Source organism: Mus musculus, chromosome 3 (assembly GCF_000001635.26).
Source record: "Mus musculus strain C57BL/6J chromosome 3, GRCm38.p6 C57BL/6J".
Classification (NCBI taxonomy): Eukaryota; Metazoa; Chordata; class Mammalia; order Rodentia; family Muridae; genus Mus; species Mus musculus.
Window position 1 is genome coordinate 159,478,196 of NC_000069.6, and position 72,089 is coordinate 159,550,284.

Sequence of the window (72,089 nt, forward strand, 5' to 3'; positions counted from 1 at the left end):
CGAGGATGTGGAGAAAGAAGAATGCTCCTCCATTGTTGGTGGGATTGCAAGCTTGTACAACCACTCTGGAAATCAGTCTGGCAGTTCCTCAGAAAATTGGACATAGTACTACCGGAAGATCCAGCAATACCTCATCTGGGCATATATCCAGAATATGCCCCAACCGGTAAGAAGGACACATGCTCCACTATGTTCATAGCAGCCTTATTTATAATAGCCAGAAGCTGGAAAGAACCCAGATGCCCCTCAACAGAGGAATGGATACAGAAAATGTGGTACATTTACACAATGGAGTACTACTCAGCTATTAAAAAGAATGAATTTATGAAATTCCTAGGCAAATGGATGGACCTGGAGGGCATCATCCTGAGTGAGGTAACCCAATCACAAAGGAACTCTCACAATATGTACTCACTGATAAGTGGATATTAGCCCAGAAACTTAGGATACCGAAGATATAAGATACAATTTGCTAAACACATTAAACTCAAGAGATCGAAGATCAAAGTGTGGACACTTTGCCCCTTCTTAGAATAGGAAACAAAACACCCATGGAAGGAGTTACAGAGACAAAATTTGGAAGTGTGACGAAAGGATGGACCATCTAATGATTGCCATATCCAGAGATCCATCCCATGATCAGCTTCCAAATGCTGACACCATTGCATACACTAGCAAGATTTTGCTGAAAGGACCCAGATATAGCTGTCTCTTGTGAGACTATGCCAGGGCCTAGCAAACACAGAAGTGGATGCTCACAGTCAGCTATTGAATGGACCACAGGGCCCCCAATGGAGGAACTAGAGAAAGCACCCAAGGAACTAAAGGGAACTGCAACCCTAGAGGTGGAACAACATTATGAACTAACCAGTATCCCGGAGCTCTTGTTTCTAGCTGCATATGTATCAAAAGATGGCCTAGTCGGCCATCACTGCAAAGAGAGGCCCATTGGACTTGCAAACTTTATATGCCCCAGTACAGGGGAACGCCAGGGCCAAAAAGGGGGAGTGGGTTGGTAGGTGAGTGGGGGGGGGGGGTATGGGGGACTTTTGGTATAGCATTGGAAATGTAAATGAGCCAAATACCTAATAAAAAATGGAAAAAAAAAGAAAAAAGAAAAAAAAAGAAAAATCATGTGATCTATTCTCCTTTTAAAAAGTACAAAAGACTAGGAAAATTACATTGCATGGAATTGGGAGTAAAGGCATTGGAAGCAAGGACATTGTCACATCAGAGCAAGAGAAGAAAGAAAGTTTAGAAGGAGAATACAGAATAGAATAAATTAGAAATTATAAGGCAACTTAAAAGTTAAGAGAGCAATATGCAGAATGCAGAGGGAAAAAGGGAAAAGGAAGAAGCTGCAGAGAGAGAAGGAGCAGACAGGCTTCTTACCATGGGACAGAACAGGATTTTTCATAATTGCAAGGCAGGCTTATTCTTGCTAAAGAAGCCAAAGCTTTCTTCTTATAGACTCGAGTTTAACTCATTTATCAATAAAGGGATAGAAGCATTTCCTTTATCTACACAATAAAGATTGGAGCTCGTTTTTCATGTAGAATGAGTGAGTTCTTTTTGCACTGGTCTTTTGTTCCATATACATATGTAAATATGGAGGTGTGTATGTAAGTATGTAATTATGAGATGTGTATGTAGCTGAGCCCAACTGGTTTGAATAGAGATGTATGAATGTTTAAGCATGAATTCTAATATAAATTTATGTGAGTTTATCCATATTTGCTTGTGTAAAAGTTTTCCTTCTGTGTGTATGACTCTCCTGTTTCAATAGAAGTTTATTGCTCCAAACTTTCCCTAGGACCTAGCAATTAATTCTTTACTTAACTCCCTGCTGTTTTAGGATAAGGTGCTAAATGCCAGAAACTTCATTCAGTTTCTGGCCTCAGAGAAAATCAGACAGGCAGGTCAGACATACAACAAAGTGAGTTAGACTTAAGAGAGGTAAAAATTAAATGAGTTAAATACCTAATAAAAAATGGAAAAAAAAAAAGAGAGGTAAAAATTTTATTATGGAACAGCAACCCTAAATATCTCACAAGACCAAGTCTTTCCCCCACCAATGCTCTTCCCTCCTCTACTTACCTCAAGAGAGAACCAGAAGAACAAAGAAGTGCCAGAGCTGGCCCCTCCTGGTAAGTTGTCTGGTGTTGGTTTGTGTGAGTGGCCTTTTGGGAGGCAGGTAGAGCTGTGTGTGTGTCCTTAGAGCCTGTCTGTTGGATTTGAACAGCACACTATAAGGTCTTCTAAAAATTGGATACACTATAATAAGCAAATGCACTTGAATTCAGGGACTTGAAGCATATGTCCTGCCATAACCACATTATTTCTGTGGGAAGGTCAAAGGCCTGGAAGAATTTCTTTTGGCTCTTTTCACATGACTAGATGTGATAAGATATAACATCAGGTGAATTCTCTGCTGCACTTTTATTTGCTTAAGCTAAGTATAAATGCCACCTAGTGTTTTTCTTGTTTTAATAATAAAATTGAGAAGTGCTTTGTTTGTAATAATGGAGCTCAGAGTACTGGAGTACCCTGGTTTGTCACCACTCAGATCTTTGAAATATATTTTTTTATACTGAGACTTGCTTACCATGGGGCACATCGGCACTTTTTCCTACCCTGCTCTTGTAGTCAAGCTCAGAGCCTTACATAAGACAAGTACATGAGATATACCCCAGATATCACAAAGACTTTTCATAAGCAATGAGAGCTAATCATCTCTACATGCTTTGATTTCTATTTGTTCTTTTCCATATCCAATCTAGTTTATAGCTTATCAATTCAGTAATTGATTCTAATACACTTTCTGGCCTGAAGGAAATACCTTATTTCCTTCTGAAGAGAAGTTAATTTTATTTTGAAAGATATTTTATTCTAGCCATTAGAGGTACAGAACACTAGCATGTTGAAAATCAGAATTATCATATTGAAATCAGATACCTGCCATTTCTCACAAGAAACCTTCAGAAAATTGAACCCATTAACATTGTTTCATGGATGTGAGGTAGAGTCTGTAACTTACACATGTGGTTTACAAGGAAGCCCAGGATACCACTATACTCATCCAGGAGGGGCTTAATAAGACCCAGCTCCTTTTTGAGAATATATAAATTATTAACAATTCCTGATGGGGATTTTTTTATTTAATAATGTTTCCCATATACCTGTAAGAAAGCTCTTACCTATGTTCTTATAAACAACCCTAATTACACTGATTGGTTAACCAAGTTAGATATGGGTAGAATAATTTCAATGGTCTGTGTTTGTTGTCTTATCTTAGGTGAGTAGATGTCTGTTCACACTTCCCCAGGTGAAGTTCACACAATTGTAGGTAGCTTCTATAACAGCTCCATTAAGATCCCACAACTACCTTCTAGTATTTGTACATTTTGATAGTTTCTTTCCCTTGAGTATAGACTGAAATCATTAACCAATTCTGACAATTATCCTTCTCTTCCTTGTTCACTCTGAGGAAGCCAGCAGCCATGTTGTAAGTGATTCCACAGAGATGTTCTGGTAAGAAACTGAAAGCAGCCACAGGCTACCCCAGTAGAGAAATGAGGCTCTGAAGAAATAAGGATTTAAAAGCTGCCAGGTTTCCTGACAGATGTTCAACAACAAGAAATCCCTTTTAATGATCACAGCTTCCAGTTTGATGACAGTCTTCCAAAAACACTGATTCCGATGGCTTAAATAAACCAGCCCCAGGTTTCTGACCCAAAATATGGCTAGATAATAAATATGGTTGTTTACAGCCAATGAATTCTGAGAAAAATATTACATAACAGTACTAAGGTAGAACACTGAAGGTTTGTACTTGGTTAAACAAAACCACTGCAAAAAACACACAGCACCAGCAATAATAACAAATAAACCCTTGCCCCCACAGTAATGTTTTTTTATTTCTTTATTATGAAATTATTTCCTTTACATTAATTTTTATAAAGCTGGACTCTCATTATCTAGTAATTAAAATATGTAGAGAAAGACAAGGTGAAAGATCATAAGTAAGGATATCACAGAGATGAGGAAAGTGAATTGGTAGCTCCAGTCCGCCTTCAGTAACTCATTTAAAATCTTATACACAGATCAGGCATGGAATGTGACAGTAATCTCCTTGTCATACATAGTAGTTTTAACTATATCAACAATAGCTAATGGAGTGAAAGTCTTCACGTGTAAGAATTAGTGATGGGCAAAACTGACTCTATAATTTTGAGGGGGTTGATCTCTAGAGCTAGTTCCTGATAACTCAGCACCTCTCCAGCAATCCTGATCACAAAAATTAGTGCACAGGATCAGAAGTAGCACTTAGGGTCAAGGGCTGTTGCGTCCAACTCGACCAGCAGGGAAAATGCAACCACCGGTTCTTCTTAATGCAGTTTACTAAGGCAGCTTCTCTCTTCAACTCCCCCGAGCCTCGGGGTACAAGCATTTTTATCCACTCAAGCCACAACCATGCCTCAACCAATCACAACAGATCACATCACCTCACCAGGCAGGCTTGCTCAGCCAATCAGGGATTAAGGGCGAGCCATCCACCAAATATGGGCTTGTTTACTGCCTGGCACAGATTTCCATCCAGCTGGCCAGGGAATCCAGAATGGCTTCCCACAATTCCCCCTTTTATATTCTTTTGAAGCAAGCTCTGTGGGTGAAGGTAGAGGTCTGATCCCCAGTGTGTAGAAATAGGGGCCATGTACAGGATTGACTCTTAGGCTCACAGGTTTTTTACCCAGAGCAAGCCTGACCTGCTCCCATGTGGTTTTTCCTGGGGGAAGGACACTAGGACACTCAACCCTCATGCAATCAGCCATACCTCCCAGAGATTGTCAAACAGCTTCCAGACTAACCTCTGTGCAGTGCTTAGCCTTACAACCCTGCGGAGCGATGGCTTCATTGTTCATTCTTCATGGCAGCAAGCTAAATCTGAGGTGACTGCCCTGCTACCACGGCAGCAAAAGCTTGCACCACCATGGTGGCAGTGCGGACCTGGGCATTCCGCAAATGACACATACACCATACACACAACATGCATGCCAAAACAAGGACCACAACGAGGGCACCTATCCCAGTCCATTCTTTCCCAATGCCAAGCCAGGATCCACTCGGGTAGAATTCACAGTGACAATCACCAAACGAAGCTCATTCATCTTGCCATCAAAATTTGCAGTCCAATTTCTTAACAGGAATTTCTTAACAGGAAGCATCATGATGAAGAGGAATCTGCCAGGGAAACACCAACAGTATCCCCCATCTGGGTTCCACACCCATCAGGGGCAGACACATGCTCATCACCAGCAAGATCAGCTTCTTCATTTTGACAGCATTGCACTAGCCGCTCCGGAACCCACACTGGCTCTGCGCGATTCTGTTGAAACATGCAAATAGACCCTCTCGCCCAGGCCAACACGGGATCTGGACCATTCCACGATCCTGTAAGCACATCCTTCCATTTAGCATATCCCAGTTTACTGGGGCTGTTATTAGCATGTCGTTCAGCAGCAGAACGACCTTCCTTATCCAATTGCAAAAAATTTAAGGTAAAAAGAGCTAAGGAGAGTCTTATCTTTGGGGTATGGCCATAGCCTATTTCCCCTTTTTGTTTTATTAATAATTCTTTTAAGGTTCTATGTGCTTGTTCAATGATTCCTTGGCCTTGAGGATTATATGGCAGGCCATGTTTAACTTGTACTTCCATCTGTTGACAAAAAGACACCACTGTTTTGGCAGTATATGCAGGGCCATTATCTGTTTTAAGTTGTTGGGGTTTACCCCAAGCAGCCCAGGCCTCCAAACAATGCTGTATAACATGGGAGGCCTTTTCCACTGCCATGGGAGATGCATAAACTATTACTGAACATGTGTCAATGGATACATGAACGTATTTCAATTTGCCAAATTCTGAAAAATGTGTCACATCCATCTGCTACACCTGTAGAGGGAGCAATCCTCTAGGATTCACTCCATAAAAAGGTGGGTGTTGAAACTCAAGGCAATGTCCACAGGTAGTGACTACATCCCGAGCTTGTGCTCTAGAGATTCCAAATATTCTCTGCAGAGTTTTAGTATTAACATGAAATTTAGAATGAAATTGTGAGGCTAACTCCATAGAGGATGCTAAAAATATGAACTCCATACGAATACAATTATCCACAATATCATTTCCCCTACTTGAGGGTCCTGGAAGCCCACTATGGGCACAGACATGTCCAATATATAATGGTTGGCGTCTTTCCGACAGCAACTTCTGTAATTATAAGGCCAAGGCTTGGATGGTACTATGAGCTTTTATTTGGCCAGCCACTTCTAGGGATAAAACTAAATTAACTACATATCATGAATCTGAAATTAGATTAAAAGGAAAATCACAATCCTTAATGACCTCAATAACTATTTGTAATTCCACCATCTGCGGAGTACAGGGATAATACTGCCTGACCACAGGATCTTTTCCCCTCTACCATATATACTCCACATCCGGTTTTTGATCCATCAGTAAACACGTTAACTGCATCCTTAATGGGTGTTTTCCTCACCACTTGAGGGAAAATGACTGGATGTACCTTAAAAAAATCATTAATGGATGTTTGGGATAATGATTATCAAATGGACCCTCATTAATACAGGCTAAAATAGCCCACTCATCAATATTTGCTGTTAGGACCTTTTGCTGATACCCATCATAAGGGATTACAATAGAGCTGGGTTTTATACCAAAAAATTGTAAACAATGCTGAATTCCCAACAAGGCTAAAGAAGCCACTGTTGTAGGGTAATGATCTAATGTCCTCCCAACGGATATTTTGGAATGGATCCATAACAATGGGCCTTCTTGCCACAATAATCTTGTGGGTTGCATCTTAATATTATCAAAATGATGGGTAACCCTTCTTTACAACACTGAAGCTGGGCTTTAATCAATTCTTCTTCCACTAGGGTAAGGGCCTTTCTAGCCTAGGTATTAATTCCCTTTTGGAACTTAACTCTGAGTCTCCTTCTAAAATTTGAAACAGAGGTTGTAATTTAACATTTGGGATCTTCAAATAGGGCCAAATCCAATTGATATCGCCTAACAATTTCTGAAAATCATTTAAAGTATGCAAGGAATCAACCCATTTGAGGCCAAACGGCTGTAGGGGCGATCCTTGCTCCTAAATAGGACACTACTTTCAACAAATCCCTACCCCATAAGGTAATGGGCAGCTCAAGCACATATGGTTGAAAATTCCATCATGCCCTTCCTTATCTTTCCAAGGGAGCATCCTGGCACTTATGTCTAGGCTCTTTGCATAGCCCAGGCCTGGTAATATTTGTTCTGACTCCTGAATCGGCCATCCTTTTGGCCAGTCCTTAAACCAAAAGACAGTAAGAAAAATTACCCAAATGGCTAGAAAAAGAAAGTAATCCATAGACTGTCCCTATTACCCTATTACTTTCACTACCCTCTTACTTTCACTTTTTTGTCTCCAGAGCCGGAGAGCCTTATTGTCTCTTTATCGAGAGCCTAATTGTCTCTTACCGAGAGCCTAATCCCAACCCCGGGATGGTGAGTTACTTATCATACTCATCCTGTCGACAGACCCTGACTGCAGAAAGTTCTGAACCTCTTCGGTGAGGGAGTCAGTTCCCGGATTTCGGCACCACTTGTTGCATCCAACTCGACCAGCAAGGAAAACGCAACCACTGGTTCTTCTTAAAGCAGTTTACTCAGGCAGTTTCTCTCTTCAAATCCCCCGTACCTCGGGATACAAGAGTTTTTATGCACTCAAGCCACAACCACGCCTCAACCAATCACCACAGGTCACATCACCTCACCAGGCAGGCTTGCTCAGCCAATCAGGGATTAAGGGCAAGCCATCCACCAAATATGGGCTTGTTGACTGCCTGGCACAGATTTCCATCCAGCTGGCCAGGGTGTCCGGAATGGCTTCCCACACCGGAGGGGTCCTGCCAGCTCTGTCCCACATTCCAATAACCTCAATTCTTATAGTTAACCAGATTTATATGTCAATAAATTCTCAATACACAAGAATGTCAACACAATAATTTCAGAACCAACTGATAATGATAAAAGCTGCCTACCTAGATTACACAAATTATCCCAATACTCTAGCCCTTTGATTTCATAACTCTGGCTGATTCAAGCCACACTGGATTATGTAGGCCTCCATTCTCCTTCCTTTCTCTACTATGAGACACATCCTGTCTCTGCAACTCTTAGCTCCGACACCCTTTCCCTGATCAATCACAGGCCTCCCACTGCCTTAATGTAATAGACATGGAAAATCCTGCTACAATACCTAAACATAACAAAAACAATATAAGAGAAACACACAACCAGCATCATCCTAAATGGAGCAATTATTGAAGCAATCCCATTGAAATTAGGAATGAGACAGGAATGCCCATTACCTCCACTCCTTTTCAATACTGTACACTAAGTATTAACTGAAGCTATGATGCAAGAGAAAAAAATAAAGGTATACAAATAAAAAAAACAATACCTATTTACAGGTATAGGAAAACTATACCTATTTACAGATGACATAATATTATACATAAGAGATCCCAAAAATTCTGCCAGAAAAAAAAATCTACAAATCATTAGGAATTCCAACATGGCAGGATACAAAATCAACTTACAAAAATCCAATAGTTTTGTTTTTTTTTTTTTTAATGTAATACCAACAAGCAGAGAAAGAAATCATGGAAACATTCCCACTCATAGTAGCCTGGAAGACAATAAAATATTTTGTTATATACCAAAGCAAAGAGGTTATATTTTATGGCTAGGGTTTTTTATTATTATTATTTTTATTATTATTCAACTTAAAACCATAAATGTTAAAGAGTTTTTGCTTGTCAGAAGTGATATTTTCATTAGAAGTCTTTGACCAGGCAGAATGAAATGTTCAATTCAAAGTGTTACATGGATTCTATCTGTATCTACCACTTCAACTAAGCAAACTAGCTCACCTCTAAGAAATATTTTTTCATTATAGCTTTCTTGCCATTTGTATGCTCTCACTATGATAAGTTGACATTGTAATTATTTTAACTCCAGTGAAGTGCAGTAGCAGCAAACTGAGGCTCTGTTATGAGTTCAGAGTAGAGTAAATTAACATTGAAGCACTTCAATTGCAAGCATAGTGCTGTGGTCTTGAAATAGTACTCTGTCATGAGGGTATTTGATAGTAGTTTACTAATCACCCAGTGTTCAATGTGGGTACTTATCTCCCAGGAGACACCAGTTATCCTCTTTATTAGCCAGCTCCAGAGTATGGAGTTGAGAAAACAAAAACTTCTATTAGTCAAAAATCTATCTCTAGAAAGAAAGCAAATTCAAAGTAAGATTACATAATCTTTTACACACATCACCCATGGGCTCTTATCAAAACATCACCCCACCATGGTACTGTACTTAAATTAACCCTGATTTTTCCAAGCAAAGTATACAATTTTTTTATAGACATATACTACATATTTCCATTTTTAGGGCTGTATATCTGTACAGGTAGTTTAGTTTTAATTAAACTTTATGAAGAAAATTACTCTGGAAAGTTAAACATTTCAGGATCTTTCTTCATATTTTATTTGTTCTAAATGGAAAACTCTTAAACACATACAATGAAAATTTTAAACAATTTTTAAAATTATACTTTCAATGATATTGAATTCACAAACATAAATACAATTTTTTTCACCAATATAGCATCAATTCATAAGGCACATCTTGGACAATGGAATCTCAGCATTAAAAAGAAAAATCAATCAAGGACATTCTCACATGCATATTGCTAGGTAAAAGCCAATCTGAAAGTTAGCATGCTATATGATTTCAAATGTATGGCACTCTAGACACTTGTCAACAGCCACAGATTGTTTAGCACAAGCAATGAACTCTATACAATAGTCAATAATATATCCATACTAGCTAGACAGTGTGTTACAGGCATGTGAATCTCAACATTTAGTAAGACCACCACAAGTTTCTGATCTGCTTAGAAATTCCAAGCCAGCTAGAGTTACTACATGATAAAGCTTTTCTCTCTCTCTTCATCTCCCTCTCTCTCTCTCTCTCTCTCTCTCTCTCTCTCTCACGTGTGTGTGTGTGTGTGTGTGTGTGTATAACTTTATGCTTTGCTAATTTGAAACTGCTCCCCACCTCCCCCCAAATCTAGGGGGAAAAAGTACAGCCAAACAAACCCACTATAACAATATTATTTCTCAGATAGCTAAGCATTTAGAAAATTCAGCACAAGACCATGAGGAGATGCTAAAAACTTTAGGATTCGGCAGGGTGTTATTAGATAGATGGATGCTTATTTGTCTGCAGATTCTCCACTCTGCTGGAAGAGATAGGAGGAGGGACTTCTGAAGACTGATGTCCAGTTTTGTTTTGTTTTGTTTTGTTTGTTTTCTGTTTTGTTTTGTTTTGTTTTTAGCCATTATAAGGAACACAGAATTTTTGTCTTTGCTTCTTCCATTCCCTTCAGATATGAATAAAACCTTGATATTTGTCTAAGGCTGCCGCAGACCCCCTGGGCCCCTTTGTCTGCCTGGAACGGGTCTCTAGTCGCTGGTGGGCAAAGCGTCGGATGGGATGACAGACAGATGCACACAGGAGAGGTTGTATAAAATCTAATGTAATTTGTCAAATTGAGCATCAAACTTTTTATACAGAAGAAAATAGGGAAGTTAGGTGACACATTGGCAAGGTACAAATGAGGTTACCGGATGCTTAATGACTCTTACACAAAACAGAGGAATGAAAACACAAAAACTGGAAGGAACTGGGCAATAAAATAACTGAGACAAAGTCAGCCCTATCTAAGGTCAGCTATAGTCTTAGAAGCCAGGTGTGAGGTCTTTACACTCCTAGGGCAAGGGCTTTCACACCCAAGTCATGGTTTTAATTAGGGAGTTCCATTCTAGCTAACCATCTCATGAATAATGCAATACTCTAAAACCACAGCCCGATCTACTTCCTAAACCATTGTAAATTCCTGTATATGGGAGCGACTTGGCTTTTATTCTAAGTGATAGTGTAATGCCAGAGGCAAGTCTGAATGTCACTGAATTCCCATGGTCTGCTCAAGGACTTTCTAGGACTGTTGGAATACTGGTAAAGTCTTTAGCTATGTCAGAATTCAATCTTAAAAGACACTTATAATAGGATAATACTAAAAGAGAGCACGTGGATCCATACACTAGACTAACGCGGGAATAGAGAATTAATGTATGGGTTAGAGAGAACGCCAGACTCCAGGAGTGAGTTTCCGTGAAACTCTTCTGCCTCATGAGTAGCTTCCAAGCCTCTCAGCTTGTCAAGCTGTTGACCAGAGTGCGTGGCATAAGGCGGCATATTTAGGAGTTGACTTCTAATTTTAAAGTCTCTCATGATCTCTTGTTGCTATGAACACATTCAGGCCATAGCATATTATCTTCCACTCCTGGTTCTGGGATAACACAGGCTGGTTACAGGAAGAGAAATTTCATTTTTGTGGGGAGTGTCTAGACCCCAGGTCTGGCCATCATGAAACTGTAGGCGAACCCAGCCCTTCCTATTTGCAGGGCACTGCCTGCCATGGACAATACACCATCTGAATTCAATGGTTTGTGGCAGTAAGGTCTCTGCAGAAGAGGGAAGAGGACAACAATTCGAAGATACTGGGTGAGCAGCCCTCATAGCAATTCTTCTTAGGCTGCAAATGTGGACCCCTGAGCCCATGAGATGAAGTTAAAATTTCCACTGTACCACTCTCCTGCTTCCTACTTTGGCAGCAGCTTTGATGTCCAATTCCTCTGAAAACTATCTTCATTCTGACATTATGAGATGTGTTGAGAATATAACGTTTTTGTTTAGAGTATGAATGTCTCTGGTCTCAAATAAACCTCAAATTTCTTGCCATCAATACTCAAATTATGATAATGATACCACTCCCAAAGAGTGTTCCCGAACATATCATTAATAGGTGGCAGGGTGGCCGGTGAAGAGGTGATGGGTATGGTTCTTTTGAGGGGATTGATTTCCTAAGAAGTCGGCAGGGGAGGGACTGGTGGTTTGTGGTCTATGATTGAAGAAACATTTGATTCCATAGGTTGTTCTGTGGTTGGCTCCTCAGTAAATGGGACCACCATTAAAACCATACTTTCGTCATTCAATTCTTCCTCAGATTGGTTCTTGTTGTAAGTATCCTGGCCGAAGTATGACATTTTCAGGCAGGCTTTGGAGAAGACAAAGGTCTAAATATAATTTCTTATTCTTTGGTGCTTTTGCTATTAAATCTTGATATATATATATATTCTTTAGTTAAAGAAAGTGTTATGTTACCCAAATACAGTGATATGCTCTCTTTAAAAATAAAAATTCTATTCAAGATACATAGATTTTTTTTATTTTTAAAATTTAAATTATTTATCTAATATCAGTGGGAGGCTAGGCCCTTGGTCCCAATAAGGCTCAATGCTCCAACATAGGGGAATGCTAGAGCAGTGAGGCAGGAGTGGATGGATGGGTGAGGGAACACCCTCATAGAAGCAGGGAGAACGGGGAAGGGATAGAGGGTTGGCGGAGGGGAAACTGGGAAGGGGCATAACATATTCCCATATTTATGCAAGCAACCAGGATCAAATTCAGTCTCTCTCTCTCTCTCTCTCTCTCTCTCTCTCTCTCTCTCTCTCACACACACACACACACACACACACACACACACACACACGCCCTCTCTATCTCTCTCAGTTGTTGTTTCAACATGTTTCAATATTCCATCCTACAGGGTTGTCTTAGTCAGTTTTTTATTGCTGTGTAGATACATCATGGCTTGACAAATCTTATAAAGAAAAACATTTAATTGGGACTTGCTTAAAGTTTCAGATGTTTTTAGTCCAGTATCATCATGGCAAGAAAGCATGATGGCATTCAGGCAGATGTGGTACTGCAGAAGTAGCTGAGATTTCTACATCTGGATCCACAGGCAGCATGACGAGAGTCACTGGGACTGGTTTAGGCCCTTGAAATCTCAAAGCCCATTTCTATGACATACTTTCTCCAACAGGACCATACCTACCCCAACAAGGATACACCTCCTAATCCCTCCCAAGTAGTACTACTCGCTGAGGACTAATCATTCAAACTTATGTCCTTAAGTAAGCCATTCTTATTCAAATCACCACAAGAAGTCTACTTAAGAATCAGGAAGTTCTGGTGATACCAAAGAAGCATATATCCCAGATTTCTGTAGCAGATGATGATGATGAAAGTCTTCTAGGACATTTAATTATTGTTGGCAAGAAATGTGCTGCAGATCTGTGCCTGAAGCGCGGGTATCAGATGGTGGTGAATGAAGCTGTAGACTGGGGACAGTCTTTCTATCATATTCACCTCCATGTCCTTGGGGATCAGAAGATGAACTGGCCTCCTGGTTAAGCAGGTTGAAGATAAGTGTTCTTCTCTAAGTAATTGGCAAACTCCAGTTAAATGGCACAATAGTTTTGCCTGTGTATGGAGAAATTTAAGAGATCATTTAAAATTCTGTGCCTAATGAAAGACATTGTTGAAAAAAAAAAAAAGAATCAGGAAGTTCACATGGAGCAATCCATGGCTCCAGACGCATATGTAGCAGAGGATGGCCTTGTTGGGCATCAGTGGGAGGAAATGCCCTGGTCCTGTCAAAGCTCAATGCCCCAGTGTAGGGGAATGCCAGGGTGCAGAGGCAGGAGTGGCTGGGTGGGTAGGGGAGCACCCTCATAGAAGCAGGGGGAAGGGGGATGGAATAAAGAGGTTCTGGAGGGGAAACTGGGAAAGGGGATAACATTTGAAATGTAAATAAAGAAATATCCAATAAAAGAAAAGAAAAGAAAAAAGGTAGTTCTAACATGTCTCATTAAAACCCAGTAAATCAAGGATTCAAAAGTCTAGGGAAGTCTAAAACTCTTAAGGTTCACAAGGGCCTACCTCTTCAAGGTTATATAAGCAGTAAGAACTGCTAAGGAGTGCAAACTCTCCTATCTGTTCATCTATATGCAAGTTCTTCCAACTTTCCTGGGCCATCATCAATAGTAGAGTGGGTTTTGGTAATACAGTTGCCCTTGAATCATCCTATAATTAACCCTTCACTCTTTCATACTTCTTTAAGTAACCCTAAAGACTCATTGGTCCAACTTGGACTATGGTAGTATTGTTACTTTTGTCTGTCATCATTTTCTTATCAGGGGTGAGTATATGTTCCTTTATATCTCCCTATGTATTATGTTACACTAACAAGATTTAGAATTGTCAAGTCTTGTTCTACATCTCTGTGCAAGTTTATGAGAGCATTTCCAGATTTAGCTGAATATGGAAAACCTATCATGAATGTGGATAGTGCTATACCATGGGCTGAGATTATCTACAGGAAAGGAGGAAGGAAAGAAGGAAGGAAGGGAGGAAGGAAGGAAGGAAGGAAGGAAGGAAGGAAGGAAGGAAGGAAGGAAGGAAAACCAAGCTAAATACCAGAATTCATCTCTCTCGTTTTTCTGATTGTGGATGCAATATGGCCAATGGCCTAATGCTCCTATCATCTTAATCTCAGTCATGGTAGACTATACACTCAAACTACAAAACATTATAAACCCCTCTTTAAGTTGATATTGTTGGGTATTTTACAACAATATGAGAAAATAGTTACTACAGATCATTGTCCAGGAAAACAAAGTAATACATATTTTAAATTTAAGTAGATCCTCTGGAACTCATGAAGCTATAAAACAGAATTAATTTTTGTATTACCCTAATCTAAGATGGAAATAAGAATACATTGATAAAACTTTTGAGAAATCATTCTTTAAAAAAAAACTCATTTAGTTAATAAAGTAAAAACTACCCACATATGGAGAAAAGATATACATTTTAGATTAAATAAACGCAGCAAATCTAAATAACAAAAATACATATTCAGAACTATCATATTCCAACTACTGAAAACTATATGCAAAGAAATATCACAGAAGCAGCTCAAGACAAATAATGCACCATTTCTAGGAAAATTATTCAGATGATTACAGCTGCTTCATTGAGGCCAGAATGAAGTGAGACAATATTTATAAAGTGCTGAGAGAAAAATAATTCTTAACCCAAAACTTCATATTCACAGAAAAACTCTTTTAGAAATGAAGATGAAATATTTCCAAATAGGAATAAATACAATTTTAAAAATCGTTGTCAGCAAACATGTTTTAAAAGAATTTTTAAAAGACTTCTTTAGACAGAGGAAATAACACCTAAAATGACCAGTAGATTTGAAAAGGAAACAGAAATAAAAAATAACTCTGTAAATTTAATATACACTTGTTGTCCTTTACACTTCTATAAAATACATGTGATTTCTGAAAACAAGAATCAAAACATATCTTGTCTGCAGTTAATGTAGATATAATACAAATGCATACCATAACAAAGCAAGGGAAAATAAATGAGACTATCTGGTAAAAAGTTCACCAGATACCTTATGGGGAATAAACTATAGAAAGCAAAACTAGATATAAATATCTTCATGCACACTGCAGCTATCTACAGAAAAATGATTATTAAAATCAGAAGCAAGATTAACAGGAGTAGATTTGTCATGTTTTAAGGTGAAACTCATACTTAGAAGGCAAGTAACCTGGATTATTATGCTTTGCCTGTACAACTTCATATCACTCTTAAAATCCCCTTAAAACTCCATTCTACCATGGCTTCATGATTCTGTTTATTTTCTCAATAAACACCCTCTCTCCATGTGGCTCACTCTAAATCACAATCAGCTCTGGTATTTCCTTCTTAAACAGACCCTACCAAAAAGAAAGGCTTCATAACTTTTCCACACATTCCACATAGTTCATTAAGGTTATCATAGTGATTTAGAAAATACATCATTGATTTATTTACTTCACAACTTATATAAATCATGAATGTGTGCTCAGTGTAAATTTAGGCAAATTAAGAGAAAAACTTCTAAAAGAGACAACTTTTTTTGCATAGAGTAAACCTTTACAGACCCATTCATCCAGATTGATGTTCTTCCAATTTTTCAATAAATCTTCTCTTCATGAAGCTAGTAAAGCAGCGAATAAATCAGACCATATACAAATACACATATTAGTAAATACACATACATATTAAAGATCGTGCAAAAGAATAAGAGAAGTAGACGGAGAAAGAAAATGTTGGTACTGCAAGTAAAATGTGGACAAGAAAACAGATGATGTGAAATTTATAAATAAATGTCAACTACTTTAAGAGAATGTTCCTTTTTCTATGAATTTCTACTATAAAGGTTAATTTCCAGACTTTTTGGTGACCTTTTCTCAACAACGACAACAAAAATTCATAATGTTTTCACTATTCTGTGCAAATGATTTCTATGTCATTGTTATTATATAAATCACTACCTTTTCTAGAAGGTGATAGAAGAGCAAGTCAAAGGAATTTTTACAGAGGTGTGAACACACAAATGTATGTATCTTGGTCCTATAAAACAGTACAACTAAAGACAACTGATTTTTAAACAGTAATAATTCATCTTAATTGAAAAAATCATATTAAATCATGGCAAATATAGACATTTGGTGTACACATGTCACATAAGCCAGCACTACCCTCTAACAGGTAGGGACTGAAAGATGATAGGGAAACCTGCAAGTAAAGTCTGTTTTGATATGTCAAATAGGTATCTAAGCTGCTTGTCCAGGGTTTGAAACTTGTGTGTGTGTGTGTGTGTGTGTGTGTGTGTGAGAGAGAGAGAGAGAGAGAGAGAGAGAGACAAAGAGACAGAGAGACAAAGAGACAGAGAGACAGAGACAGAGAGAGAGACAGAGAGAGAGACAGAGAGAGAGAGAGAGACAGAGAGAGACAGAGAGAGACAGAGACAAACAGAGACAGAGAGACAGACAGAGACAGAGCTTGAAAGAAAATAAACAAACACACACCGAGGTCTTTTAGGGGTAGTGTCCGGGTGAAACCCAGCCTGGCTTATATTAACATTGCTGAAGAGCCCCTAGAATCAAGAAGGGAGAGTCGTTTCTGCTGTCGTGCCATTCTTTAGCTATACAATCGCTTTGGTTCTGTGCTCCACAGCTCTCCTGCACCACCCAGACAAGCTGTGCTCGCGTCACAGCGCCTTCCCCTCCGTGTAGCATCATGTGACTCAATGGCGCCGCCAATCAGCTTCGCTCGGAGATATTCAAATCAGCAGCGCGGCAGTTGTTTCCGACACCAACTCCAGGCCACAGAGGTTCCTGCTACCGCGCACTTTCCGCAGCCTCTCAGCCCGGCAATGATAGCATGGAGCGTCAGGGTGCTCCTCTTGGACCTTACCGGGCCACCAAGCTGGTAAGAACGTGGAGGAGAGGGACCAGAGACCGAGGTTTTCCGAGGGATCCTGGGTGTAAAAAAGTTTCCTGAGGGGATTCAGAGCTACTAGATTCGTGAGCCAGGGATCTGGTATCCCGAGTGAGCCAAGGCGCCTAGATTTCGGAGAAAGGTGCTGAGGGAAAGGTGCTGAGATGCAGCTGCTCCTGTCCGGGTCTTTGATTTGCACTCCTCTCTGGTATTTCTCAGTTTCAGATCCAAAGTGCTCTACCCCAAAATTGTATCACTTTCTGACTCTGCGAGACAACTCCTCAGATGTCTTCTTTCCCCCTGATTCGCATAATAGTCTTAGCCACTTTTCACTTGTAATCTACAGCCTCTCAGAATTAGAAATTAAAGTTTCAAGTCTGGAAGCCCAGGCATGACAGCTTGGCTTATTGACCCTATAGAATTTGTGAGTAGCACTAGGAAAGAACTATTCAACCTAAACCCCGAGTACTTTAGTAATCACTTTTAATAGTCACTGGGGCTGCGCATTTGGATTACATTGAGATTCACCTAACCTCAGTTTCCACATTGGTACAATGGCACAATACATGCCCACTTTAAGAGATTTTCTAAAAATATTCTGTGTATGAGAATGTGTGATAGTCTATAGAATAACAAGCAAATTGTCTTCTCACAAATGCTGGCCCTACTTTACCTTGTGGGAACTAAGTTTCAAAGAAGGAACTCTCTGAAAGCCACATAAATGATGGATGGAAGAACTAGAAAATGTACCACTTTCTGTCAGGGTGATCTTGATATTCTAGTGCTCAACAAGTAGTGGTGGTTATGTTTATCAGTAGAAAGGATGGAATTTAGTTTTGAAATGTACCTTAATGAGGTAGTCCTGTCACATCTTATATGAATTTACCATCTTATATGAAAGTAACATAAGCAACCCCCCACACACAAAAATGTCAAGTACTAACAAAAATTTACATAAAATAAGGGTTTTGTTGATTACCACAAGATAGATATTAATACAAGGATACTGAGGTACAGGGAAGGAAAGAACAAAGATTTATAAACAAAAAGTAAGACTAAAGTTTAAGCAAATACAAAATGTTTCAGCCTGGGAACTTACAAATCCATCACATTTCAAAAATATTGTGACATCTGTGAGTGCAGAGTCACATGTTACTTTATTACTGTGGTGAAGCAGTTCAGTACAGTTTCTTGAAAGTAATGAGAGAGGTTTGGGGAAAAATAATTATATTTACTGTTTTTCAGCTGTAAAACCAATATTGTGATCTTACACGTGATACAGTAGTAATATAATTAATAGTCTCATATATAAGGTTAATAATCTGTTTCTAACATGATTTTTTTCTATTAAAAAGTTGTGTTAATTGTATTATGTTCTAGTGTTGATGTCACAAATCTAGAAAGTTGATGTATTTGAAGGTAACTCAGAAAATAAATGGTTTTCTTTACATAAATATTCATAAGTTCATTAAATGTGCAATGGATTTGTTTTACTAATCATTTTATCTCTACTATCTATGTTCCTTATAGATATTTGTTTGCTTGATTGATTGTTTTAAGGCAGGTCTTTCTATGTGGTTCTGGCTGTCCTGCTACTCACCATGCAGACCAGGTTGTACTTGAACTCACAGAGATCCACCAAGCTTTGCCACTAGGCCCAGCACTATAGGAATCTTCATAAGAGATACTGTACTAAATACCTAGCATTAAAAGCCCTTTGGCATTATAATTGCTGCATGCCAGAAATCTTATCTGGCTAGTACAGTAATTGAACACAGATTCTAGACAGAGAATCTGTCTTTTGCTGTTGTTTGTTCATTTTGTTTCAATTTTATTTTGTGATTTAAAAAAAAAAAAACCTATGGCACCAGTTCTACTTTTAATTTTGGAATAGGGGTTTCACTAGGTTGTGCAGGCTGGCTTTGAACTCACTTTGTAGCCTATCCAGGACTTGAACATAACAAAGTTCATGCTCAGCCTCTGGAATTATAGGCATATAATTATAGAATTATAGACCCACTTGAATGTTTAAATCATCAGTTCTTAACCTGTGGGTTGTGACCTCTTAGAGGATTGATTACATGTCAGATATCCTGTATATCAGATATTTACATTACAATTCATAACAGCAAAATTACAGTTATGAAGTAGCAATGAAATAATTTTATGATTGGGTATCTTCACAACCTGAGGAACTCTATTAAAGGGTCCCAGCATTAGGAGGGTTGAAAACCAATCATTTAGATATATGATCTTGGTCAAGTTAACAGTCTGTGCTTCTTTTTCCTTATATGAAAGTGAGATGATATTATCTTATAAAACTGTGAGATTTATACTTAAAAACTGAACATAAACTTATGTTTATGTAAAAGATACCAGCATATTAAAAAAATCTAATAGTAAATGCTCCATTGACTAAGAATATTATACTTCTTTTCATTCTGAACTCTCCTAAGTAATTGAATGCCCAATGAATATTTAGTAAAGAAAGCCTACTAAAATAAAATACTATCTTGACACTAGAATTAGTAATGAGAAATCTGTGAAGTAAGATTTTATGTAGCACAGATAAGATGATTTTCCTCAATAGTATTTACAGTATAATTAAGTACCTGTGGAATAAAGAATTTTCTTTCTCTAAAGATTTTCTTCATTCCATTTGGTTGTTTTGAGATAGGGCCTCATGTAGCCCAAACTAGCCTATAACTGGCTACATACCCATATCAATGAGGTTTCATTTTTGCTATATATAGTTTCTTTTTTTAAAGTATTTTTCTTCTCTTTGCAGTGGAATGAAGTAACCACATCTTTTCGAGTAGGAATGCCTTTAAGAAAACATAGACAACATTTAAAAAAATATAGCAATTGTTTCACTGCAGTTGAAGCTATAGATTGGCTTTATGATCTGTTAAGAAGTAATAGTAATTTTGGTCCTGAAGTTACAAGACAACAGACTATTCAACTATTGAGAAAATTTCTTAAGAATCATGTGATTGAAGATATCAAAGGTAGATGGGGATCGGAAAGCCTTGATGACAACAATCAACTATTCAGGTACTGAATTGATATATCATTACAAAGCCTAATTTCCTCTGCTTTCACCATTCTACCAAAGAGAAATAGTCTTCCTTGGTAAAAAGCACCCAAAATAGTTATCCAATACCAGTTGGTCATCCCTGAAATCATACACTTACAAGTAATTTATGTGGATTGAGCAGGTTGTGCTTCTATTTTTGAAATATGTATATAAAATATATACATGAATTTGAGAGAGCAAGGAGGGGTTATTGGGAAGGATTAAAGGGGAAAAGAGAAGGGGGAAATCATATAATCAAATTTTAATTTCAAAAATTTAAAAAAAAACACAAAGAAAGAAAAAACTTGAAATTACAATGTAGTTGTAACTCCATATTTTCTATAGCTTTACTGCAATAGCAGCTTCTTTCACACAAGTAATGTTTTTAGAATGGTATTGCTGGTCTTTTTTTTTCTTTTATTGAAAATAGATGATTTTTGTACAATATATTCTGATTATTCATTTCTCTACCTCAACTCCTAATCACTCCACACCTCTACTCCCACCCAGATCCACATCCTTCTTCTCTTAGGAAAAACAAAAAAGGAATATATATAAATATATAAGGAATAGTAATAAAGTATTGAAAATAAGAAATAAATCAGAATATAATAAAACAACCAAAGGAGGAAAAGACCCAAAGAAAAAGCACAAGAAATGATTATAGATGCAGAGACACACACACTGACACTCTTAAGAATCCCATAGAAGCACAAAATATGAAGTCATAATATGTGGCTTAGGTAAAGGACCTATAAGGTAAACAAAACAAAACACGTCTTAACATTATGAGACAGAGAACCTTCAAAGATGTCATCAAGTTCTACTGCTGGGTGCAGGGCAATACCCTTAAGAATGTTATGTTTCCCCAGAAAGAACTAATTTTTCCCTTGAAGAAAACTAATTTTTCATTTGCAAGAGGATATCAATTGCAGATAGCTTCTGGGTGAGGGATGGGTGTATATATCTACCTCTTTCAGCTGTAAGACCCCATATGATGTAGACCCTGAGCATTCTGCCATAGTCTTTATGAATTCATCTGTGTGCCAGTCCTCTTGTATCTAGAAGGTCTTTATTCTTTACTGTTCTCCATCTCATCTGGCTCATACACTCTTTCACCTTCTCTTCAGTTTTTTTCTGAGACCTGAGAGGAGGGATTTGATGGAGACATTCCATTTACATTTACAAGTGTTCCAAGATCTCTCACTCAGCATAATGTCTAGCTGTGTGGGTCTCCGTACATTATTCCTACCTGCTGCAGAGAAAAGCTTCTCTGATGATGGCTGAGCATGACACTGATTTATGAGTATAGCAGAATGTCATTAAGTGTCATTGCTATGTTTTGTTTTGTTTTAAAATAGTAATGTTTGGTTTTAGCCTAGTTTATCTAGTCCAGGTTCTTGGTCAGCCAAGCAGTATTGGGTATCAATTCCATCTCATTGGGTGGACTTAAGTCAAATCAGATATTGGTTGGTTACCTCTATCAGCTTTGTACCCCCATTTCATTAGTATATCTTGTAGGCAGGACGCTATTGTAGATCAAAGGGTTTATGGCTAGGTTAGTGTTTACATTTCTCTTTTCATAGTGTTCAGAGTAACTTCCTGTATTAAAGATGTTAGCAAATAGGGTTGAAGGCTTTATGTAGGCACCATGTTTTTTCATGTTTAATGAGTTGTGTTGGTGTTGTCTTCAGCAGCAGGGTTTTACCATAGGTTTGTGGAGAGCTACCAATAGTCTTGGCATTAACTTGGGTTGTTTGGGATTCTTATGGGTCCTCTTTGACCAACAACTCAATTAGATGTGACCCATTGCTGGTACTGGAAGCTTCATTGTTGATGAAAGATATCCAGTTGGGGCTTTGTCTCACTAGTTATTTGGTGATTTTTATTTAGATTTTTTTCATATATGTATATATTAAAGAAGTTTTTACTATATTACTATATTAGGTTTCCAAATGGCCCTTAGTTTTAGATGTTCTTCTCCAGATCACTTGCTTGCCCCACACCTCACTTCCCCCTTCTTTCCCACTTGATTGTCCTGTTCTAGCCCCCCCTCCCCCACCACCCACCCCACATACACTCATTCCTCCATCCATAGCTATCAGTTCTATTTCCCCTTTCTTGGGACATCTATTCTTCCACCCTAGCCCCTTATTCTCTAACTCTGTGGTCCTATGGATTGTAGCTTGATTATCAATGACTTAACAGCTAACAACCACATATAAGTGAATACATACCATATTTGTCTTTGGGTATGAGTTACTTCACTGAAGATGAATTTTTTTCAAGCTCCATGCATTTAACTATGAATTTTCTGATTCCCCCTTTTTTAACTGCTAAATAAATATATCATAGTTTCTTTATCCATTCATCCATTGGTGAACATTATGTTGTTTTCAATTTCTAGCTATTATGAATAGATTAGTAATGAATATGATTAATCAAAAGTTTCTGTAGTAGGATGGAGAGACCTTCGGGAGTATGCCAAGACAGGTATAGCTGGATCATTAGGTGGATTGGTTTCAATCTTCTCAAGGAACTGCCACAGTGATTGTACAAGTGGTTGTACAAGTTTTTGCTCTTACCAGCAATGGATGATTGTTTCCCTTATTCTACATGCTTGTTGCCATAACCTGGTTTTATTGACCTTAGTCATTCTGACTGGTGCAAGATGAAATCTTATTATTTTCTTTTTTTTTTCTTTTTTGTTTTATTGGATATTTTATGTATTTACATTTCAAATGTTATCTATCCCCTTTCCTGGTTTCCCCTCCAGAACCTCCCCTATACCATCTTCCCTTTCCCTGCTTCTATGAACTTGCTCCACCTCCCACTTACCCACTCCCACCTCACTGCCCTGGCATTTCCCTACACTGGAGAATTGAGCCTTCACAGGGCCAAGGGCCTCTGATCCTACTGTTGCCAGATAACAACATCCTCTGCTACATATGCAGCTGAAGCCATGGGTCCCTTTCATGTGTACTCTTTGGTTGGTGGTTTAGTCCTTGAGAACTCTGGGTGGGGGGGGGTCTGGATGGTTGATATTGTTGTTCTTCCTATGTGGTTGCAAATCCCTTCAATTCCTTCAGTCCTTTCTCTAACTCCTCCATTGGGGTCCCCGTGATCAGTCCAATGGTTGACTGTGAGCATCTGCCTCTGTATTTGTCAGGCTCTGGCAGAGTGTCAGGAGACAGCTATAACAGGCTCCTGTCAGGTAAGCACTTCTTGGCATCCAGAATAGTGTCTGGGTTTGAGTCTGTATATGGGATATATCCCCAGGTGGGGCAGCCTCTGGATGGCCTTTCCTTCAATCTCTGCTCCACACTTTGTTCCTGTATTTCCTTTAGACAGGAGCCATTCTGGGTTAAAAGTTTGGAGATGAGTGGATAGCTGCATCCCCCAACCTGGGCCTTGCCTAACCTCTGGATATGGTCTCTACAGGTTTTCCAACCTCTTTGTTGGCCATTTCAGCTAATCTCATCCCAATTGATTCCAGGTAACCTCTTGCTTTCCTGGCATCTGGGATTTGCTGGTGGTTAACCCCAATTCCCCAAACCCCACTGCTGCACACCTCTGTTAAAATTCCTGACCCTCTGTTTATCATCCCTGTCTTCTCCCGTACCTGAGCCTGCCCCCCCCCACCTCCTCTATTCCTCCCAAGTCCTTCCCACCCTCTATCTTCCATGAGTATTTAGTTCCATCCATCTAAGAAGGACTGAAGCATCCACTTTTTGGTCTTCCTTTGAGCTTCATATAGCCCGTGAATTGTATCTTAGGTATTCCAAGCTTTGGGGCTAGTATCCACTTATCACTGGGTGTATACCATGTGTGTTCTTTTGTGACTAAGTCACCTTACTCATGATGATATTTTCTAGTTCCATCCATTTGTCTGAGAATTTCATGAAGTCATTGTTTTTAATGGCTGAGTAGTACTCTATTGTGTAAATGTACCACATTTTCTGTATCCATTCCTCTCTTGAAGGAAATCTGGGTTCTTTCTCGCTTCTGGATATTATAAATAAGGCTGCTATGAACATAGTAGAGCATATGTCCTTGTTATATGTTGGAGCATCTTCTGGGTATATGCCCAGGAGTGGTATAGCTGGGTCCTTAGGTAGTACTATGTCCAGCTTCTGAGGAACCACCTGATCAATTACCAGAGTGGTTGTACCAGCTTGCAATCCGACCAGCAATGGAGGAGTGTTCCTCTCTCTCCACATCCTTGCCAGCATCTGCTGTCACCCAAATTTTTAATTTTATACATTCTGACTTGTGTGAAGTGGAATCTCAGGGTTTTTTTTTTTTTTGATTTGCATTTCCCCGATGACTAAGGATGTTAAACATTTCTTTAGGTGCTTATCAGCCATTTGAGATTCCTCAGTTGAGAGTTCTTCGCTTAGCTCTGTGCCACATTTTTTTTAAATAGGGTTATTTGGTTCTCTGGAGTCTAACTTCTTGAGTTCTTTGTATATATTGGATATTAGCCCTCTATCAGATATAGGGTTGGTAAAGCTCTTTTCCCAGTCTGTTGCTTGCTGTTTTGTCCTGTTGACAGTGTTCTTTGCCTTACAGAAGCTTTGCAATTTTATGAGGTCTGATTTGTCCATTCTTGATCTTACAGCACAAGCCATTGGTATTCTGTTCAGGAAATTTTCCCCTGTGCTCATGTGTTCTAGGCTTTTCCACACTTTCTCTGTGTGTATCTTGTTTTATGTGGAGGCCCTTGATCCATTTGGACTTGAGCTTTGTACAGGGATATAAGAATGAATCGATTTGCATTTTTCTACATGTTGACTGCCAGTGGAACCAGCACCATTCATTGAAAATGCTGTCTTTTTTTCCACTGGATGGTTATAGCTCCTTTGTTAAAGATCAAGTGACCATAGGTGTGTGGGTTCATTTCTGTGTCTTCAGTTCTAGTCCATTGGTCAACTAGCTTTCTCTGTACCAATACCATGCAGTTTTTATCACTATTGTTCTGTAAAACAGATTGATGTCAGGGATGGTGATTCCCCCAAAAGTTCTTTTATTGTTGAGAATAGTTTTTGCTATCTGAGTTTTTTGTTATTCCAAATGAATTTGAGAATTGCTCTTTATAGTGCTATGAAGAATTGAGTTGGAATTTTGATGGGGATTGCATTGAATATGTAGATTGCTTTAGGCCATGTGGCCATTTTTACTATATTAATTCTGCCAATCCATGAGCATGGAAGATCCTTCCATCTTCTGAGATCTTCAAAGACTTGAAGTTCTTATCATACAGATCTCTCACTTGCTTGGTTAGAGTTACACCAAGGTATTTTATATTATTTGTGACTATTATGAAGGATGTCGTTTCCCTAATTTCTTTCTCAGCCTGTTTATCCTTTGAGTAGAGGAAGGCTACTGATTTGAGTTAATTTTTTATCCAGCCACATTGCTGAAGTTGTTTATCAAGTTTAGGAGTTCTCTGGTGAAATTTTTGGGGTCACTTAAGTATACTATCATATCATCTGCAAATAGGGATATTGTGACTTCTTCCTTTCCAATTTGTATCCCCTTAATATCCTTCTGTTGTCTAATTGTTCTGGCTAAGACTTTGAGTCGTATATTGAATAGATAGATAGAAAGAGTGGGCAACCTAGTCTAGTCCCTGAATTTACTATGATTCCTTCAAGTATCTCTCCATTTAGTTTTGGCTACTGGATTGCTGTGCAATGCTTTTACTATGTTTAGGTATGGACTTTGAATTCCGAGACTTTTAAAATGAAGGGGTGTTGACTTTTGTCAAATGATTTCTCGGCATCTAATGAGATGATCATGTGACTATTTTCTTTGAGTTTGTTTATATAGTGGACATTGATGGATTTCTGTATATATATTGAACCATCCTTGCATCCCTGGTATGAAGCCTATGTGATCATGGTGAATGATCGTTTGGATGTGTTGTTAGATTCGATTTGCAAGAATTTTATTGAGTATTTTTTGCATTGATATTCATAAGGGGAATTGGTCTGAACTTCTCTTTCTTTGTTGGGTCTTTGTGTGGTTTAAGTATAAGCGTAATTGTAGCTTCATAGAACGAGTTGGGTAGTGTTCCTTCTGTTTCTATTTTGTGGAATACTTTGAAGAATATTGATATTAGGTCTTTTTTGATGGTCTGATAGAATTCTGCACTAAACCCATCTGTTCCTGGGCTCTTTTTGGTTGAGAGACTTTTAATGACAGCTTGTATTTCTTTAGGTGTTATGGGAATGTTTAAATGGTTTTTCTGATCCTGATTTGACTTTGGTACCTGGTATCTGTCTAGAAAATTGTTCATTTCTTTAAGATTTTTCCAAATTTTTTGAATGTAAGCTTTTGTTGTAGGATCTGATGATTTTTCAAATTTCCTTGGTTTCTGTTGTTATGTCTCCCTTTTCATTTCTGATTTAGTTAATTTGGATACTGTTTCTGTGCCTTCTGGTTAGTCTGGCTAAGGGTTTATCTATCTTGTTGATTTCTCAAAGAACCAGCTCCTTTTTCTGTTGATTCTTTGTAAAGTTCTTTTTGTTTCTACTTGGTTGATTTCAGCCCGGAATTTGATTATTTCCTGCTGTCTACTCCTTTGGGTGTATTTGTTTCTTTTTATTCTAGAGCTTTCAGGTGTGCTGTCAAGCTGCCTGTGAATGCTTCCTCCAGTTTCTTTTTAGACGCACTCAGAGCTATGAGTTTTCCTCTTAGCACTGCTTTCATTGTGTCCCATAAGTTTTAGTATGTTGTGCCTTCATTTTCATTAAATTCTAAAAAGTCTTTATTTTCTTTCTTTATTTGTTCATTGACCGAATTATCATTGAGTAGAGTGTTGTTCAGCTTCTATGTGTATATGAGGTTTCTGTTGTTTTTGTTATTATTGAAGACCAGCTTTAGTCTGTGGTGATCTGATAGGATGCATGGGATTATTTCAGTCTTCTTGTATCTGCTGAGGCCTGTTTGGTGACCAATTAATAATATGGCTAATTTTGGAGAAGATACCATGAAGTGCTGAGAAGGTATATTTTTTTTATTTTTTATTTTAGGATAAAATGTTTTATAGATATCTGTTAAATCCATTTAGTTCATAACTTCTGTTAGTTTTGCTATGTTTCTGTTTAGTTTCTGTTTCCATGATCTGTCCATTGATAAGAGTGGTGTGTTGAAGTCTCCCACATGATTTGATTTTCTATGATGATGAAGGATGTTGAACATCTCATAAGTGCTTCTCAGGCATTTGAGTTTCCTCTTTAAGAATTCTCTGCTTAGGTCTGTATCCCATGTTTTTATTGAGCTACTATTTCCTTGTTTTCCCACTTTGTTTTAGTGTTTTATATAGTTTGGATATTGACTCTGTATTTAATATGTAGTTGCTAAAAATCCTTTTCTATTCCGTAGCTTTCTGCTTTGTCTGAATGATGGTATTCTTTACAATTCAGAAGATTTTCAGGTTTATGAAGTCTCATTTATTAATTTTTGTTCTTAGTGCATGTGCTCTTGGTATTCTGTTCAGAAAGTCTTTTCGTGAGTTCAAGAGTATTCTTCTATCAGATTTGATGTATCTGTTTCCATAGCTATATATTTTATTTCCCCTTCCTTAGGAAATCTGTCCCTTACTCTGTAGTCTCTTTCTGTCTCTCACAGGAAAACAAATGAGAGGGGCTTCTAAGGAAAAATAATAAAATATATAATGTAATATAGTATAATACAATACAATAAAACCTAACAAATTGGAGTTGAACAAAATAGACAGAAAAAAAGTCTCAAAAAAGACAGAAGAACCAAAGACCCTCTCATTTGCATGCTCAGGAATCCTATAAAAGCTCTTAACTGGAAGCCATAACATGTATGCAGAAGAATTGATGCAGGCTCTGTGTGCTGCCTCAGTCTCTGATGATTTCACCTTTATAAACTTCTGAGTAATGTTCCAGTGTATAAATGTACCACTTTTTTTTTTCTGTTCATCTGTTGATTGACTTTTAGGCTGTTTACAATTTCTAGCTACTATAAATAGAGCAGCAGTAAACATTGTTGAGCAAGTGTGTCTGTGGTAGGACTAAATATCCTTTGGGTGTGTGCCCAAAAGAAGTATACTTTGATCTTAAGATAGATCAATTCCTATCTTTCTGATGAACTAATGCAGTGATTTCCATACAGGCTGTACATTTTTGCACTCCTTTCAGCAATGCAGGAGTGTTCCCCTTCCTCCACATCCTTGCCAGCATGATCGTTTTGTTGTTGTTTTACCGATATTGGCCATTTTGATTGGTATAAGATTAAATATTAAAGTAATTTTGATTTGTATTTTCCTGGTGACTTAAGAGTGTTGAAAATTTTAGTACTTCTCAGTCATTTGAGTTTCTTCTATTGAGAATTTCATGTTTAGATATGTACACCATTTTTTAAATTGGGTTATTTGTTTTATTGATGTCCAGTACTTTGAGTTCTTTATATAGTTTAGATATTAGTCCTCTATCTATTGTGTAATTAGTAAAAATATTTTCCCATTCTGTACCTTGCTGTTTGATTGGAATGTTGGTGTATTGCCATACAGAAGCTTTTCAGTTTCATGAGGTCCCATTTATAAATTGTTGTCAGTGCCTATCCTATTAATGTTTTATTAAGAATGGCTTTTCTTGTGCCAACGAGTTCAAGACTATTCCCTACTTTCTATCAGATTCGTTGTATCTGGTCTTATGTTGGGTATTTTATCCATTTAGATTTGAGTTTTGTGCAGGGTGATAGATATGGATCTATTTGTATTCTTCTACATGCAGACATTCAGTTTGACCAGTATCTGTTATTGAAGATGCTCTCTTTTTTGTGTATTTCTAACTTCTTTATCAAAATCCAGGTGTCCATAGATGTGTGGATCTATGTTTGGGTCTTCAGTTTTGTTCTATTGATCAACAGATCTGTTCTTGTGCCAATTTTATGACTATATATATATATACATATATATATATATATATATATATATATATATACATACATACATACATACATATCCCTATAGTACAATTTGAGATGTCAAATAATTTGGGATCAAAGATGGTGAAACCTCCAGAAGTTCTTTTATCATTCATGAGTGTTTTAACTGAGTTTTTGGGTTTCTATGTGAAACTAAACACTGGCCTTTCAAGTTCTGTGAAGAATTGTGATGGAATTTTAGTAAGGATTGCATTGAATCTGTAGATTTTTTTCTATGTTAATCCTACGGATCCATGAGCATAGGATATCTTTCCATCATCCTCTGATATCTTCTTCAATTTTTTTCTTCAGAGACAAAATTTTTATCATACAAGTCTTTCTTTTTATTTGAACCTGTTTAAACAATTTCTCAGATTTCTTTCCCAGGAAGTTTGTCATTAGTACATGCAAAAGATACTGATTTTTGTGATTTAAATTTGTATCCAACTGCTTTGCTTAAAGTATTTATCAATTATAGGAATTCTCCCAGGGAAAAATTTAGGATCACTTCTGGATACTATCATATCATCTGCAAATAATGATACTTTCTTCTTTTCCAATTTGTATCCCCTTGATCTACTTCAGTTGCCTATTGCTCTAGCTAAGATTTCAAGTACAATGTTGAATATGTGTGGAAATAGTCCACCACCTTCTCCTGTTCCAGATTTTAGTGGAATGCTTTGAATTTCTCTACATTTAAGTAGATATTTTGTATGGGGTTACTATAAATGGCCTTTATTCTGGTGCTGTATGTACTTGTATCCCTAATCTTTCTAGGACTTTTATTATGAAGTGGTGTTGAATTATGTCAAAGGCCTTTTCTGTATCACATGAAATGATCATGTGGTTTTATCTTTCAGTTTTTTATATGATGGATTATATTTATTGATTTACATATGTTGAACCATCCCTGCTTCTCTATTGGATCATGGTGGATGATCTTTTTAAAATATTTTTTGAATTTGGTTTGCAAGTATTCTATTGAGAATTTTTGCAATTATGTTCATAAGGGAGATTGGTCCTTAATTCTTTCTTTGTTGGGTCTTTATGTGATGTAGGTATCCGAAACTGGTCTCATAGAGAGTTGAGCAGTGTTTCTTCTGTTTCTATTTTGCAAAATAATTCAAGGAGAATTGGGGTTAAGACTACTTTGGAAATCTGGTATAATTTTTCACTAAAACCCTTGTGGCCCTGAGTTTCTTTTGGTTTGGAAATTTTAATTACTGCTTCTATTTCACTAGGGATTATAGGTGTCATGATCTAAGCAGTGGACACTATAAAGTCACACCATGTGACAGATTTTACATGGGAGATTTGTTGGGGATGGGGTATACAGATGCTACCTCTGGGCATGGGTAGAGGGGAAAATGAGAATGGGGAGGGGAGGCACTGGCTTTTTATAAGAGGTTAAAGTGCTTGCCCATAGGGAGGATGCAGGACTCATGATGACTGGAAATCTGTCTCATCTTAGCAGCTAGTGATAATGTATCCTGTTGTTGCTAGGCCCCTGAGGCAGGAAGTAGAGATGACTAGTTGCTAACAATAGGTCTGTTTAAATTGCTTATCTCATTTTGATTTAACTTTTATAAGTGGTATATATCAAGAAAATTATACATTTCTTTTGGATTTTCCTATTTACTGGTGTACAGGTAGTTAAAGTATGCCTGTATGATTGAGAATGTGGTTAGTTTTGGAGAAAGTTTCAGAAGCTATTCTTTTTCATATGTGTAAAATGTTCCATAAATATAAGTTAGATCTAATTGGCTTATGATGTCACATAGTGCTAGTATTTCTCTTTTCAGTTTTGTCTGGATGAGTTGTCAGTGGTTTGTTGAGGGTAGGATATTAAAGTCACCTGGTGTCACTGTGTGAAGGTCAATATATACTTTAAGTTGTAATAGTGTTTCTTTTATGAACTTGGGTTCTCTTGTGTTTGATGTAAAAATGTTAACAATTGCAATATTTTCTTGGTGAATTTTTTCTTTGATGTTCTTTCCTATCTCTTCTGATTAGTTTTGGTTTGAAGTCTATTTTCTTGGATATTAAAATAGCTAATTAGCTTCCTAGGAACATCTCTTTCTAGTCTCTTACCCTGAGGGCCTGTCTATCCTTGATGTTAAGGTGTGTTTGATGCATGCAGCAGAAGGATGGATCCTGGTTTTGAGTCGATTCTGTTTGTTTTTTTTACAGAATTGAGTCTGTTGATGTTGTGTTAGAAATGAGCAGTAACTGTTGATCCCCCTATTTTCTTGTTGTATGTGGGTCCTCTCCTTTTTTCATTTCTAATTTATTCTTATTGTTTTCTTGGGTGTGGTTAGATTCTTCTGGTTGAAGTTGTTCTAGTACTTTCTGTAAATTGTTTAAATTTGTTTTTATCATGGAATGTTATTCTTTCTCCATCTATTGTGATAAAAAGATTTGTAAGGTGGAATAGTATAGGCTGGATTCTGGTTTCCTAGAGTTTATAGAATATCTCTTCAGGTCCTGCTGACTTTTAGAGTCTCCATTGAAAAGTCAGGTGTTATTCTAATAGGTCTGCCTTTTTATATATTTGGTATTTTTCCCTTTCAGTTCTCAATATTCTTTCTTTGTTCTATATATTTAGTATTTTGATTATTATGTGACACTGTGAATTTCACTGATCTAGTCTTTTTGGTGTTCTATATCCTTGTACCTTGATAGGCACCTCATTCTTTAGGTTGGAAATTTTTCTTCTATGATTTTCTAAAAATATTTTCTGTGCTTTTGACCTGGATTTCTTTCCCTTCTTGTGTTCTTGCTATTTATTTATTTATTTATTTATTTATTTATTTATTTATTTATTTATTTATAGTGTAGAATAGAGTTTGTTAAGGGCATGGGGAGGGGATTTAAGAGGGTAGTAGAGGCAGAGAAAGAGAGAGAGTGAGAGAGAGAGAGGAGGAGGAGGAGGAGAGGGAGTAGAGAAGAGGCTGGCCATGAGCATGTAGACAGAGTGGGGGTGTATTAGTCAGGGTTCTCTAGAGTCACAGAACTTATGGATAGTCTCTAGATAGTAAAGGAATTTATTGGTGACTTACAGTCGGCAGCCCAATTCCCAACAATTGTTCAGTCGCAGCTGTGAATGGAAGTCCAAGGATCTAGCAGTTACTCAGTCTCACGTAGCAAGCAGGCGAAGGAGCAGGAGCAAGAGCTAGAGCAAGAGCTAGACTCCCTTCTTCCAATGTCCTTATATTGTCTCCAGCAGAAGGTGGAGCCCAGATTAAAGGTGTGTTCCACCACACCTTTAATCCCAGATGAAAGGCGTAGCCCAGATTAAAGGTGTGTTCCTTAAACTCGGAGATTCAATCTTCTGGAATCCATAGCCACTATGGCTCAAGATCTTCAAACCAAGATCCAGATAAGGATCTCCAAGCCTCCAGATAAGGGTCACTGGTGAGCCTTCCAATTCCGGATTGTAGTTCATTCCAAATATTGTCAAGTTGACAACCAGGAATAGCCACTACAGGGGGGGGAGAGGAAATGGGGAGAGAGAGGGGAAGGGAAAGCAAGAGCAAGAGAAAGCAAGAGTCTTGTTATTCTTTAACTTGGTCTTTTCATAATGTCCCAGATTTCCTGGATATTTTGTCCCTGAACTTTTTTAGATTTAACATTTTCTTTGACAAAGGTATCCATTTCTTCTATCTTGCCTTAAACACCTGAGATTATTCTCTCTTCCATCCCTTGTATTCTGTTGGTGAGACCTACCTATGAATTTCCCATTCAAGTGCCTAAATTTTTTATTTCTAGTTTTCTCTCAGTTTAGATTTTCTTTTGTTGATTCTTTTTCTACTTGCAAATCTTGAACTGTTTTTCTCATTTCATTCCACTGTTTGTGTTTTCATAGATTTTTTAAAGAGATATTCATTTCATCTTTAAGGACATTTATAGATGCATAAAAGCTATTTTGAAGTCCCTTTCTTGTGCTTCAGCTATATTATATTTTTCAGGGCCTACTGTACTGTGGTTGCTGGGCTTTAGTGGAGACATATTGTCCTGTCTCTTACTGATTGTGTTTTTATGGAGGGTGTTCTATTCCTTGTTTTCTGTTGCCCTGTTTCTTAGGAGAGTGTGGTGTCTGTAAATCGCCTGGTAGGGAACATTTCTGAGATCCTGCCAGATGTGGCCACTGTGGGTTCTTGGTTAGAATGTGTATCTTGGTATTGGGAGCTGGCAGTTACAAATGGAGATGTGCTAGAAATGGGAATGCTGAGAGGAATCACAGGAGGGATGAAAGTAGGATGTGCCACCCATATCTGTCTTGTCCTCTGGGAATGGGAGAGGAAGGAGTGGCCACAACAGGTGGTCTGCTAAAGAGTTGGAGATGAAAGTGGGGGGTTGGGTTTGTAGGAAAGGAAGGAGTGAAGATCTGAAGATTGCCTGCATGTTTTCCTAGGTTATCTGCTCCCCAGGGAATGTCTATAGAAGTTGGAGGTGAGACAAGTGGATTGGGAGGTGAGGACAGGTGTAGAAGATCTTCATGGTCTGCTAGAGAAGGGGCATAGAGAAAGGGGAGATATCAGTAGGTGATCTGCTACAGAACCTGACATGAGACTGGGGGATTAAGTTTGGAAAAGAGGAGGGTGAGTGAAGGTCTGGAGATTGCCTAGTATTGCTGCTCATAAGTCAATTGAAACTATGTAGAAAACTATGGTTGAAAGTTGTGAGCTATAAAGTTCAACATTTTTGAGTGTTAAAAAATAGTGTATAATAAACTAGGAAATTAAAAGGATAACAGATACTTGTGATTTTGTATGTTATGAAAGTTTTATCACGTTTCATTAACATTATTATTGAGCTTAAGTTTCATAAATTCCCTAATTGCAAAACAAAGTCACTGGTTCTTGCCCTTAAATAATGTATAATTATTATAATAACTTATAATAAGATGATGAAGATGAATCAGATGCCTCTGGACTCTGAAGGCACCTATAGTCACATGTACACGCAAATACTAATTAAAAATTAAATATTTTTAAAACAAACATTATACCTGTTCAAATACCTCAATATGAAAAACAAAACTTGTATGAGATAATTTTAAAATTATATTGTAGCAAAGAAAGTTTCCAATGCCAAAAACATTAAGTATTAATTTAGTATATGATGAAAGATACTGAAAAATAACAATACACAAGACTAAACTGTTTACATATGTTTATTGAAAGCCTAAACACATAAAAACCATGATTTGTGATTTGTGTGTGATTCCCCTTAGGAGAGGGGCAAGATTTTAAATAGGAGAATATTTTCTTGTACTTAGAAAAAGGACAACTATTTAGTAAAATATCAACAGTTATATTGTTTGACGGTTTATATTTTGTTCTTGTTTTTATCCTTGAAATGACTCATATTAAGATAAAAAACAAAATGCACCATAGTCAAAAGAAGCAAGAGACCAAATCCTAAAGTTGGAACAAACTGTCAAAAGGCTGGAAGTATATACAAACTATAGGGTTTTTGATGTTTTTTTTTTGTTTGTTTGGTTGGTTGGTTGGTTAGTTGGTTGGTTTTCTAAGACAGAACTCTGTAAATCTCTGGCTGTCACCTGTAGACCATGCTGGCCTCAAACTCAAAGAGCTCCACCTGCCTCTGTTTCCTGAGTGTTGTAATTAAAGTCAGACACCAACACTACACAGCAATGTTTTGTTTTGTTTTTTCAAAGAGATTTACACTACAGTTTCCTAGAGCTATTTTTATGTAAGCATTATTTCTTCAACCAAATTAGTCCTGATTGTAACCTTGAGCTGAATATAAGCAAAACTGAAATGTGCACAGTATAGGGAAGAAACAAGAAACTGCTAAGATACTTTAAAGGTTCAATGGTAATATTGATTTAATCTAGTTTTTTGGGTTTTTTTTTGTTTGTTTGGTTTGGTTTGGTTTTTCGAGACAGGATTTCTCTGTGTAGCCCTGGCTGTCCTGGAACTCACTCTGTAGACCAGGCTGGCCTCGAACTCAGAAATCTGCCTGCCTCTGCCTCCCAAGTGCTGGGATTAAAGGCGTGCACTACCACACCCAGCCTAATCTAGAATTTTTATTACTTGATAACGTAAATTGTCTTAGTCAGGGTTTCTATTCCTGCACAAACATCATGACCAAAAAGCAGTTGGGGAGGAAAGGGTTTATTTAGCTTACACCTCCATGCTGCTTTTCATCACCAAAGGAAGTCAGGAATGGAACTCAAGCAGGTCAGGAAGCAGGAGCTGATGCAGAGGCCATGGAGGGATGTTCTTTACTGGCTTGCTTCCCCGGGCTTGCTCAGCCTGCTCTCTTATAGAATCCAAGACTACCAGCCCAGAGATGGTCCCACCCACGAGAGGCCTCTCCCCCTTGATCATTGAGAAAATGCCCCACAGCTGGATCTCTTGGAGGCATTTCCCCAACTGAAGCTCCTTTCTCTGTGATAACTCCAGCCTGTGTCAACTTGACACAAAACTAGCCAGTACATAAGTAAATCAGACTTTTTGTATGACTTTAAAAATACTCTAGAAGTTTATTACTTTATCACATCCTATTTAACTCCGTATTATTTTCATATCAGATTTCCTGCAACTTCTCCACTTAAAACTTTTCCACAAAGACATACAGAAATCAAGAAAACCAACACAGAGTACTTTTCCAAAGACAAAGATGGTATTTTTAAATTACGAAACTTATCTCAAAAAACTTCTAAGAAGCGTGGATTACATTTCTCTCAGGTAAAATATTCTTTTATTAACCAATAGTTTAAACAGCATTACCATGTGGTTAATAGTAAGATTATTTAAAATAAATGATGTTTTAATATTTGAAGCCAATACTGAAATCTCCTAAATTACAATTTTTTTAAAGATTTATTTATTTATTATATGTAAGTACACTGTAGCTGTCTTCAGACGCACCAAAAGAGGGCGTCAGATCCTATTATGGATGGTTGTGAGCCACCATGTGGTTGCTATGATTTGAACACAGGACCTTTGGAAGAACAATCAGTTTCTTAACTGCTGAGCCCTCTCTCCAGCCCCCTAAATTACAATCTTAAGAATGTATGTGTGTGTGTGTGTGTGTGTGTTAATGTGTTTAGAACCTACAGAAACAGTGTTGAATACAGTAATGAGGTATTCTTAAAAAGGAGTTTTGTAATGTAATATTTTGTCATTTGTTATTCTTCCTATTTGTGTTAATCTGATTTCTACCACTGTGATGAAATACTTGAAAATCACTCTCAAAGTAGGCAAGTCCAACCTCAGATTCCAAAAATTCTTTGGGTCTTATAGCAAGGCACTGCACTCATAATAGGAGCATGTGAAGGAGGAAACTACTTATGGAAATGGGAAGGTGAAAGAAGGAAAAGGGTCCTGGATTGGGGTGCCAACAGCTCCCCCCGACAACCTACTGCCTGTGATATGATTCCTTTCCATAAGGCCTTGCCTCTTAAATGTTCTGCTACCTAGAAGAACTGGGCTGGACATTTAGACTTCTATATGGATGGTTTGCAGCACGTTTATGATCTAAACAATAGCCTAGAATTTTATAACTCTTCAACTCATCTCTGTCACTGTCTTTTCTAAAAACTAAACTATAAAGTAACTAGACACAAAGTTGATTTGTATGTGTTGGGAAAGCTACAAAACTGAAAACTATGTGTCCCATTACTTTTCAGACACTTTGTAACTCAACAGTATACTTTGATTTATACAATTACTAAGTATTAAAAACACTGCCTCAATAAAGAAACTGGAGATCCATCAAGAAAGACACCCAATGTCAACTTCAGTCCTATACACACATACACACACATACCAAACAAACAAATCTGTGTTAAAAGTGTTCAACATTCCTTTCAGTTTGAGTACAAACTAGAACAAACCAAAGCATTTTTCCCCCTTCAGGAAAATACAGAAAAGATAAATCATGAAAGAATAACCAATGAAGATCTAGAAATTGCACCTGACAACCAAGAAATAAGCCAGGAAGATGTTGAAGAAGTTTGGAGATACGTTATTATGATATAGTAAGACAAAAATAAGCAGTATTTAAGATTCTGAAGTATGTGGATTATTAACTTGATTTTTTTATCCAAATATGCAAATGAATAAAAGTATTACTTTTCAAAACTTAGAATTTAAATATGCATTATGATTTTTAATAATTGCTTTTGGTACAGATTTAGTACAGTATAAAGAAAGAAGTTATACCTTTTAAGTCATCACTGTAGTTTGAGATTTTTATTGGACTCCTCTCAATTTTGTTGAGTAAGTATATAGTAAAAGTAAATAGTAAATATAATCCTTGAATTGTTTTAAGAGAAAAATAAAGTACTCTTATGTCTTTGTTTGTTGCAAGTCATGTTCTTTTCCTCTTATTTTATAAAGAAAACCATTGTTTATACTCTCTTTAGCCTGCAAACCATTTTAAGTTTGCCATCCATAGAAGAACTCTTAAACCCAAACCAAGTAATTCCTCAATATATAATGTACAACATGGCCAACACAAGTAAGCATGGAGTGGTCATACTACAAGACAAATCAGGTAGGTATTTAGAAAAGAATCTGGAATCTTTTCAAACCTAGTAACCAAAGGTGCATTTATAGGTTAGTATAGAAAGTAGAACATTTTCCTAGGACACATTCATTTAGCAATAATGATGGAATTTTTGGAAGTAAATATTATTTATGCTATCACAAAAAAGTATTTAATTGCTTAAATGAATTAATATGACTTTAAAAATATGGCAGTGATAAACATCCAAAATGTAGACAATAAAAACTATATTAACAACACGTGCGTTAAGTACCTACAATGTGCCAAACATTTTGCTAAAGATTTAGTGATGAATAAGCTGGATATGGTGCCAACTTAAAATTTGAAGCAAGCCTCAATGGAAGAGTACCCTGATATTCAGACATAGTTAATTTCAGTTATAAGCTTCACCTAAATCAGTAATATTCATGTAAGATAGTAATAGAACCAAAGCGGAACTAATGAGAAGTAGTAGAGTAGATAATGATGAGATTTAGTTTATATCTCAAAAAAAAATCTTCCTAGATAATTCTTGATTTTGAGTAGCTGTTTCTTTTAAATATTATAGATAGAATCAAACTCAAGATCTTTATAAATTTTAATTCTTGTATTTTAAAATATTGATCTGTCCTGGGCTAATAGCTAAGCTGGTAAGAGCCCTTAGTGCTAAGCAAAATATAAAGCCTAAAAATAAAATAAAACAAAATAAAATACACTATCATAAAATGGTATGGCTTAATATACATTCTTTGCATTTTTTTTTCTAGACGATCTTCCACATTGGGTTTTATCTGCAATGAAGTGCCTAGCAAATTGTAAGTTAAACCAAACCACAAGTGTGTGTGTGTGTGTGTGTGTGTGTGTGTGTGTGTGTGTGTGTGTTTGTGCACATGCATGCATGTATGTGTGTGTTGTGTCAGTCTGTCCACTTGTATGTCTGTCTGTTTGTTCTATTAATAGTGTTTAAGAATATTAAAGAAAATATTTAAAATTGTGAGTCAAATGATAGTCAAGTGAAATTTTTTATAAGCTCTTTATTTTCTATGTAAAAGGTTATTTTGTGATTAGAATCTGTCATTTATGGTTCAACTTAAATAAATCATAAACTCATAGTCTCATAGGATTTGGAAGAGTCTTAGTTAAAATCTAAACTGCAGCAATTGCCACAGTGAGGCCCAAAGGTTTAAAGGTGGCAGTTTAGAAGTAAAATAGCATATGTGTAAAAGAAGTTGAATCAGAAATAAAGTTGCATACATCCCATGTTTGTCCTTTTCATGATAGATTACTTCACAGAATATATTAATAGAAAAAGCTATGTTAGTAATATATAAACCAGATTTTAGCATTTTATTGCTCAGCCTTTGTTGTAGTAAGTATTTACTCTCAAATTGGGATTTCTACCCCACCTTAAATCATTCAGTTCCCAGATAAAAAGCATACACTTGTTATATTTATTATAAACCTTTATCAGAACTAAAGCTGGGCCAATATCTACCAACCATACTGGGTTTTTTTGTTTTGTTTTTTAAGATTTATTTATTATATGTAAGTACACTGACACTCCAGAAGAGGGCGTCAGATCTCGTTAAGGATGCCAACTATACTGTTATGTCCACTTCCCTATCAATAACCCCGAGTTGTAACTTGCTGTGTTCCATCTGGGCTGCTCTTAACTCCAAATGGTCAGCCCTCATGGCCATGATTTCATAACTCACCTATCCAATGGCATCTCTCTGCTCTCCACTTTCTACTCCCTCTTACTCCTCCTGGTGGTTTCCTATCCTCAGCCTGGAATCCAAACCTTGCTTCTGCCCAGCTATGAGCTGTAGGCATCTTTATACCACCAGTAGTTTTAAATTAAGGTTACAAAGCATTACTTTGTGTACATGCAGATTCTCTCATCCCTGGGAACAACCAGACCTTGGTGGCAGTGGCAGGTTGTATTAAGCATTACAATACACAGCAGAAGACCGAACTTCAACAAACGTTTTTCTTAGTAATCAGTGATACTTAGTTTTTATAATGTAAACCTCTGATTCAAGTACAAAAATCTTACTGCTTTCAAAATAAATTTTAAAAATTTACAAAGATATATGCTTTTAAAATATCAAAAGTTAAAACATATCTTAAAAATTTAGTGATAGGTGTCATTTTTCAGTTATTGTAAAATTACTATTGGTGAAATTTTAATGGGATTAAATGTTGAAGGTCATAATCTTTATTGTATGTCAAAATGACAGAATAGCAAAATAAATAGCCATTATGTAATAAGTTGCAGAAACATTTTATTCATGGAATTAAGTCGAAGAGCCAGAGTTTAAACATAGACTTCTGAGTATCTTTTTCTGTAGTCCCTGTTCAACTGTCTTGTTCTCCTATGGCTCATGGTTAACAACACAGATAAGCATACTCACAGAAACTAATCTGTCCATTTTTAGGGATTTGTATTTTCCCTTTCTTCACAGTTCATTTTATAGTTAAATAATAACAATTACATAACTTACTGGATTTCAGTTAATAACAATGTGTTTAACTTGAGTCTATAGTGATGGTTCTCAACTGTGGGGCATGATCTCTATCTCCAAAACTATTTACTTTACAATTTATAACAGTAGCATATTTATAGTCGTGAAGTAGCAACAAAAATAATTTTATGTAGGGGTCACCACAACATGAGGTATTAAATAAAGGGTTATAACATTAGGAAGGTTGATAACCATTGGTCTATGGGAAGAATAATTTTAGAAAATAGTCTTAAGAATACTATCCATAACTTTTTCCCAAAGTTGAAAAATCAAAATGCTCAGAACATTCTGTTAATGCAATAGACCTAGAACTCAACCCTTAATTATCTAACTGTAAGTTCTTTGGTTTTGTTTCTAGTGAACCTATGTTTTATATTTTAGAAAACTTACTAATGATTACTTACTATTCTATATATTAAAGGTGGATTGAGACCAGCCTTATCTACAGAGTGAGTTCCAGGATACCCATAGCTACAAAATAAAACTCTGTTTTGAAAAGAACAAAACAAACAAAAATATGTAGAAGTTAGGTCTGGTTCCTTCCAGCCCTATGCCCTGAGATATGAGACTCAGACTCAAAATATATTTACAAATACCTTGACCATATGGCTAGGCTCTTCTCTGACTAGATTATAACTTCATAGAAACCATTTATTCTGATCTACATTCTGCCCTGTGGCCAGTTACCTGGGCTCAGGTACCATGTGTCTGTCTTGTCACATCTTCCCAGGCAAATCTCCCACCTGTCACCATCCCAAAATCCTTTCTACCTCCCAAATGTCTCACCTCCTATTTCTTGACTAAGTTATAGACCATCAGATTTTTATTGACAAAGTTCCATACAGGCAGAAGGTATTCTCTCTACAAAGAACATTTCTTATGTCTGTTTTAGAGAAATACCAAGTTTGGCCTCTATAGAAATAAATATTAGCTTTTAAACTATTTTGTATGTATGTGTGTGACTTGCTTTTTCTTTAATCATTTTGCAATGTGTATGCTTACACATGTAAAGACATACAAAACTTGGAGACAGAAAAAAAGAACCTTTGTTTCAGGAAAAAAAATATTTGATAATAATGGCTATAAAATTTGAATGCATATTTTATTTACTTGGGAGATTTCCCCAAGACTCCCAAGTGGTTGATTTTTTTTTTTTTTATAAACCATGTCCTTGAAAATTTTTATAAGGAAGAGTCCCAAGTGAAAGTTTAGAGACCACTAAATTAGAGAGTGCAGAGCAAGAAATTCTAAGGGTGTAAGTTCCTAACTTTCCTTTGGTGGATTCTAACCTGTGTATAGAAGTTTTTATTTTTATAGATCAACAGTGATTAATTAGTAATCATGGTTATTTCAATAGTAGTATTAAGTATAAAACTTAACAATGGTAAAATATTAAAGTGATTTAAAAATTTTAAAGAAGTGAATAAGGAAAAGAACAAAATAAAATTTTAAAAAATTGAACATAATAAAAGCTTGGAACAACATCCAATGGTAGTGAATTTACATGCAAACAAATCCATTTAGCCTTCTTGATAAGCTCATGTTGTAACTGCTTTTTCTACTAATTAATGTACTAAAATTTATTCATAAAGTATTGACATACAAAAGATGATTTAGAAGTATTTGTTATCATTCAGTATTCTTTTGTCTTCACAAAATAAGTTGCAACAAAATCTCATTAAAATAATTGATACTTTTAAAATATACCATATTTTACCATACATATTGCTTTATGTACAGTTTTTCATATATTAAAATAATATTAAAACAAAATACTAGCCAGAGGCTGCTTACAGTAACTTCCAGTGAAAGAATGAAAAATGAGACTGGAGAGATGGCTTGGAGGTTGAGTACTGTCTGCTCCTCTAAAGTATCCAGGTTCACTTCCCAACACCCACATGGTAGCTGACAGCTGTTTATAACTCCAATTCCAGAAATCTATGTCACCAGGTATGCATGTGGTACACATATATATGCATGCAGGCAAAATACTCATACACATAAAATAAATAAATCTTTAAAAAGAGAGCAAGAGAGACATGAATTGATGAATTGCATATATTGTAACATGAATTGTTGTTAACCATATAAGTTTAAACTTAAGTATACTTTTAATTGTATTTGAGTTGAAATTTATTTTGCCCATTTCTTTTGCCTTCTGCTTCTTAGGGCCAAGAAGTAATGACACCAATAATCTAACTTATGTTGGATTTGAACGTGATGTATTCAAAACAATTGCAGATTATTTTCTAAATCTCCCTGAACCTCTACTTACATTTGAATATTATGAATTATTTGTGAACATTTTGGGTATGTGTGAATTTTACTTAATATTTAAATTTATTCTATTAAAGTCTTTAAGTTTCTTTAAAGTTAAAAGTCTAAAACCATGGTAAACATGAATGTGGTAGGATATAAATTATTTTAGATTTTAATAATATTATAGTTATACCAGATCAAATGGTTCAAATATGCTTTAACACCACTTGCCCTGAAATCAACGGTCATATATTTCTATGTAGTTCTGACATAGCTCCTTAGAGTTAGCCCTAATCTTACAGGAGAAAGGCTCATATCCACAAATCTACCCTTACTTCTGGTGCTGGCAACAAATAAGCTCCCTTTGCTCTCTACACTTATGCTCAACTACCTACCAATTAAAAGGTCCCTTTGAACGCCTCTATAATTTAGTAATTCACTCACAAGACCCTGGAAAGTAATTATGTTTGTTACTTTGTTATAAGAAGGATAGAATTCAGGAATAGACAAAGAGAAGTGATAAGCATGAAAGAAAGTAGGGGTGACATAGCCTCTATAACCTCTCAGGAAAGACACCCTGAACATCTGTGTGTTCATCAACCCAGAACTACCTTAGCTTAATCGTTTCAGAATTTTACGTAGGTTTTATTAACTAGGTACAATTGTGTTGCTGATTAAGGTTTTGTTGTTGTTGTTGTTGTTGTTTGTTAGGGTTTGGTTTGGTTTTCTTGATATTGATCTCAATCTCCATCTCCCTTCCCTTCCCAAGAGGTTGTAAGCAATACAGATATGTGACTAGCCATGAGTTACATTAACACAAACTCATGTATGTGGCAATAGCTACTCTTGAATAACAAGATTTATCACTCAGGAAATTCAAGGATTTTAGTAGTTCTATACCAGTAACCAAGAAGAGATACCAAGTATAGGTATAATAGTCTTCATGTGCTAGTTTTACCTACTTTTGGATTCAACCAATCCATAATCAAAAATGTTTACTTTTTAATGTAGTTACTACATAGAACTACCAGGTATTTTTCTTTGTTTAGTTTTGTTTTTTGTTATCATTCTCTAAATAATAAATATATACGTAGTGCTTATCTTATGTTATATGAATAATCTAGAGATTATTTAAAATAAATGCTTAGGTTATATGTATGTACATGGTACACCATTTTAGATAAGAGTCATGAATTTGCAGATTTGTCTATGGGCATCCCTGGAACCAGTCTTCCCATAAACACTGAGATATGTGTGCCATTATGTATACAGTTTTTGTATAATTAAGGACTTTTACATACTTGTAAAAGTAAAAACATACTTTAAGTGTGTTCTGATTTAATCTTCCCAATTGTGTTGCTAAATTAATTTTTAAATGGTTTATATCACAAATGGAAATACCACTAGTCAGTCTTGCATGTTTATAACTGAATGTTGCATGTGTCCTATTGAAATGGCTTCCAAATTAAGCAACTGCTATGTGTTCTTTACTAACAGTATATATTATTATAGTAATGCCTTTTTTTTAACTTTACTTTTTTTTTCTGTTTTATTTTTGTCCACTGTCTTGCAGTTGTATCTTAATTTTTGTTTCATTTTCTGGTAGTTGTTTGTGGCTACATCACAGTTTCAGATAGAACAAGTGGAATACATAAAATACAAGATGATCCACGATCTTCAAAAATCCATGATTTAAGCAATTTGAATTCCTTCAAATCAACTGAGTGTCTTCTTCTCAGTCTGCTTTACAAAGACAAAAGCAATGAAGAGTTGGATTCTACTAAAAGACTACAAAGAAATGATCAAGGATTTCAAGAAAGATGTGCCAAGAAAATGCAGCTAGATAATTTAAGAAACAGAAGAGCTAGTGCTAATGACATAATGGGAGGAAGCTGTCATAATTTAATAGGCTTAAGTAATACAAATGCCCTGTCCTCTAACATCAAACCAAGGTGCTCTTCTTTGGAAGGAATTGTAGATAGGCCAGTGAATTCAAGTGAAAAGAAGTCCAGTATCTTCTACCAGTCTGTTCTGAACATAGAAGAACAAAATAGTAAGCAATCGTTAGTGTCTGCACCCAAACAGACACCCCTATTTAATCTTCACTCAGATGAAAATGCTCAGCAGCCACACTGTGTTGGTTTTAACAGAACCTCTGCTTTGACTGTTCAAGACCAAGAAGAGTTATGTAATGAAAAGTATAAGTCAAAACAGCTTTGTAGATCTCAGAGTTTACTTTTAAGAAGTAGTACAAGACAGAATAGTTGTATCAATAAACCAGTGGCTGAAATTATAATGAAACCAAATGTTGGACAAGGGAGTACAAGTGAGCTCGGAGAGTCTAGTACCACAATCAATAAAAGACTGTGCAAAAGCACCATAGAACTTTCAGAGAAATCTTTACCTCCAGCTGCTTCTGTGTTGACTGGCACACAAAGTAAGGCTGTTTTTGGTGCATGCGATGTTAACTTTTAATGTTTACTAACTCAGCTTTTTATTCCTGGCTTTTCTTCTCTGAAATCACTTTGTTCTTTCTTCGAGAAGAAATTATTGTAAAATGCTTTGGTCATGGCATAACCAACATTTATTCTATACTACTTAAAGCACTTAATTTCTTTTCATTTAATTTCACTTGATCTGTGTCACTTTGTTTTATAAGTGAAGTATTTTAATACTTAGAAATAAGTTGCAAAATAACAGTTTTTATCTTGCTATATTTTAAAGGAATGTAGAAATTTATAATCATAATTGAAAAAATACTATTATTTTACCCTTGTTATGTAACTGTATTCTATTCACTTGAAACCTATTTTCATTGATGATTTTTTTTCGGGGTGGGGGTGACTTTGCCTTCTAGGTTTGCTGCAACCTCACTTAGAGAGGGTTGCCATCAATGCTCTACAGTTATGTTGTTTGTTACTTCCCCCACCAAATCGTAGAAAGCTTCAACTCTTAATGCGCATGATTTCTAGAATGAGTCAAAATGTTGATATGCCCAAACTTCATGAACAAATAGGTACAAGATCATTGGTAAGTTGAAGTTTTAAGTATAATTTTTATTAATTTCTCAAGAACTTCATAAATCTTTACAATGTATTTTGACCATATTCACCCTTTCTTACCTCTCCTCCCAACTTCATATCCTCATTTTAAAATAAATCATTAAATCCAATTAATGTTGCCCATATGTACATGGAGATAGGGCCATCACCTGAGTCATTGACCTAGCTGCCCCCCCCCCCAAAGTAAACTGACTTTCCCTCCCCTAATAACCATCAGCTGTCAGTAGTTCCTTGGCTATGGATGGGGTATATAAATCCCTCCTCCTCCATCCTGGAATGTTGATTGGCTTGATTGTGTGCAGGTCTTGTACAGGCAACCATTTTTGTGAGTTCATGAGTTCATTAGTCCTGTCATATCCAGAACACCCTGTTTCCTTCAAGTTCTCCCTGATCTCTACATCGTTTATGATGAATCTTTGTGTGTGTGTGTGTGTGTGTGTGTGTGTGTGTGTGTGTGTGTGTCTTATAATAGAAAAAATAAGCCATAAAACTAAAAGAAGACCAAGCTACTTGAAAGTGCTACTTAAGTGATATTTCTATCTTGTAATGCTTGAGTTAGAAAATTCTTCAATAATAAAATAAAATATAAAATATTTTAAAAATAGTTTTAAAGAAAACAAAGCAACCTCAGAAAAGCATTGCCATGTATGCAAAGCACAAAATAGAGTTTAATAATTTCATAGTGGTAAACTATTCTACCAAGGTTACATTCTTAGTTTTTATTTATTTTTGTATGATTGGTCAGTTCATCATTGTTTCATTTTATGCCAAATATTTGGATTAAAAGTTGATTAAATTTTAAAACATAAGAAAAACAGACCCTAAAAACTTGACCTTTTCTAGCAGAAAAATAGTGTTACACAAATTGTTTGTGCTTAGGCTCTTATACTTTCACCTTTTATTAATCTTAGCAGAAGATTCTGTATTCTCACTCATTTTGTACACCTCACAGTGATTGTATCACCTTGTATTAGGTCTGTCTGATTGGGTGGGAAGAGGTATCACCTTGTATTAGGTCTGTCTGATTGGGTGGGAAGAGGATCTGTAGGTACTGTTAACCTGAAAGCACTACAACTGTAAGAAGTAGAGAGTGAGGAAATAATCAATGAATAATCTGTCAAAGTGTTTCAGAGAATATGGCAGTGGGAAAGTTGTATCTGATGAGTTATGACAATAAGTCATTGTGGACAAGAAGTAGTGGAAAACAAAACAAACAAACAAAAGAGAGCTGTTACCAAGCAGCCCCAGATTCAGGCTCCTTGGAGAATGAGGATAGAGGGATTTATATGCAGATATCAATGGGAAATGAATCTTTGAAATTCTCATTCTCTCTCTCTCTCTCTCTCTCTCTCTCTCTCTCTCTCTCTCTCTCTCTCTCTCTCTCTCTGTGTGTGTGTGTGTGTGTGTGTGTGTGTGTGTGTGTGTGTGTGTGTGTGTATCCTCCCCCTCCTCTCTTATTGTTTTTCTTAAGAATTGTCACCTTTTAGATTCCAGCTTAAATCTATAAAATTTTCTCAAAGTAAGCCTAGTCTGCTCATTACTGTGGATAATTCATTAACAATGACAGAATAGATAAAAAAAGAAAAATATTAGTAAACATTTATAGTATTATTGAAAAGCATAAGAATTTAGTGCAGAATGGTGTTTGAAAGGGTGATAATTTTGGTTTTCTAGTTTTTGGTTTTAAAGTTATTAGGGCATCTAAGTAAAATTTATCCAGCAGAATTTTGGAAATGTGAGTATTGTAAAGGAAAATCAAGGCAGAAGAAAGATTTTTTTTTTTTTAGTCATCCTCATTGAAATGGTAGTTACAAGTATAAAAAAGGTCCTAAGAAGAGAAGAATATAGACAATAAGCACAAAGCTGAGGACTGAGCCTAGGAATGAAAAGAGAATATTTCATGTCAGTAATTATGCTATGTGCATATTATGTTCAAATATTTTAAATAGAATTTAAATTCTAATTATTATGTATTATAGATATGGACTAGATGACTATGAGAGTAATGAGTTTTGAGGCAAAAATTTTTCCAGAGTTTCAAACTTCTTATGATGGAAATAGAGATGTGTGCATTAACTCACTGCCTAAACACTAATTATCCACTTTCCAGAGTTTCAAAAGGTAAATAGTGCCAACTTTGCAACTTCTGCTGAACATGCATTCTATATATTATATAGTCCTGGTTTGTGGTTTTGTGGAATTGGTTTAATGTAATAAGTCCTTATTCTCTAACAGCTTTTGGATTAAGGCTTGCATCTCTCTGTTAATGGAAGCTGTGACATATATTTATAAAATTATGACCAACTGAAATCAAAACCTGTTATACATGACCCATTAGAATTTTGCTAACACAATACATAACAAATGTTTTTACTGTAATGTAATATAATAACATTCTTATCTTCCTAATTATAATAAATTATTTCCATTATTTCCTCAACTGAAGTACTTATCATTCTATCCCTATATATCATGTAATGAAAATTGGAAATTATTGACACTGTACTTTATATGAAAACTTGAGTTCTTAAATTGGCATCTTTTTGTAGATGATAAATACTTTTTCTCGATGTGTACTATGTTGTGCTGAAGAAGTGGATCTTGATGAGCTTCTGGCTTCAAGATTAGTTTCTTTCCTAATGGATCATCATCAGGAAATTCTTCAAGTACCCACTTATTTACAAGCTGCAGTGGAGAAACATCTTGACTACATTAAAAAGGGCAATGTAGGTATTTTGAGCCTTAAAAATCTCTGCATTACTTATTAGCAAGTAGCAAATCCATCTCAAAGTAACACCATAAAAATGGCCACTTATTAGCTCATATAAGCATTCTCAAAGTCAGGAATGTATGGAGCCTGGAGACTCATACAGCACTGGGACTTTCATTTTCCTCTCTTGCAGTTCCATGTTGACAGATGTTTCCTTTATATTATGAGAAATATGATTATTAAATATGAAATATGATTATTAAAGTTCCTGCATACAACATTGAGTTTCAAATCAAAGTAAAAAGAAAAAAAAATCCCTCTACCTCCAATTTAAAAGAGAAAAAAGTGTACCCTCAGCTCTGTGTAAGGAGCATGTCACTGTGGCCAGTGCTGTATTGGTGCTGGGAATCCAAACTCAAGTCCTCATACCTACTTGGAAAATACTTTACCCGTTGAGCCATCTCCCCAGTTCCTATGTATGAATTCTTGATTATCTCATGCTAAGTTAAATGTCTTAGAAAATATAAGGGTAAGTAGGATGAAAAGAATCTTATTCTGAACCATTCTACATAGTTAAAGCAGAATTTGTTGTTGTTGTTTTTTTTCTTCTTTTATTTTTAATTTATTTTTTACACTCCATATTCCATTCCCCGCCCCCTTCCATCCATCCTCCCTAAACAAGATATCTACCATATTCAGGTGTTGACTAGCCAGCACATTTTGTTCGTGCTTTTACTCATGTATATTATTATAATATTGTACTGGCTTACTATAAATATGTACCTTAACTTCATTATCAATAGATATGTAGGCTCTGATAGTATTCTGGGTCTCAAAATAATTGATCAATACTTCATTACTAAGTGAAAATATAGGTGTTTTAAATGGAATTAAAACATCATTTAGATTGTTATATTTTATACTTCAAATAATAATTTGAAAATCATTAATAATTTAAATGAAATTTAAAATTAGAATACCTACCTTTAATGCTTTTATATACATGAAATCTTCATTTTAAAGATTAGAAAACAGATCAGGAAAAGTTAATTCAGAGCTATTAAATAGGCTGTGGCACTTAGATTTAGATCCTGCTCACTTACCTCTTGTGTATAATCTTCAGTTTTCTTAATACACCAAATGTGTAATTGAGGCCAAATGATAGATTTTAGATTCCACTAAAAGTGTTCTATATGGCAGAATTGTGACCAGAATGTACACATTTTCACTGTCTTATTTTGTTCACTGACAGGTTAAAAATCATGGAGATGGACTAGTTGTTCCTTTGCCAACATATTCTTACTGTAAACAGATTAGTGCTAAAGAATTTGATGAACAGAAAATTTCAACTTCCCAAGCTGCAATTGCAGAACTTTTGGAGAATATTGTCAGAAGTAAAAGCTTGTCTCTAAAGGAGAAAAGAAGAAAATTGAAACAGGTACAAGAATGTACAATTTCTCCATCTTAGAAATGTTACCCAGTGTGTGATCAGTGATTGCTGTTTCTAATGACATTTAAGATAAAATTTTAACTTTTAGATATATAGATTACTTATTGTTCTTCATTATATACTTAAAGTATATGAATGAATATCTATTTGGTTTTACTCTATTTTAAATTTAAAATAATAACAATATTAATTGATCCTCTTTTATGTTACTGGTATTTTGTATAATTATATCTTAGATTATTCTGAGAAACATGTAAAATCTGGATTATAATACATATCTCTGAGTGACTCATTCCTGCCACTGTTTAGAACTTTGAGCTCTAAAGCAAAATCCAGTGTTCACATGATCCTAGAAAGAACACAACCTAAGAAACTCAAAAGTGAAATACAAACTGTACCAAATCCCTGTAACCTTCATAGGCTTTATCAGTGAGAAATATTGGGTTTAGGGTAAAATGTAACAGAAGAGAATCCTAGTATTTTAACATTGATGGGAGTCTGAAAGATTATACAGTGTCCCCTTCACAAATGTAGAGAGAGGTGAGAGTCAGATGAAAGAATTCTTGACTAGCTTTATATAAGAAAATATTCAGAAGGTTTGGTTTTTTTGTTTTGGTTTTGGTTTTGTTTTGTTTTGTTTTGTGGGTTTTTTTTTTTTTTTTTTTTTTTTTTTTTTTTTTTTTTTGGAGAGGGTTTCTCTGTGTATCAATTCTAGCTGTCCTGGAACTTGCTTTGTAGACAGACCAGTCTGGCCTTGAACTCTTAGATCAGCCTGCCTCTGCCTCCCTAGTTCTGGGATTAAAGGCATGTGCCACTAAACCTTGCCAGAATTGCTAATCCTTCCCCTCCTTTTTAAGTTTCAGAAGGAATACCCCTTGATATATCAGAAAAGATTTCCAACCACTGAGAGTGAAGCAGCACTTTTTGATGATAAACCTACAATCAAGCAACCGATGCTGAATTTAAGAAACCCCAAGCTTCACAGTCTGCGTTACTGACTTAAAACTTCAACAAATGAAGCCGTACATGAGACTATTTCTACTTAAAAGAACACTGTTGATATTATAGGTTCCCTTCAAAGGACATTATACAAGGAGGTGACAAAACAGTCTTTATCTGTGCGAGGCTGCTAAAGCTACTGGATCTGCCCTAAGTGCCTAACGAAAGGTGATACCAAATATTTTAATCAGAAACTATTTTTTAATATAATGATCTGGTAAGACTATCAGAATTGTACCATCCAGATAAAATTGTGGTGCTTTTAAAGAAGAAAACACGTCTGTGTCTATATGTATATTAGCTAAAGAACTGGTTGTTTAAGATTGCTTCTTTATTTATAAGTATCAGATCATGAAAAATATTGTACACTTTTATATAATCTTTTTACACTTATGGTCTATTTAACTTTATATAAACACACTTGTAGTTTAGCTTTTTTAATTGGACTTTGGTTTATTGGGGGGCAAAAGGAGGTAGTTTTTGAGATAAAGTCTCTCTATGTAACCTATTCTAACCTCAAACTCATATTCCTCCTGCCTTATTCTCTTGAGTAGTTGGAATATATATGTATGTGCCACCATTCCTGGCTTATATGTGTGTTTTAAAGATATGTTTCTGTGAGATTTTTGTTTTCCCCTAAACATTTTCTTAATTATTTCAGTCTTTTTTCCAGAAATATATTTTGAATCCTTACATTCATTATCTATCCTAATACTGAAATAGATATATAATTGTTATTTAACAACAGAAATTTGTCTTTCATTGTTTCTTAAATGTAAAGACCATGATGAATAAAGCAAAAATTCCTGTCTTAAGACATTTATTTTTTTCAATCAAGGAAACTAAATTTTTCAGGCCTGTAAAATAATGATATACTTGCTGACATCAAGATATAGCGATTCCTTCAGCTGAAGACTGGCCTCTCTGAAAATTCTTTAAGCTAATGTTTTGTTTATTTTTATTCTTTTTAATTAATTTATTTATTTTACTTATTCACTTTACATCCTGCTCACTGCCCTCCTTCCTGTCACTCCTTCCCACAATCCTTCCTCTATCCTTTCCCCTTCTCTTCTGAGCAGGTCAGAGGTAGGGGGCGGGGGGCTGGGGGGGGGAGGAGATGGGTATCCCTCCCTCCCCCCAATCCTGGCTCTTCAAGTCTCTGTGAGGCTAGTCACTACCTCCCACCACTGAGGCCAGACAAGGCAGTTCAGCTAGAAGAACATATCCTACATACAGGCAACAGCTTTTGGGATAGTCCCTGCTCCAGTTGTTTAGGACCCACATAAAGACCAAGCTGCACAACTGCTACATATGTGCAGGGAGGCCTAAGTCTAACACATGGTTAAGACTCTGATAGCTCCAAAGATTCAGAATACTTGACTTTGTTGGTCTTCCTGTGGAGTTCCTATTCTCCTTGGGGTCCAAAATCCTTCCTCCTATTCTTCCATAAGATTGCTCAAGTTTTATCCACAGTTTGGATGTGGCTGTCTATATGTGTCTGAGTCAGCTACTGAGTGGAGTCCCTCAGAGGACAAGATCCTGTCTGCAAGCATAACAGAGTATCAATAATAGTGTTAGGGATTGGTGCTTGCCCATGGGATGGGTCTCAAGTTGGGCTGATTATTGGTTGGCCATTCCCTCAATCTCTGCTCCATCCTCCATGACTGCATTTCTTGTAGACAGAATAAATTTTGGGTTGAAAGTTTTGTGGGTGGGTTGGTGTCTCTGTCACTTACTGGGGGTCCTACCTGGCTACAGGAGGTGTCTTCTTCAGGTTCCATATCACCAATGTTGTAAGTCACAGCTAAGGTAACACCCTTTGATGGTGCCTCCCAGGTCATTGTCTTATCCTGGAGATGCTACATTCAACAGACCCAAAGAAGCCAAAAAGGAAGGAAGGCACAATTCAAGATGCTTGAATCTCACTTAAAGGGGGAATAAAATTGTCATAAGAGACAAATGGAGAGAGGGAACTGGGAGGTTAGGGAGGGGAGTGTGGAGGGTTCAGGATCAGATGTGGGAAAGGACAGGAGAGATGGCCATATGGCCATAAAATCAAATGGAAATCTGCAACTGACATAAGTGAGGAGGTCACTATTTAGCTAACTTTGAGAATTAATACCCTAAACATTATAAATATTTAAATATCAGAATGGTGGTCCACTAACAATACTTTCACCATAAGAAAATTCCCAGTGTCAATGCCATTTAACATGAGTTTTCCAGAAATTGTTTGAATTGCTTGATACAGCCTGAAGCAATTGTTCCTTCGTTTTATTTTTTACTTAACAATTAATAAATGTTCCCTTAAGTGTAAAAATGTATAAGCAGTAGACTCGATGTTAAATGATTATTCTAATTTCTAAATGTGATTTTACACTGTTGATATATGTAATGATAGTATCCCCTTTAACATTACTATATTTCATCTTGTATTCGGACAAAAAAAATGGCAAATATAACATTAGTCCAGAAAACATCCCTGTGAATTAATTAGATGAAATAGAAATTATCTGCATGCTAAAACTTTTTCTGATTAAAAGTATGCTCTCTTACTAGCTAATAATTTCAGGCAAGTTACTAATTTCTTTAAGTCCCATGTTCCTTGGGTCAATAAATTAATATTTATTAAATAGTGCCTGTCTTAGGATTATTATGAAACTGTTTACAGTGGTATAGGAAAATCACTTTAAAATATTAGCTATTCTCAGAATTACAATATTAGAGGATATCAACTATAGCTATATGGTTAGTTTAGATTGACTTGAACCAAAACAAACTTATGAACAACTGTTATTTTTCCACTTTTTAGGTAATGACACTAATATTCTGATTATGGAAGTATTCTTGTTGGAAATTTTGGGCAGAAAAATATGCTAAGGAAAGAGAAATTGTGTGGGAACAGGGACCAGAAGATAAGGGGAGAATGGTAACAGAGCCCACAAAGATTCCTGGATTCAGACTCCAGAGACTGTCATCAAGGTGCAGATCTAATTTTATTATTTAGTACATAAACTTATATATTGTTTTTCAGCCAATTAGGGTACAATTATGTATTCAAGGGCAAATGAGACATGACATGTGTTGTTTAGCTAAGTCTAACTGGTCTGCGCATAAGCCTGTAGGGGAAAGGCTGATCAACAGGGGAGATTTTGGTGTGTAGAAGGGCAGCCACACCTGCGCACCTGGGACCATCTCAGATGGTTTACTGTGTATGTAGATCAGGTCTCCTTGAGGAGTTGCAGGAGCCTATAGGGCTTAGCTCTCCATCCCACTTCTTCCTCCACCAGGTTTACTTCCATACTCCCACAAAATGGATATTTTCTTTATTTTTATTATTGTTGTTTTCATCGAGAATACAGCTTTCCTTCCTCCTCTCCTCCCAGTCCCTTCCCCCACCTCCCCTCTGCCCTGCCCCCAATCCACCTTTTCTCCTTTTCTCTTAGGAAAAGGGCAGGCCTCTCATGGATATCAGCCAGACATAGCATATCAAGTTGTAGTAAGATTAGACACCTCCTTTCATATTAAGGCTGGAAGAGGCAAGTTAGTATAAGGGAAAGAGTCCCTGAAGCAGGGAAAAGAGTCAGAGACAGAAACTGCTCCCACTATTTGGAGTCCCACAAGAGGACCAAGCTCCTGTAATATATATGTGCAGATTAGGTCAGTTCCATGTAGGTTTCCTGGTTGTTGATTCAGTATCTGAACCCCACTGAGCCCAGTTTAGTTGATTCTGTGGGCTGTTTTCTTTTAGTGTCCTAGATCCCTCTGGGTCCTACAATCTTACCTCCTCTTCCACAGGATTCTCTAAGCTCTGCCTAATGTTTGGTTGTGAGTCTCTGTATTTGTTTCCATCAGTTTCTGGATGAAGCCTCTCTGATGACAATTATGCTAGCCAACTATCTCTGAGTATAGCAGAATATCATTAGAAATCATTTCATTGACTCTATTCTAGGTCTCTGAGCTATCCAGTCTCTGGATCCTGCCCCTCCATGCAATGTCAGGGATGGGCTCTGACTTCTGGCATGGGTCTCAAGCTAGACCAGTCATTGGTTGGCCACTCACACAATTTCTGCATCTCCTTATAGCACATCTTATAGGCAGGACAAATTGTAGGCTAAAGGTTATATAGCTGGGTTGATATCCCAATCCCTCCACTGGAAGTCTTGTGAAAAATGGATATTTTCAAAGCAATATCTCAGACTCAGAAAGCAGATGAGATCTTGTTCAGTTAGGGTCTAGCCCTGCTACAACATAAACAGATCTTATAGGCATAGTCTCCAAGTTGAGCTGTAGAAGTTGACCTGAAGAACTTGATCTTAATTGCAAGTGGAAATCCTCCTTTGGTTATATTTGATTTTTCCGGATTTAAAAAATCAAAGCCAAAATCTTGGGAATAAAGTAGAGGTAGATTAAATACATGTTTTTAAAAGATAATGTATAAAATACTCTTTTTAAATCCATAGAAATGCTTAGGTTATATCAAATTATGTCTGATTACTTCATACAGTTTTGATTCTAGAAGCAAGCCCCACCACCATCCCTAAGTATCCTCATCTATAAGATGTGAATAAGAATACCTAGTATGACAGTTTCCTTGGGGTTAAAGCATTATCTCTAGGAGGGAAAAGGAGGCTCATGAGACTCAGGAGTTAAACCAAAGGCCATAGGCCTGGGAGAAAAGAAACTTGGCAGAGACCCTCCCAAACAATACAAAAAAGGGAGTAAGTAAACTGCTGGGGTAAATAACTTGCCAGCCAAATTGCAAAGATGGGGGACTCTCACATTGTCCAGCCCCATGAATGCTGTACAGAAACTTTTAGGGCTTCAGCTGTAGTGAGTGGTCACTCATGGGACTGAGCTTTTTTATGGTGCAGTGCTTTTCTGAGTCATTCCTGCTTCTGTAGGTAACCCCTCATTATATTGCTGTTAGTAACATAAATAAAAATAAATAACAAAAACAAGCAAACAAAAAACTTCACTGATCTACCAAATTGGACTTTGGTACAATTGTTACTTTGGTCTATCATGGGTTTGTTTTCTGTAGATGAGTAGAGTATACTTCTCTCCAGGGAAAGTATGTCAGATAACAGAACATTTCATAAATAAGTGTAGTTTAAAAAGAAAATAAAAGCGATGGAGGGTGGGGAGGACTGAAGCGATGGCTTAACATTTAAGCTGTTCTTCTTAAGGACCCAAGTTTGAATCCTAGCACCAATACAGGCCTCACAACTATCTGCAACTTCAGCTCCAGGATTTCTGATGCCCTCTTTTGGCCTTTGAGAGCACTTCATGCACAGAGGGCACATGCATTCATTTAAGCAAGTATCCAAACACATGAAGTAAAACCAAAGTTTCGGAGGGGGGGACAATGGGTTTGTGTCAGTAAACCATTAAAGTAACAAATACAGGAAGTAATGTAGAGGCTTCAATCCATGACCAATTCTTCATTACTTTTCAGCCACTAGTAACACAAAATACAGCAGGAGTTCATTATAGAGCAAAACCCCTCAGCTTCTGGCCAGAGAACAAAAAAGGAGACCTGGATCCCAATATTGCTTTCAAGTACATGCCCTTGATGAACTGAAGACCCCACCACCACTAGACCTCACTTCTTAATGTTCCCACAATCTCCCCATAGGACCATGTTTTCAGTAAGTTGAGCACACATGACAGACCATTTAAGTTTAATGCTGTGGCACTATTTGTATCTTTAAAAGTCTGTGCTCAATTCTTAAGAGTATAAGAAACAAAGGTCAAAAGTCTAGTTTAAAAAAATAGACAAAACATAAACAAATGATACCCAGGATAAAAATTAATCAAAATAGACACACTTAGAAATGAATGAGATAATGGAATTATTAGAAAAACAAATTTTAGAGGTTATTATAAACATACATGTACTAAAGTAAAAAAGAAACTAAAATATAGTAACAGAAAAGATATAAAAGATCCAAATACAAACTCTAGAGATAAAATATACAATATGCTCAATGTGTAGAATAATAGAGCAAAATTATATACAAAATAAAGGTCTGAATTTGAAATAAGCTGTACAAAATAGATAAAATCAAGACAAACCAACAGCTCAATCAGCTATGTAAAAGATACAAAGCCAATTAATAAGGGTAGTGTGATACTGGAAAGAAGAAAAAGAAATAAGGTCACTAAAGTATTATCCTTTATTTAACAGCTAATATCTACTTATAAAAGTGAGTACATGCCAAGTTTGTCTTTTTGAGTCTGGGTTACCTCACTCAGGATGATTTATTTCTAGTCTCATCATCTGCCTGCAAATTTCATGATCTCATTTTTAAAAGCTGAGTAATATTCCATTATGTAAATGTGCCACATTTCCTTTATCTATTCTTCAGTTGAGGGACATCACAAGTGTTTTCAGTTTCTGATTATTATGAATAAAACTGCTATGCACACAGTTGAGGACGAGTTCTTGTGGTAGAATTTAGCATTTTGGGGGTATATGCTCTAGTAGAATAGCTGGGTCTTGAAGTAGAGAGATTCCCAACTATCTGATTTCCAAAATGACTGTACAAGTTTGTACTCCCAACAGCAATGGATGAATGTGGCCCTTGGGATATTGAACATTTCTCTAAGAGTTTCTCAGCCATTTGAGATTCCTTTATTGAAAATTCTCTGTTTAGATCTGTACACCATTTTTAAATTTGTTTTGTTGATGTTTAGTTTCTTGAATTCTTTATATATTTTAGATATTATCCCTCTGTGAGACAGTTGGTGAAAATCTTTTCCCATTCTGTAAGATGCCATTTTAACCTATTGATGGTGGCCTTTTGCCTTACAAAAGCTCCTGTTTCATGACGTCCCATTATTGATCTTAGTGCCTGAGCTCTTTTGGTGTTCTGTTCAGGAGGTTGTCTCCTATGCCAATGTGCTCAAGGCTATCCCCCACTTTCTCTATCAGGTTTAGTGTATTTTTTGTTTGTGTGGCTTTTGGTGTTTTTTTTTTTTTTTTTTTTTTTTTACACTCCAGATGTTATCCCCCTCCCGTTCCACACTTTGACTCCTCCCTGCTTCCCTCCCTGTCTCCACAAGGATGACCCCCCCCCCCACCGCCTCACCAGTCATTTTTGTCTCTTTCCACAGCATGGGACCTCAGAGCCCTCTGTCTTTGAAGGTTCCTGCTTTTGAGTCCACATGACTCATACCAGTGCCATCTTTCTCTCACTTAGAAAATAAAATTCTAACTCTCAGGCTAATAATCTTAAATTTCTAACACATTGGTTGGGTGCCACCTGTTGAGGGAAATATTAAAAAATTTGCACCATCACTCACTTATACCCAGCTACTCTCTGCCTGGGTCTCTCTGCGTCTAGGCTAGCCCCATGACACAGTCTTCCCAACTCTGGTTCACCTGCCTCAGAACCACTTGTACCTTTTCAGACATTTACCTACCGCAGCTAGTTATCACAAAACCCCTTAACCCAGAAAATCAAAATTCTAGAAGCTTATAATTAATCAGTCAAATTTATATATCAATAAATTCTCAATTCACAAGATGCCCACAAAATAATTTCAGAGCCAATTGATAACGATACAAGCTGCCAACATAGATTAGACAAGTTATCCCAGTTATTCTATCCTTTTATGATATTCACAACTACCTGTGGCTATTTAAAAGCCAGGAGGAATCTAGATAGTCTCCTCTTCCTCCATCTTCCTTCCTTCCCCTCTGCCCTCTCTTCTCCTCCTTTCCCCCCAAAGTTTTCAGCTCCACCTTCCCTTCCACTGCCTAATCACTGAATCTAGCGTTTATTTTACAAGTTAAGGTGGGGAGAAGGTTCATAAGAAGTCACCTATGTACATGATTCACTCCTAGTCCGCAACCCCTCCTGGGAAAGTGGAATTAGCATCAAAATACAAGCAATACCAGGGCTATTCACAACAGAGGATAGTCATGATAGACCCCCTTTTGTGAGCACTCCACAGCCTCAGTAATAGTGTCAGGCCTTGGGGGAACCTTCCCTTGAAGTGGCTTCCACTTTGGACGTGTCACTGTACCTCCTTTTCCTCTCCATATGGCCCTTCTCCATATTTACCCTTGCAGTTCTTTGAGACAGGAACAATTATGGGTTAGAGTTTTCTACTGTGGGATGGCAACTCCATCCCTCACTTGATACCCTTTCTGCTTAGAAAGGGGAACAAGCCACCTGACCTCTAAACTCCCTGGGGCCTCATCTCTTGAGGGTTAGGGTTAGGCTTAGGGTTAGGTGCTGGATCCCACCTTGGGCCTGTCACTGGACCTTCTTTTCCTCAGGATCCTCTCCATTTCCATCCCTGTAATTCTTTCAGACAGGAACAGCTATGGGTCAGAGTAGTGACTGTGGCATGGCCCCCTTCTCCATCATTGATGCCCTGTCTTCCTACTGGAGGTGGGCTCTATAAGTTCCCTCTCAGCCCTATAGAGCATTTCATTTCAGGTCCCTCCTTTTGAGTCCTAATAGTCTCTCACCTCCCAGGTCCCTGGTACATTCTGGAGTGTCTCCCTACCTCCTTCCTTCCGAAGTTGCCTATTTCCATTCTTCCTGCTGGCACTCAGGACTTCAGTCCTGTTCCCACCCACCCACCCAATACTTGATCATGTTCAAGTCTTCCCATTCCTGTACCCTTTCCCACCCAGTACCCTCTGCCCACCCTCCTGTGACTGCTTTCTTCTCCCTCTCAAGTGGGATTGAGGCATCCTCACCTGGGTTCTTCAGCTTGTTAACCTTTTTGAGTTCTGTGGACTGTATCTTGGGTTTTCTGTAATTTGGGGGGCTAATATCCACTTATTAGTGAGTACACACCATGCATGTCCTTTTGTATCTGCGTTACCTCACTCAGGATGATATTTTCTAGTTCCATCCATTTGCCTGCAAAACTCAGGATGTCCTCATTCTTAATAGCTAAGTAGTATTCCATTGTGTAAATGAACCACAATTTCTGTATCCATTCTTCTGTGGTGGGACATCTGGATTGTTTCCAGCTTCTGACTATCACAAATAAGGCCCCTATGAACATAGTGGAACAACATGCCCCTGTGGCATGGTGGGGCATATTTTGATATGCTCAGGAGTGGTATTGGTGGATCTTCAGGTCAATCTATTTCCAGTTTTCTGAGGAATCTCCAGATTTATTCCCAGAATGGTTATACCAGTTTGCAATCCCACCCGCAATGAAGGAGTGTTCCTCTTTCTCCACATCCTCTCCAATATGTGTTGTCACCTGAGGTTTTGATCTTAGCCATTCTGATTGGTGTAAGGTAGAATCTAAGGGTCATTTTGATTTGCATTTCTCTGATCATTAAGGACTTGGAACATTTCTTTAAGTGCTTCTCAGCCATTTGAGATTTCAAGGATGTGAATTCTAGGTTTAGTTCTATACCCCATTTTTTGATTGGGTTGTTTGGTTTTGTTGGTGATTAACTTCTTGAAATCTTTATATATTTTGAATATTAGCCTTCTATTGGATGTGGGGTTAGTGAAGATTTTTTTCCCCAGTTTGTAAATTGACAGTTTGTCCTTCTCACAGTGTAATTGGGTTACCAAAGCTTTCCAGTTCGATGAGGTCCCATTTATCAATTCTTTATCTTAGGGCATGAGCCATTGGAGTTCTGTTTAGGAAATTTCTCCCTGTGCCAATGAGTTCAAGGCTCTTTCCCACTTTCTCTTCTATTAAACTCAGTGTGTCTCATTTTATGTTGAGGTCCTTCATCTACTTGGACTTGAGTTTTGTGCAAGGTGACAAAAATAGAACTATGTAGGGATATTGGGGTCCCCCATCTGCTCCATCATAAGGCATAGCCACTGGGGAGGCAGGACGTGGGAGTTTTGACTGCACTTACCCTATACTGTTGATGGGTGGTTGTTGGCCCATAGGGAAGCCCTGGGACACCGATCCAAGGGTGGGAAAGAACAGTCTGAAGTGAAGGACAGCCAGAGCTGGTTTGGAGGTCCCTGGGTCTGTGACAAGGCTAGGACCATCTGGTTCTCAGGACGGCTGGGAGCCATGGAAGAGCTAAAAACAGAGTGGGGACCTGTTGGCTGGATTTAGCTTGGGCCAGGGGTGGGATGGAGCTTTGGCTGGTCCCAAGGGGATGAGGCCTTGCTTCTTGGAGGTTGGCTTGGGCTTGGGCTTAGTGTCGGCCATGGCTGGGAGCATAGAGAGGCATTCTACAGGAGATTACAATTTCTGTCTTAGTTAGGGTTTTACTGCTGTGAACAGACACCATGACCAAGGTAAGTCTTATTTAAAAAAAAAACAAAAACAAAAAACAAAAAACAAAAAAAAAAACAAACATTTAATTGGGGCTGGCTTACAGGTTCAGAGGTTCAGTCCATTATCATCAAGGTAGGAGAATGGCAGTATCCAGGCAGGCATGGCACAGGCAGAGCTGAGAGTTCTACATCTTCATCCAAAGGCTGCTAGTGGAAGACTGACTTCCAGGCAACTAGGGTCAGGGTCTTAAGACCACACCCACAGTGACACACCTACTCCAACCAGGTCACACCTATTCCAACAAGGCCACACCTCCAAATGGTGCCACTCCCTGGTCCAAGAATATACAAACCATGACATTCCACTCCCTGGTCCCCCATAGACTTGTTCAAACACATGAGTCTATGGCTGGGGGGGGGGGGGGGGGGCATACTTAAACATAGCATAATGCAAAATGCATTTAGTCCAACTTTCAAAGTCCTCATAGTCTATAGCAGTCTCAACAATGTTAAAAGTCCAAAGTTCAAGGTCTCTTCTGAGATTCATCCAATCACTTAACTGTAATCCCCAAAGAAAGACAGGAAACCAGCTGGGCAAACTCCAAACTCTGCATTTCCATGGTTGATGTCAAAGTAGTCTTCAATCTCCACTCCTTTTTCATCTTTGTTGACTGCAACCTACTTCTTTCTCCTGGGCTGGTTCCACTCCCTGTTAGCAGTTTTCCTCAGTATGTATCCTATCCCATGGCTCTGGCATCTTTAACATCTTTGAGTCTCTGAGTCAATTTCAATGTTACAGCTTCTTGTTTCAGTATCTGGGATTCCACTTGATCCTTTGGGTTCCTCCTAAGGGCTGGCATCACTTCTACAGCTCTGCCCTTTGTAGCACTCTAAGCTCAGGTTGATCCACTCCACTACAGCTGCTGTTCTTGGTGATCATCCATGGTACTGACATCTCCAATACACTGGGGTATATCAGTCCAACTAGGCTTTACCAATAGTCTTTCATAGGCTCTCTTCATGGTGCCAAGCATCAAATCTTTTGTATGACCCCTTCAGTCCTGAGCGATCAACTGCAACTGAGGCTGCACCTTCTCCAATGGCCTTCCATGACCTCTCACAGTGCCAAGCCTCAGCTGTTCTTCATGACAACTTCATGCCTTCAAAATCAGTACCACCAGGGTAACTCTTACACATTACTATGTCCAGCTGCAGCACAAGGTAAACCTTGGCTATCTCTGTAGGCAAAGACCTTCTCCATGGCTCCCCATATCAGATTCTGATGAAAAGAGGCAGTCCATGGTCTCAAGGCATTTATTTTCATGCCGTAAAGTGGATGAGTAAAACCATACCCCCTTTCTCAGGATAGGCCTCAGGTTAAATACCTTTTGCAGGAAGGAGTGTCTGGGAAGGAAAGCGTATTGGCAAAGCTCTCCAGGCTTTTAGGTACCTCATTAAAATGGAGATCTGTTTGTCCCCTACATGTGGAGGGGCTTAGAACATTGCCCATATGTGATTGATGACCTCAAATCTATGGAGGGCTACAGCTAATGTCAGTGGCCTGATGCCCAGGACCAAGCAAAATGCCTACTGTCCCTTCAGGGTTTCTGGGGTTTCTAGCCTTAGCTCAACCAGGAACCAGGCTACCTTTCAGGATCCCACAGATCTATTTTCATTTTTCTACAAAAGGACTGCCAGTTAGACCAGAACCATTTATTGAAGATAGTTTTTACCACTGATATTTTTGGCTTCTTTGTCAAAGATCAAGTGTCTATTCATGTATGGTTTTATTTCTGGTTCTTCAGTTCTATTCCTTTGATCAACATGTCTGTCTCTGTACCAATACCATGCAGGGGTTGTTTTGTCTTGTTTTGTTTTGTTTTATCACTGTTGCTCTGTAGTGGAGCTTGATGTCAGGGATTATGATTCCCCCAACAGTTCTTTGTTAAGAATTGTTTTTGAGATTCTAGGCTTATTTTGCCTTTCCAAATGAATTTAAGAATTGCTCATTCTGTGTCTTTGAAGAATTGTGTTTGTATTTTGATGGGCATTGCGTTGAATCTGTAAATTGCCTTTGGTAGGATAGCCATTTTTACTATGTTAATTCTGCCAATCCATGAGAATGGGAGATCTCTCCATTTTCTGAGATCTTCTATTTCTTTCTTGGGAGACTTGAAGTTATTGCTGTACAGATCTTTCACTTGTTTGGTTAGAGTTACCACAAGATATTTTATGTTATTTGTGGCTATTATGTTTCCCTAATTTCTTTCTCAGCCTGTTTATCATTTGTATAAAGGAAGGCTACTGATTTATTTGAGTTAATTTTATATCTGGCCACTTTGCTAAAGTTGTTTATCAGCTGGAGAAGTTCTATGGTAGAATTTTTGAGGCACTTATGTATTCTATCATACCATCTGCAAATAGTGATACATTTACTTCTTCTTTGTCAATTTGTATCCCCTTGATCTCTTTTTGTTGTCTTATTGTTCTAGCTAGCACTTTGAGTACTATATTGAATAGATAAGGGGGAGTGGGCATCTTTGTTTTAGTGGGATTGCTTCAAGTATCTATTTAATTTGATATTGACTGTTGGTTTGCAGCAAATTGTTTTTATTATGTTTAGGTATGGGCCTTGAATTCCTGAACTCTCCAATACTTTTAACATGTAGAGGTGTTGTATTTGGTCAAATGCTTTTTCAGCATCTAACATCATGTGATTTTTTTTTCTCTCAGTTTGTTTATAGAGTGGATTATGTTAATGGATGTTTGTATATTGAACCAACCTTGCATCCCTGGGATGAAGCCTACTTGATTGTGGTGAATGATAGTTTTGAAGTGTTCTTGGATTCGGTTTGCAAGAATTTTATTGAGTATTTTTGCTTCGATATTCATAAGGAGATATGGCCTTGGAGGAAATGTGTCTACTGTGTAAGTAGACTTTGAGGTCTCTTCCTATGCTCAGGCTCTGCCTAGTGCAGATGAGATCCTCCCCCTGGTTGACTGCAGAGCAATCTCCTTCTGGCAGCCTTTGGGTCAAGGTGTAGAAGTCTCAGTTCCTTCTCCAACACCGTGTCTTCCTGCTTCCCTCCCATGCCTGCCAGTTTCCATGCTTCCCACCGTAATGATGATAGACTGAATCTCTGAAACTCTAAGCCAGCCCCAGTTAAATGTTTTCCTTTATAAGAGTTGCCTTGGTCACCAGGTCTCTTAACAGCAATAAAACCCTAACTAAAACAACTTTTTTGGTCAGAATTATACCAAGATACTTTATATTACTTATGGCTATTGTGAAAGGTGGTGTGTACCTAATTTCTTTCTCAGCTGGTTTGTGAGTGGGCAGTCTTGTCTTGCTCCTGATTTTACTGGAATTGATTTGAGTTTTTCTCCACTTAATTTAATGTTGGTTATAGGCTTGCTGTAAATTTGCCTTCATTATGTTTAGGTATATTGCTTGTATTTCTAACCCCTCCAAGATATTTATGATAAGGAAAGGTTATTTCAGCATCTAGTGAGATGATCATTTTTTTTCTTTCAGTTTATTTATATGAATTACTATATTGACTGACTATTTTATGTTGAACCACTCTACATCTCTGGGATGAACCTTACTTGCTCATGGTGGATGATCGTTATACTGGATGGTTTGGTGTGTCAACTTATACAAGTTAAGAGTTATCAGAGGGAAAGGAGCCTCAGTTGAAGAAATGTCTCCATGAGATCCAGCTGTAGGGCATTTTTTCAAATAGTCATCAATGGGCAAGAGCTCAGCCCATTATGGGTTATCCTTGGACTGGTAGTCCTGGATTCTATAAGAAAGAAGGCTGAGCAAAATATGTGAATGAAGCCAATAAGCAGCACCCTTCCATGGCTTCTGCATCAGCTCCTGCCTCCAGGTTCCAGACCTGCTTGAATTCTTGTCCTGACTTCCTCCAATGATGGACTATGATCTGGAAGTGTAAACCAAATAAACCCTCAAACTTCCTTTCCTCTCAAACTTCCTTTCCTCTCAAACTTCCTTTCCTCTCAAACTTCCTTTTTGGTCATGATGTCTCCTAACAGAAATAAAACCCTAAGACAATCTTTTTGATGTCTTCTTGGATTTGGATTTCAAGTATTTTATGCAATAACTTTGCATTAATGTTCATAAGGTAAATTGGTGTGTAATTATGAACCTTTTTAAATGGGGACAGGGGAACACTATTTAATGGCTGCTTTGATGTTCTTATGCATATATGTGTCTATTTAAATTGTTTATCTGATCTTTATTTAAGTTTGGTAAGTAGAGAAAAATCATCCATTTCTTTCTTTTTTATTAGACATTTTCTTTATTTACATTTCAAATGTTATCCCCTTTCTGAGTTTCTCCTCCAAAAATCCCCTATCCTCTTCTCCCTACCCCTGCTTCCCGACCCACCCACTCCTGCTTCCTGGCCCAGGCATTCGCCTATACTGGGGCATAGAACCTTCACAGGACCAAGGGCCTCTCCTCCCATTGATGACCTACTACGCCATCCTCTGCTACATATGCAGCTAGAGCCATGAGTCCCACCATGTGTTTTCTTTGATTGATGGTTTAGTCTCAAGGAGCTCTGGGGTTACTGGTTAGTTCGTATTGTTGTTCCTCCTAGGGTGCTGCAAACCCCTTCAGCTCCTTGGGTACTTTCTCTAGCTCCTTCATTGGGGACCCTGTGCTCCATCTAATGGATGACTGTAAGCATCCACTTCTGTATTAGTCAGGCACTGACAGAGCCTCTCAGGAGACAGCAATATCAGGCTCCTGTCAGCAAGCTCTTGTTGGCATCTGCAATAGTGTCTGGGTTTGGTGGTTGTTTATGGGATAAATCCCCAGGTGGGGCAGTTTCTGGATGGTCATTCCTTCAGTCTCTCCTCTTAACTCTGTCTCATAACTCCTTCCATAGGTATTTTGTTCCCCCTTCTATGAAGGATTGAAGTGTCCACACTTTGGTCTTCCTTCTTCTTGAGTTTTATATGTTTTGCAAATTGTATCCATTTCTTTTTATTTTTTACAATTTCATAGACTACAAGTTTTAAAAGTAGGACCATTTGGATTTTCTTGGTGTCTTTTCATTTCTGATTTTGTTAATTCGGCTATTCTCTTTCAGTATTTTAGTTAGTGTGGATAAGGGCTTGCATATCTTGTTCATTGTCTCAAAGAATCAATGCTGTTTCAGTGACTCTTTGAATTGCTCTTTGTTTCTATTGTATTGATTTCAACCCTCAGTTTGATTATTTCCTGCTGTTCACTCCGCTTGGGTATGTTTGCTTCTTTTGTTCTAAAGACTTAAGTTGTTTAATTTCTCCATTGTTTTTATGTAGCCACTTAGTGTTGAGAACAGTGCTTTCATTGTGTCCCATAAGTGTGGGTATGTGGTAAACTCATTTTCACTAAACTCTAGAAAGTTTTTAATTTTCTTCTTTATTTCTGTCTTTACCCAGTTATTATTCTATGGAACATTGTTCAGTTTCCATGAGTTTGTAGGCTTTCTAGTGTTTCTGTTGTTTTTGAAATCCAGCTTTATTCTGTGGTGGTAGGATAAGACACATTTTAATTTTTTTGTGTTTGTTGAGACTTGTTTTGTGACAGGGTATGTGGTCAATTTTGGAGAAAGTTCCATGAGGTGCTAAGAACAATGTGTATTCTTTTGTGTTTGGGTAAAATGTTTTGTAAATATCTGTTCATTCCATTTTATTTGTGTTAGTTTCAGTATTTCCCTATTTAGTTTTTCTTTTGATGACCTGTCTTTTAGTGATAGTGAGGTATTGAGGTCTCCCATTATCAATGTGTGAGGGTCACTGTGTACTATATAAGTTTTAGTAATGTTTCTTTTACAAGTGTGGATGGCCTAGCTTTGAGGGAATAGATGGCAAGAATTAAATATCATTGATGGATTTGTCCTTTGGTGAGTAAGTATGAATGTCCCTTCCCATTTCTTTTTATTAACTTTGGGTGGAAGTCTATTTTGGTAGATACTAAAATCACTACATCAGCTTCCTTCTTAGATCCATTTGCTTGGAAAAAAGTTTTTGACAATCCTGTACTCTGAGGTAATGTCTATCTTTGATGTTGAGTTATAGTTTTTGTGTGCAGAAAAAGAATGGATTCTGTATTTGCATTCATTGTGTTAGTCTGTGTCTTTTCATTGGGGAGTTGATCCCATTAGTATTGAGATATGTCAATAACCATTTTTTTTAGTATAGAATAGAGTTTATTCAGGGCATGGGGAGGTGAGAGTAGTACAGGCAGAGAAAGGCAGAGAGAGAAAGAGAGAGAGAGAGAGAGAGAGAGAGAGGAGTAGAGGTCAGCCATGAGCACATGGAGAGAGAAGGGGGAAGGGAATGGGGAGAGAAGGGAAAAGGGAAGCAGAGAAGGAGCAAGAGAGGAGCAAGAGTGACCAATGATTGTTAATTACTATCATTTAATTGGTGGTGGTGGTGGTGGTGGCGGTGGCAATTTGTGTGTGTGTGTGTGTGTGTGTGTGTGTGTGCGCGCGCGCGCATGCATGTTTCCCTTCTTTTCGTTTGGCTAGTGTTGGATAATTTATTTCCTCTGTTTTCATATGTATAGTGAATCTCCTTGGATTTGAGTTTTCCTTTTAGTATCTTCTGCCAGGCTGGGCTTATAGATAGTGTATAAATTTGAGTGTTTATACGATATGAATATATTGTTATACGATATGAAATATTGTTTCTTTATGGTGATTGAGAGTTTTGCTGGGTATAATAGTGTGGACTGGCATCTGTGGTCTCTTAGAGTTAGCAGGACATCTAAAGGTCTCCTGGCCTTTAGAGTCTCCACAGAGAAGTCATGTGCAAGTCTAATAGGTCTGCCTTTATATGTTACTTGCTCTTTTCCTCTGGAAGCTTTTAATATTCTTTCTTTCTTTATTCTGTATGTTTATTATTTTATTATGTGGTAAGGGAATTTTCTTTTCTGGTATAATTTATTTGTTGTTCTGTATGCCTCTTGAACTTTTTTAGGCATCTCCTTTTTTAGGCTAGGAAATTTCTCTTCTATGACTTTGTTGACAATATTTTCTGGACCTTTGAGCTGGGGTTCTTCTCCTATTCCTATTATTCTTAGGTTTTGGTCTTTTTATGGTGTCCCAAATTTCCTGGGTATTTTGTGTTAAAACTTTTTAGATTTAATACTTTCTTTGACTAATTTATTTATTTATTATATAATATCTTCAGTGCCTAACATTCTCTTTCATTTCTCATATTTTGTTGGTGAAGCTTGCTTCTGTAGATCCTGTAAGCTTTATTAGATTTTTCATTTCTAGAATTCCCTAAGTTTGTGCTTTTTTTCCCCTTCTATTTCCATTTTCAGGCCTTGAACAGTTTTATTCCTTTCCTTAAACTTTCTTTTGATGGGGGTGGGCTTTCTTTAAGGAATTTATTTATTTCTTCTTTAAGACCTCTATCTTTATAACATTAATTTTAAGGTAATTTGTGTGTGTGTGTGTGTGTGTGTGTGTGTGTGTGTGTGTGTGTGCTTCAGCTGTATTGGAATATTCAGCATTTGCTGTAGTAGGATAGCTGGGCTTTTGTGGAGACATATTGCCTTGGCTGATGTTGATTGTGTTCTTAAGCTGGTCTCTGGGCATCTGAGTTCTAGGTGATTATGGATTTAGGCACCAATTTCTGATTTAGACTTTGTTGGATAGGTGTTTTGTTTCTTGGTTTCTGCTTCCTCTCATCTTCTGGTCTGTGTGTCCTCTGATTGGCAGGAATTCTCTGCCAGGCTTGGGGGCTGGAACATGCCAATGAGGAGAGGAGAGGAGACTAGAGATAGTATTGAGTGGAGTACTTAAAAGGTACACTGATTTGATTATTACATACTGATTAAATTAATTGTAATACTATGACATAAACATGCACAATTGATGCATGTGAATTAAATAAATAAAAGCTTCATATAATCCAAGAGATAACTGAGAAATACTGTTTTAGACTGACTACTTACCTGAGAACTGCTGCTAACTTCCTCTGGCCACTCCTTGGGCTCATTGTCTTAAGTAATGATCTTATGGCCTAGTTGGCCATCATTGGGAGGAGAGGCCCTTGGTCTTGCAAAGATTATATGCCCCCAGTACAGGGAAATGCTAGGGCCAGGAAGTGGGAGTGGGTGGGTTAGGGAGCAGGGGGGGGGATATAGGGGACTTTCAGGATAGCATTTGAAATGTAAATGAAATAAATATCTAATAAAAATTGTTTTTAAGAAAGTAATGATCTTAGTACTACTGAACCAAACAGTGTGTGTAGAAGGCTTACATGGAAGCAAAATATGTATATAAAAAAAAAGTTATAGAACAAAATTTTAAAAAGCAATGCAGCTATGACAAAGCTTCAGATGAAGTTATATCAAGTTTTAAGTTCTAGTGCTGGGTGATTTTTCAGAATTCTCCAAAATCACAGGATAATATTTCCCCTGCATCACTGTACAATCCAGCTGCTAAATGCAGAGCACTCCTGGGGGAAGCAGACCCCTGAAGGAGAATGATTCAGCACTGGGGACCCATAGCATTAAAACAAATTAAAAGAGGTCTGTCTTACTCTCCAAAAGACAGAGAAAGAAGGAATAATAGCAGTAGTTTTAATATTTTAATGTCTTCTTATTTCTCATTAAAAAGTAGATACAATTTATTATAGATAATTTAAAAATAAAAATTTATATCTCTTACAAGTGCATCATTGCACTAAGAACAGAGATAAATAATCTGTTTTGATCATTATGTACAATATCAGACTTTTTGATTCATATGTGTTTATTAACTGATTTATAACATCAGAATCCAAAAGATTTTCATCCATCTTCAGCTGTTAGCCATCCTGCTGACCCCTACATTGATAACTGCATGGGTAGAACCTCAAGTTCCAGCAGAGGACCTGGTGCTCTGGGTAGGAGTTATATAATCTACCTGTTATTATGCTGATGAACATTATATGCACTTCAATAAATCGAAAGTTAAATTCAACCATAAACTTCAAGGAACTATTCAGTTTGTAAATCACTCAAGGGTCAGCTAAGGTTTATGTTTTGAAACCAGTGTTGTATAATTCCTAATTATCTTTGCAATTTTATAGAAAGCCTTCAGTTAAGTGAGAAGCAAAGGGCAGCACTGCCATCTACAGGCTTTTGATAAGCATTTCATACACGATTTGACTGCTCAATACTTATCGCTTTATAGAATAAAACAAAAAGTAAACTTAATAAAAATTTAGCAAGAGTAAATTTACAAGTATATTTACTTGTTAGGTAGTTTTTAGCCACTAAACTAGTATCAGCTCTGATGTCTATATGTATAATCAAAATGTTAACCATAATACACAGGTTGTAGAATAGTTGTGAAATAGTATGCATATAAGAATCAAGCAGGAGAAACCCACCCTCTCCTACATGGCAAGGGTGGGCAATAGACACATAGAAGCCCATCTGCAGCCATGACACATGCTGTGGGTAGGCAGAGGAAACACAGAGACCTGCCTGCTGCCATGCTCTGCAGCACAGGAGGGGGAAGATGTTCAGAGACTCAACAGCTACCATGCCACATGGGCAGGTGCTACATCCACTCCAGTAGTGACACTCATGACAGGCCAAAAGCCTGGATGCAGTCCTGAGACAAAGACTTTCACGGAAACTTAGTCTCCTGGAACTGTGGCATTCCATAGCATGTATGCTCCAATTTTGTCCTTGTGAATGGATCTGTGTGCTTCCTTTCAGTATTGTTTTGTTATAGGTGACTCCAAGCAATGACTTGCCAAATACCTAAGCAAAATCGAACTTTGCTTCCTAGCCTTCACCAATGCCCTAGGTAGTCCTTGAGGCAACCCTGGGCTTGGAATTCAGTAAGAATGTTGCCTATTCAGTGACATTCAGAATTGCCTCTAGTATTGTAAGAGAGATAGTGAAAGAAATCAGGCTTTACTATCTACTACATAGAGTTTGAAATTTCAGGGCAAGCTTAGCAAAGTAAGTTTAGAATTCTTACTATAGTTATGTATGGCATACTACATTACTTATTAGTAGAAATGTCCCCCCACACACACTATCACTCAGAATAAAAACCAAGTCACTCCCATACACAGGAATTTACAATGGTTTAGGAAGTAGATCATGCTGTGTTTTTAGAGTATTGCATTATTCATGAGATGGTTAGCTAGAGTGGAACTCCCTAATTAGAACCATGACTTGGGTGTGAAAGCCTTTGCCCTAGGAGTGTAAAGTCCTCACACCTGGCTTCTAAGACTATAGCTGACCTTAGATAGAGCTGACTTTGTCTCAGTTGTTTTATTGCCCATTTCCTGCCAGTCTTTGTGTTTACATTCCTCTGTTTTGTGTAAGAGTCATTAAGCATCCGGTAACCTCATTTGTGCATTGCGATGTGTCACCTAACTTCCCTATTTTCTTCTGTGCAAAAAGTTTGATGCTCAATTTGAAAAATTACATTCACATTCTACACAATCTCTTGTGTTGATTCTGTCTGTCATTCATTCACCGACTCCTTGTCCACCTGCAACCAAAGACCCATTCTATGCAGACAGGGACCAAAAGGGTCTGCAGCAGGCATGCTATAAACAACTAGAAGCCTGCTTGCCACCATGCCATATAAGAAGGAAAAGGAGATCACCCAGAAGCCTGCCAGCCAAGTGCCTCACCTGCAGCAGGAGCCACTACAATGGACAAATATGTGATGGACAGATGAGAGAGAAAGAGAAATGGAACAGTCTTATCATTATGAAAAGAGCTGGAACTGGAGACAGGAGGGTGGAAAGGAATAGCCTATTGTGCGTAGCCAGTCCTGCCATCTGAGACCATGGTGACATCCCACCCCATGCTGCTGCTGCTGGGCATGTCTGTACCAATGGCCAGGCAGCTGCAGGGGCTGGTGTCAAT

General features: G+C 37.2%; 1 protein-coding gene and 1 pseudogene across 4 annotated transcripts; one reads left to right on the top strand and one right to left on the bottom strand.

Annotated features, from left to right (window-relative positions):
• Nucleotides 1–10,151: 10,151 nt before the first annotated feature.
• Gm9424 lies at nt 10,152–12,281 on the bottom strand (annotated as a pseudogene).
• A 4,937-nt stretch (nt 12,282–17,218) lies between these two features.
• Nucleotides 17,219–51,760, top strand: Depdc1a (DEP domain containing 1a). 4 transcript variants are annotated; one of them, XR_867244.3, is made up of 12 exons: nt 17,219–17,371; nt 20,169–20,434; nt 35,980–36,136; nt 37,310–37,431; nt 37,819–37,949; nt 38,708–38,755; nt 42,635–42,775; nt 44,331–45,161; nt 45,582–45,754; nt 47,766–47,907; nt 48,336–48,512; nt 49,749–49,917. XR_867244.3 is itself a non-coding variant. In NM_001172092.1 (12 exons), exons 1-12 carry the CDS (start codon nt 17,324–17,326, stop codon nt 50,942–50,944), a joined length of 2,421 nt encoding a protein of 806 aa, NP_001165563.1. In that variant the 5' UTR covers nt 17,238–17,323; the 3' UTR covers nt 50,945–51,760. The 4 variants fall into 4 exon arrangements, 3 of the variants coding, with proteins under 3 accessions (NP_001165563.1, NP_083799.2, NP_001165564.1); NM_001172092.1 differs by lacking the exon at nt 47,766–47,907 and adding an exon at nt 50,804–51,760 and having other exon boundaries at nt 17,238–17,371; nt 49,749–49,934; NM_029523.3 differs by lacking the exon at nt 47,766–47,907 and adding an exon at nt 50,810–51,760 and having other exon boundaries at nt 17,238–17,371; nt 49,749–49,934.
• The last annotated feature ends 20,329 nt before the right edge of the window (nt 51,761–72,089 follow it).

Excerpts from the sequence above, each read along its gene's own strand:
- Depdc1a (NM_001172092.1), top strand. The coding sequence starts at position 17,324 with ATGGAGCGTCAGGGTGCTCCTCTTGGACCTTACCGGGCCACCAAGCTG. Across the intron at positions 38,756-42,634 it reads AATGAAGTGCCTAGCAAATT|GGCCAAGAAGTAATGACACC; the intron begins GTAAGTTAAACC and ends TCTGCTTCTTAG. Across the intron at positions 49,935-50,803 it reads AAAGAAGAAAATTGAAACAG|TTTCAGAAGGAATACCCCTT; the intron begins GTACAAGAATGT and ends CTCCTTTTTAAG.